At 37.4% G+C, this 72089-nt stretch overlaps 1 protein-coding gene across 1 annotated transcript; it reads left to right on the plus strand.

The window, feature by feature from the left end:
- Positions 1–42432: 42432 nt before the first annotated feature.
- LOC308689302 (interferon-inducible GTPase 5-like) lies at positions 42433–43593 on the plus strand (the record flags this gene model as incomplete). Its single annotated transcript, XM_081362955.1, has 1 exon — positions 42433–43593. The coding sequence occupies one exon, from the start codon at positions 42433–42435 to the stop codon at positions 43591–43593; it is 1161 nt and encodes a 386-aa protein (XP_081219081.1).
- Between the last annotated feature and the right edge of the window lie 28496 nt (positions 43594–72089).

Below are 72089 nucleotides of genomic sequence, written 5' to 3' on the forward strand. Positions count from 1 at the left end.
CGCTACCCGGGGGAAACAAGTTCTAAAAAAAAAGGTTCCCGCCTTCGTCACCCCGTGACAAACACCTTTACAAAGCACATCAAATAATGATCCGCTTTGCACTCTTGTGTAAACAGATTTTTTAACGTATTAACATATCAAATATTTGTGTCTAATACCATTTTATGTAGCCTATATTGTGGTTCTCTCACAATCACAACATTACATGCAGTTAATTTATCAGACACTGATAATTATTAAGTGTGCTTGCTGAAAGCAGCACACTTATAGTTCTTCTTAAGTTTTCTTCTTCTTCTTCTTATTATTATTATTATTCCCGGGAGAAAAATTTTGGCCAGCTCCTGCGCCTAGGCCCTTTGAGACAGAGACACCGTTCCAACTTTAAAACGTACGGTCAGTACCGGTGTAAGTTGCTCGCGAAGATGACATCACGAGTCCATGTCGTTTGTCCGCAATATTGGATTGAACAGAAAGCTAAACTAAAGTTTCACAGGTCACAAATTTGGTCCGAACTTCACGAAACTGGACGTGCATGATCCTTGGACCAAGCCTCACAAAAGTTACTAGAAGGATTTTTGATTTTCAGAAGCGTTTGCCCGTCACAGCCAAACGAAATCAGCGGCGTAGTCGCCAAACAGGAAGTCGTCCATATCTCAGGAACTCTGTCACGTATCGAAACCAAACTTTATACATGAACTCGGGACTCCAATGTGAGGAAGCACAAGATCTGAATTTTGTTTAATTTTTTTTTTATTTCAGGCTAATAGACAAACCATTTACCTATGTCTATGCAAGAGTTTCACCAGAGCCCGTCTACTGAGAGCCTGCCCACTCCCTATTAAGCCCTATTGTACCGAATTTTGGTTGTAGTACCACCAGAGTTCCACTGGGGGCGCTCGTCATGAGTGCAAAATGAATGGGAGTCAATGGGGCTAGACGGCTAAATTTGTCTCTTTCACCCGATTGCAGTTGAGAAATCTCAGATCTGATTGTAGATTTTGCAAGTTCAACATGGGTTTTAGGTCGAAAGTTGAATGAACGAGTACTTATGTCGTTTTGATTTCTTACAGGTTGAGTTGTTGTTGCCCATAACACGCTAGCATTCTGCTAATGACGTCAGCATTCTGACGTCATTGACATTTTGAAAGACTTTTTTAAAGCAAATAAGTGACTCTAAAAAATCTAACACCCAGCAACGTGTAATTTCTTTGCATCTTCTTTCGAATACAACATTCAAATTACTAGACAAAAAATTATATCCTGAGGAAAGTGGATTTTGAGGGGTATACCGCCATTGACCTCCATTCATTCTGCACTCGTCCTGTGAGCGCCCTCATATGGAATCAGAGTGGAACTGCAACCAGTTCAGAAGCCGGAAGTGTAGTGAGAGTGAAACTTCTCGCCATATTAGACATTCTCTGGTTTCACCTCACACTTTTAATGTTAATGCATTTAGACAGTAGGTGGCACTGTTGTATTACATTTCACAGAGCTGCCAAGTCAGTGTATATACTGCATTCGTTTTTACTAGGTTTGTCTTAATAAATGCAGGCATGAATTTCGTTTTTTGCATTGGTCTAATTTAATCATCATCTGTATATTAATATATACAGATTTGTATGCATGAATTGTGCATTTCCAGTTCTCAAAGCAGTTAATAACAAAAAAAAAACTTTATACAAAATACATCATGCTCTTCTTCGCTAACCGAACAAACAATTCATTGTCTGTGGCTGTGTTTGTGCGCACGGGAAATATGCTGCGCATAACAATAGAAAACAAGGAGAAACGCGCAGTCACATGCTCAAACAATCAACAGGTGCGTTCCATTTGACCATAAGTGGACTGCGAAGTGGACTTCACAGGGTTTTCCGCCATCTTAAGTTAGATTCTAATCCGAAGGGAGCGAACATGTTTAGTTCGAAGGGCACTGCGCACGGCATAGGGAATAAGGGAACATCGATACATCACTTCACAGGAAGTGGAGAGGGATGATCACTCAACTGTCATTTCGCGCACAACGTCATCACCAGTCAGAACGGTCATAACTAACGATGGAGGAGGAGTTTACGTATGTGTGTAAGTATTCATACATTTCGCCATTGTTATACAAATGACAGTATTTTTAACGGTTATTCTTGTGAATATTACATATACTATTTTTGATGATTATAATTTACCTCAGTGAATGCAGCCAGCTTAGCTAGTTTGTAGGGGTGGTTAATCTGTCTGATTTCCCGATTCGATTCGATTACGATTATTGAAGTCCCGATTCGATTACAGTCGATTTTCGATTATTAACGATTCTCGATTAGCGATTATTGATTTTCCAGTTCACAACAGTAAACGAAAATACACTACAAAGTGATTGCAGTATTAAAAAAAGTCAGCTGCTGAATTACTTAACTCTTGTATTGAGTAACAACTCAAAGCACTTTCTGTGTCGTGTAGGTATAACTTCAGAATTATTTGTATGTAGCTTATGTTCTGTAGAACACAGAAATGAATACATCACATTGTGTTGTGACTCATCAAGTTGAACTAAACAATAACAAATAAATGAAAGGCTTATTTCCTTTAGGAAGTAGATCAGAACCAACATACTGTAGAAATTGGACAATTTTCTTCTAGAAAGACAAGGTGTTCAGCTAAAGATATTAAATAGAAGTCCCAAACTAGCTTTTGTTAATACAATGTTGGTATGAGCCACCACCACAGTATTTTACAAATATAAAAAATAACACAAAGTGAAAATAAAGTGGCATTTTGGCGTTAATATTGAAACAACAGTTACCATGGTGAATACACAATACTAACAAGAACCTGCTCCTGGTGAATAGAATGAAAATCATACCTGCATGCAAATCCTTCTCAGCTAACACACGACGTACCAGTAACGTGATTTATTGGTATTTTACTTTTATTTCATGACTTACTAATTTACAACGTAACAACGTTGCATGCTCGTAGTTTCCTTTGCACTTTGCACTATACAGTGAAGCGATACACGGCGCGCCCCTCCGCATTTGCGCGTGCAATTGAAGAGTGTGTGCTACGAGTACAGTATAAAGCCCCGTTCACACTACAAGCGACTTTGTCGCTGCATGTCGCCAGTGGCTGGCGGTGAGGTCGCTAGTGGGCGTTCTCACTACTGGTTGCCTAGTAATGTTTATGAGTGACATTCACAGTTGTAGACAACAAATCTGGTTTCTTGCTGTTACAAGCTAACATTTTGGAAGGAAAAGTTTAAATATAAATGGAATCAGTACATAGAATGCATAATATTAAAGATGAATGATAAACAGCGAGTGCTCTTTGCTATCGCGGCTATTTAACTGCAGCAAATGGGCAAATACTGGTCTTTCTGAGTTCACGAAACCATTCAGGCTCGGAGTCAGCACGGCGAATACCACTGTATGTACACGGAGACATATCATACTATATTGGACAGTTTCTGACTGCTAAAATAAACTTCTCAATCATCTTGCCTCGGCACTGAAGAGTGATGGATCACGCGCGCCCTACTGACTTCACTCCGATTGGTTGTCGCTCCTGAAAGTCGCTCTTCATTTGCATAAAGTTGAACAGATCTCAACTTTGTCGCGTCGCCAGACACGCCCCATCCAGTCGCCAACGGTCGCGACCGCGCGTGTCACCGGAAGTCGCCCGCTCCCCATTGAAAATGAATGGTATCGCGTCACTTGGTCGCGTGTAGTGTGAACGTAGCTTAACGGCTGACAGGACAGGAACGTCCCGTTTTTCTGAGGTGAAATACTTTTTATTTCAGCGTACACATACGTCACTGCCTGGTAGTTCCTATATTGTGCTGGGTTTTCTGAAGTAGTTGTGATTCGCCTCTCATAACATAACATGCTCTAAATGCACGCAGAGTGGATTTTTTATTTAATTTTTTTATCGCGGCTTTGAACGATTACGTAATCGTGGCATCCAAATTTTTTTTTTAATATAAAAAATCGATTTTTGAAAATTTAATAATCGATTCATACTCGTCCATAACATACTCGCGATTAATCAATAATCGATTTTTTTCACCACCCCTACTAGTTTGTGAAGTGATTTTATTTTAGGTAGTTGTAAAATAGTGCAATATAATTGTAAATATATAATATAATAATAAAAAATAAAATATGAATGTAGTCCTATATATATTTATGTTATATGATAATCTGCGCGACTCCGTCGTTGACTTTCTTTGATGACATTTGCAGGGTGTTTCAAATGAGCGGGTACTGTCAGTGAAGTCCACTTCAACTGATATACCGTGCTCAGGGAGTAGGGGAGCAGTGAACATTGCGTATGGACCCTGTCGAATGGAACGCACATTAGATGTGTAAAAACCATAAAACAAGTGGAAAGCGTGAGCGCGCCGCTGTCTCCTTTCCACAAGCGCTTGTTTTCCTGTGGCGTCTGTCGTTTCTATGCAACCGTGAACTGCGCTCTCCATGATGACAAGAGCTGTGTCTGAAATCGCTCCCTATCCACTATATAGTGCACTATTTAGGGTGTCGGCCATTTTGTAGTGGTGTCCGAATTCTGAGTGAACGACATCATTCCCTACATCCTTCACTACTTTTACCCACAATCCTCTCTGAATTCGAGTGTACATATGATGTACACTTGCTGAGAAACTATTTCCCACAATCCAACTCAATAAGGCGATAGAGCGCGAATGAAAAATAAACAAAAATGTCACCATGGCAACGGTGCACGCGAGTTAGAAAACAATCATTTATAAGACCAGGCGCCTGGTTATTTATTTATATATACCGTTATATCTATATTTGAATAAACAAATGTGTTGTGTAGTGTTTTGTTCTCTTTAATTTTCACATATAAATGTAAAAAGTAAATAAATATGACAAGCAAGTGTTTTTATTATAATTTTTTTAATCAAATAACGCAATAAACGTGAAAAATACATACATACAATTGTTACATACAATTCATACAGCCAAAAAAAGGAAATATTAAAGATGGGTAGGTAATGTTTATGACAAATTGTCTGAGCTCTCTGGCGCATGATAATTATGTCAGCGTCCGAATTCTTTGCTGATGTAGTGCACTCAACTGCCATTCACTATGTAGGGATTAGTGAACGAGTGAGCGGTTTCAGACACAGCTAAGGAAGTATCAGCAAAAGATTACTAGATTTCTAGCCCTTGCATTAGCTTTACTACTAGATATATTTATGGAGATGGAAAATAATAAGGCGCCCTGTACAGCTATGATCAGCTGTTCGGCCGAGCATTCAATGTTGTTACGCTGCAAGCTGATGGTTCGTTGCTGCCGCGCTCTATCACTCGCACACCATAAAGAGCAAATTGTTTTTAATGTTTCAATTTCGTGATTAAAATGACATAATTTGGAAGCGGATAATTTCTTCACAAACAGCTCATTATGACTCAATGTTAGAATGCTGCACCTACACTCGATAGTGTGAATAAGATCAGCGCAACGCAGACCACTGCATTGACAGGGTAAAACATATGATCTGTCTACAGCCAGGGCTCAGCGGAAGACAGAAAATGCCGGTCCAGCGCTGATTGAGGAATTAAATTCAAAAATAAAAGGCAGTTTTACATCTTTTTTCTCGCATTCTCGCATTTTTTCTCGCATCTCGCATCTATCCACTACCTGCTAACGTTAGTGCACTGCACCCGAGCAAGCACACTTTGCAGTTCCTCCGGAAATGCATTTTTCTAGTTGTTAATTCTGTTTTTAAAATGCAACTGTCACAGGGTAAGCCTGTGACTATGCACGGACTGAACACACACGCACATTTCGCACATACAGATGGTGGACAACCAGAATGAGACTTTTACCGCCGCCGTTCCCGCGGCGGCAAAATTGGGATGTGTATTTGCTGCCTTTTACCGCTGAGTGGCGCTGTAATCACAGACTTTGAAAAGTGTCTGTTTATTCTCTGTATGACGTAATCTGCCGCGACAGTAATCTGAGCTGAGAGGCCACAGATAAATTCAAGATAAATATTGTGGTTAAACAAATTCAAATTCATTAAATTTAAACAAAGTAGACACGTTTAAATTGTGTGCCCAGTTTTTCTATAATTTAGAAAGGCTATGTCAATAGGTTACTTGTCATTTACTTACTTAAAATTTAAACATTTTCAGGACTTGCAGTTACTAACCGATGTTAGTCGGTTTAAGCATTCTTTGTTATATTCAGAATTAAATAGGCTTACATGTTGTTATGATTATCAATTGAATTATTTAATAAATAATCAACCACAATGCCTATTACTGCCACAGCAAAAATAAACCAGTCGAATTTCAAAGTCGTTCGCGAAATGACTAGGCTATACCGGGTGGCGCAAGTGACAGGGCAAAACAGCAGCAACTGCGGCATTTTAAAAGGTAATTTTCCTATCCGTTTATTTAAATTTTTTTTTGAAAAAAACCAAGATCTTGTTAAAAAAAAAAAAAACTTTTCATTATTTGAACAAAAATGAGACTGATTAAATATGTAAAAATATAAACAAACAAAGCAGAGAATAAAACAAACTTTTAGGGAAAAAATATAGGCCTATTATGCTACAACAGAATTGGTTAACATTAACGAAAGCAAAATATGTACAAATACATTTAAAACAAAATAAAGCAAAACAAATTTGTGGCCGAATTCAAATCGGTTCAAATCCCGAACAAACAGTAGTAGACCTAGGCTACGTCATACGATAGCTCTGTGGTCAATGCATTAACAATAGCCTCTCGGAGCTTCAAACGATCTGAGATCGAATCTCAGTGTAGCCGACAGTGTTTATGTTTTTCCGTTCTTGATGCTTAAATATGCATCTGTTTATTAAAGTCAATCATCTTGTTTAATTATCAATTGTACATTACAACATAAATTTGCAACATTCCAGTTGTGCCGCTGCAAAGACGACACATCTGATGAAGCAAGACTGTAAGCCGATTGCACCAGAAAATGAAGATGATGAAGCTCGTCTTTAATCTGCTAAATTATTTTTTTTTGTGTGTGTGAATCATTCACAAGATTGAGATGACTGACAGTGATACCCGGCCATAGCAACGGAAGACATTTATCAAAACAGATCGAACAAATCAGAAAAATACTTTCAAAACAGTAGGCTATTACTTTCAATTAAAAAATAAACAATGAAAATGTAAAAGAAAAAGAAAATTAATTAAGTTTGAAAACCCATCTCACATTTCAAGTTATGAATAAAGTGTCGGGACAGTTTATTTATTTAAACAGGGTTGCATCGATAGAGTTTATTCCCTTTGTGATGCAAAATAAGAAACACAATCTTATTCTTGCAACATTTTAAATTTCTATTGTCAAAGAAATTGCAGCTAAATTAAAAAATTAAAACGGTACAAAACGAAAAAAGTTCAAAGCAACATAAATTAAGAACAGGCGTTTTTCTTTGCCTCTCTCGCGCTGGATATTTTTTTAGTAAGTTTGGTCTCCCTCACTGCGCACGCCGGGTCTTTCTCGAAATTAAGCATTTCAGCGTAAAAAACACCATACAGCTGATAATACTGTATATGTCGCTGTGTGTCATCCACACAAATCACGAAAGAAAAAACTGTAACAAATAGCTTTTGTTCCTTCAAAGATACAACATGCCTTGCTGAATTCACCTTACAATAAAACGAGGTGGGTCGCGAATTAAAGAGCTCTGTATCTGCTAAATTGAAATTGAGTGTGGAAAACCTTTAAATACAATCAATAAAACTACAATATATAATTGAATAAGATATAGGGCCTACTGTACATAGGCTATGGACTTTTGGAGATTTTGAGATTAATCCTTAAAAGAATTTTGCCTTTGCCTGCTCATCAGGCTGGCTCCGACACTCTCCATATGAAAGACGGAACATTAACACCTCTGTCCTGCACCCCCACGATAAAGCAACTATTGCCTTCTCCAAACCCCCCACAGGCTAGCTGAGTTTGCAAAACAAAACAAAGAGTTTGCCACTCGTCGTGGTGTGCCAAAACACTTAATTATAAACTTCAATATTTCATTCAAAACAATCTCAAAACGCTTTGTGACATTTTGAAAAGCCGTGGATGCATTACTGCCACTGAAACCATGAACGCAACAGAATACTGGTTCTGATTTTATTGTTTGTCGTTTAAACGTCATATATATATATATATATATATATATATATATATATATATATATATATATATATATATATATATATATATATATATTTTTTTTTTTTTTTAACAGAACTGCTTTTGAAATTACGATTGGAATTATTATAGGCTACAGAAGTAAAGTCATTGTATAATATTTGTTCCTTAGTGTAAAATGGAAATGCATGGTAATTTTATTTTGTAAATAGGCTATAAGCAAAAAAACTATGTTTTAGAACTAGACAAATCTCTCTGCATCAACAATAGACTATAAAATGCATTAATAGGCTAATATAAAAATATCAGTAGTCCAAGTTAGTTCGGGATTTGAACCCGTGTCATCTAAATGATCGTAACGTAAGTTCAACCACTCGGCCACAATTCACTCGTTGCGACATAGCCTAACGTTCCAGTGTGTGTTCGCTCAAACGAGCGAGAAGCGCTCTTCATTCAAATGAACGCGCCGCCGCGTTTGTCGAACACTAATTCAACATGCCAGAATAAAACCTGGCTTTAGAACAATGCATAGCGCCACTCGTGGTGTGCCAAAAAATTTGACAATAATTTAGTTTCATTTATTTCAGTGTTAATGTTTGAGTTAAAAAAATCCTTTACAAATTAAATTAACACAAAGTCGGCTATAAGAGTCCTTTATAGGCTATACGTAAAAAAGCAAAGGGCTTACAGTCTTAACATTTAGGCTACTTTGCTTAAATTCGATACATTTATTTTCAGTAGGGCCTAATAAATTTGTAGGGATGTAATTTCAGTATGCTTTACCAACGCTATGTATTCAATTAAAGTTCCAAGAGGTCTAGTCTCTATATTTCCTTCCCAGCTGACACTAATATGCAAGTGCACAGCAAAAATCACAACTTGTGCTTGCTGCGAACGCAAGTTATTTAAGGTGTCTCAACTGTACACAGTCTACCCTACAATGTGAATTCGTTACAAGGTTTCATTTAATTAAATTAATGTGCAGCAATTTGTACATATAGAGTCTATAGGCCTACTATACTGTTGTAGCCATTAAATAATCTCATTTAGTATCATATTTTTTTGTTAACAATTATTTTTATTGTCATTTCAGAATGGTACAAAGTACAACATATTATTTTAGACTGTAGCCGTACCCCCCCCCGCCCACCAACCCACCAACCCACCAACCCACCCACCAGGTAGACTTATTTAGTGATGAGGAAAATACAAGATATTGCAGTGTAAAATGGTACAGAGTGTAATAGTTAATCACAAGAAAAATAAAAACTATACATAAATACAAAATAAACTGTAAATCAAAGAGAAGTAACAAAAGATTTAACAATATCAAAAGTAGCACTCCAGGTCTTCAAAGTTTTTGTTTTTGCTCCATGAATGTGAGCTGTTGATAATTCCAAAGAGACAATGTCGAGCAAAGATAAGCCCCATATACGTCTAGACATTAAATGCGGAGGAATCCATCGACTGACTAACATTTTCTTTGCAGCAGTGAGAGCAGCTAAGAGTAAGTTTCTCTGTTGTGGTGACAGAGCCAATCCAGAAAAATTGTTTAAGAAGAAAAGCTCTGGAGTCAAAACCACATCTTTCTCTAATAAGAATGATATGTCATGAGCAAGCTGAGACCAGAAACGAGAAAGTGCAGAGCATTCCCAAAAAAAATGTAAATATGTGCCAAGGGCCCTCTGCGGACATAGATTGCACTTTGGGGAAGGTGACACATGCATATAAAAGCGTTTTAAAGGGGATAGATAGAGTCTGTGTAGTAATTTCCAGTGGATCATCTGATGATTTGGGTTTTTTGAGGATGATGTAATTGTCTCCCAAATTTTATCAGAGAATAAAGTTTGTATGTCACCAGTAATATCCTTAGACCAGACAGTTGTTATTGATAATGGTTTGTATGAGTTTTTGAGGAGAAAAGAGTAAATACCTGAAGCAGAAATAACAGAGTTATCAGTGGGAAGAATAACTTTTTACATTTAATCCATTGTGGACAGTAAAATGGGGATTTGTCTGACAGAAAATTGTTATTATGGAACAGAGGTGAATGACAATGCCACCTCAAATTTGGCTCTATCTTTCTGGTCACTGATCTCCAAGTAGAAATAAAATGTGTTATAATAGGGCCAAAATGAAGTTTACATTGTTTGAGTGAGACACCAGCAAAAACCACATGCTTTATATTGTGAGGAGAAACAAGACATTCTTCAATAGCCCACCATGAGGTTGACACATTTGGTTTAAACCAGGTTGACAGAGCACGAAGAGTGAAGGAGTCAGCATATAACTTAAAATTTGGAAAGGACCAGCCCCCATCTGATCTGCTACGCTGTAAAGTAGATAATTTAATTCGTGGGCGTTTACCATTCCAAATATAATGAGATATTACTGAATTAAGTTTTTTCCAATAACCAGCAGGTGGGGGTAAAGGAATCATAGCGGAATAAAAATTAACACGGGGAAGGATGTTCATTTTAACAACAGATATTCTTGCATGGAAAGAAGTAGGAAGATGCATCCAATTTGCAAGATCTAAGGTGACTCTAGCCAGACTGTTTTTAAAATTTTTTGAGGCAGTATCCTGCAGGGATGGATAGATATCTACACCTAAGTATTTGAAGGAATGCACCACCGGAATAAAACCAGAGAGTGTCGCAGACCCAACACAGAAATTGAGTGGGAGCAGATATGACTTTGTCCAATTAATTTTGTACCCTGATAGGGTACCAAACTGATTGAACAAGTTTAAAACGTGGGGAACTGAAAGAACTGGATTGTCTAAGAAAAGCAATATGTCATCTGCAAATAAAGATATGTGATGTAAAGTGTTCCTAACCGATATAGGAAGTATAAGTTCGGATTGACGTACAGCTTGAGCAAGAGGTTCTAAAGACAAAGCAAAAAGTAAAGGTGAAAGAGGACAACCCTGGCGGGTGCCTCTTCCAATTGGAAATGATTGTGAACTTATCTGGCCAGTGAGAATGGTAGCTGAGGGATTAGCATAGAGGATTTTTATCATATTTATAAAGTTAGAGCTAAAACCTAGGTGATCTAGTACTGCCCACAGATAGTTCCACTCTAAATGGTCAAATGCTTTCATTGCATCTAAAGAGAGTATAGCAGAGGGAGAAGTCAATTGTTCAGATGAAGAAATTATGTGAAGAAGTCTTCGTAGATTATCTGAAGGAGAGCGAGATTTAATAAACCCTGTTTGATCATGATTGACAAGCTTAGTCATGAAGCCTTCTAGTCGGCAGGCTAAAACTTTTGCATAAATTTTAACATCTGTACCAATTAAAGAGAGTGGGCGATAACTGGAACATAGAGTAGAGTCTTTGTCTTTTTTTAATAGAAGAGATATAATGGCTATGTTCGTATTTTGTGGAAAAGACCCTTGATCAATTGAATATTGAATCATATCTAGCATAAGCGGCCCTAAATCGGACCAGAAGGTCAAGTAGAATTCAACTGGTATGCCATCTAGGCCTGGAGACTTCCCCTTGCTCATAACTTTGACTGATGATTCTAATTCAATTAGAGATATGGGTTTGGCCAAAGACTCAGAGTCTGATTCTGACAAATGTGGAAGATTAAGAGTAGATAAAAAGGAAGTATAAGATGTGGGTTCACATATAGAATTGGAGCTATATAGTTCATAAAAGAAGGAACGAAAAGTGTCATTTATACTCTTCTGGTCAGTCAGAACCTCACCGGTTTGAGATTTCACCGCTGAAATATTAGCAAATTTCTCGTTATTACGTAGTCTTAGAGCCAGTAAATGGCTAGGTCTGCTACCTTGAAAATAATAATTTTGTCTAGATCTTTGAATGAGAAATTCAGCCCTGTATCTATATAATGAATTAAGTTCTTTTCTAACAGTTTCAATTTTAGCTACCGTATAATCAGAAAAAGTGTGTTGATTTGCCTGTTCTAATGATCGGAGATTGGATTCCATATCAGAAATTTTTTTACGGTGAATTTTCTGGCGAAAGGAAGCATATGAAATTGAAAAATTCCTTATGAAGCCCTTTGTCGCCTCCCACAATATCCGTGGGTCATCTACCGAGCCTTTATTGATGTCAATAAATTCACGTAGTTTAGTTCTGAATTGGTCACAAAAACACTCATCCTTTAATAAATTAGTATTAAAGCGCCATCTAGGGGCTCGTGAAGGTCGCTGGGTCATTGATAGCTTTAAAAAATTACTGCTATGATCTGAAAGAGAGAGGGGAAAGATGTCGACTTCAAGTAGCATTGAGGCCAAGGAAGGGGAAACAAAGATGTAGTCAATCCGTGAATATGTTTTGTGTCTAGCTGAGAAGAATGTGTATGATTTTTGGGAAGGGTTGAATAAACGCCATGCATCTACTAGTGAAAAAGAGGCTATGCATTGGTTAAGCTGCTCAGTAGAAACAGTCTGAGAGTAAGAAGAGCTGTCACCAGATCTATCAAGATCATTAGACATTACAGCATTCATATCTGTTCCTATTACTATCTCAAAGTCTGTAAGATCAGTGAGATAGGAAGATAATTCAGAAAAAAAAGTAGGATCTGGACTACATGGTGCGTAAACTGAAAGAAATGCTATCTTCCTATTCCCAACCATAGTCTTTATACAAGTTATTCTGCCAGCATTGTCACTGTAACTGTCTAAAATGGAGATATTAAATTTCCTTCTAACAATTATCAATACACCTTTAGTTTTATTGTCAGTTGCCGCGAAAGAGACTACCTCATAGAATTTATTATTGCATCTACGAACATCATCCTTCCGCAAATGAGCTTCCTGGATTAAAGCAAGGTCAATCTTTTTTCGTCTTAATAATTCTAAATAACTTGTACGTTTATGGGGGCCATTTAAACCATTGATATTACAACTTAGTATATTAAATTCAGTCATGACTATCAAACAAATAAGTGGACTGAACAAATGAGACAAAGTAATACCACTGCAAATTAGATATCTCAAGTCTACCATTAAACCGTCCCTCCCTTAGAAAAAAACCCTTTAACACAAACACAACCCACCCCATAGAACATTTACAGACTGGGGTAGAAAGGAACCCCAGGCTGCCGCCCTCCCTAAACTTAGTCAGTGACCGTAACATGACAGCCTGTACAACACTCTAGAACACCGCTATTAGCCCTATTTTAAGAGAACAGATAAACTTCGAATTCACAGGAGTAATAAAGTGAGGTTTAAAAAAAAAAAAAAAAAAAACAAAAAAAAAAAAAAAAAAAAAAACCACACACACAAAGGTGTGTGTATACTCTCTATAAAGGGGAAACAAACATAAATAATTATATTATGTACATTGAAAACAGAACATTGGTAAAACAATCTCCTAGCTTCCATGAAGAAAACTTTCAGTAAACGACTGACACATGAACTTCTAAATCAGCAAAAATCCGAAGTCGAGTCATTCAGTATTATCAAACCCTTATACCACGTCCATCCTAGGAGAATGAGAACCGGGAAGAGAGTTTAGGAATTGACGCGCTTCGTCCGGGGATTGCATTAGTTTAGTCTCGCCGTGTTTCAAGACGATCTTCAGCGTAGCTGGATACTGAAGAAAGGTCTGTAGACCTGCCTCTTTCAATTCCTTCCGTATCGCACTGAAGGAGCTCCTCTTCTTTGCCGTCGTGGGAGAGAAGTCGGGGAAGAAAGACAACATCGCGCCGTCGATTGATTTTACAGGAGCGTGGCGTCTTACTTCATTTAAAATCAAATTCCTGTCGTTGTAGCGTAACAGCTTGAAGAGAAACACTCGCGGTTTGGAATAATTAGTTGAAGCTCTGGAGTAAACTCGATGCGCTCGTTCGATCTCGATATCTTTGCCGGCAAGTGATGGGATCCAGGTCGGCAATGACCGTTTCAGAAAGCCAATTGGGTCATCTTTCTCGGCCCCTTCAGGTAGTCCTAATAGCCGGAGATTACTGCGTCTGCTGCGGTCTTGTAGATCGGTCACTTGTTGCTCGAGAGCATCCAGACGCCTAGTGTGTTCGTTAATCAGTTTTTTCTGGTCTCGCTGTTCCCCAGTTAAAAAGTCAATTTTAGAGCACACATTTTGAATTGAAGTCATGTGAGAGGCGAATTCGGTGCGCATTGCTGCTAATTCAGTTTTCAGAATGTCCTCAAATCGCTTTATGGTAATCGCCATGTTGTCCTCCATGTCCGCTCGGCCTGCCGCGGCTGTTGGTTTAGTTTTCTTCTTAATTGGCGAGGATGATGGTGAAGGATAAGCGAGTTTTCGACTGTGTGACATCTACAAAAGGATGACCAACAAAAAACTACCCCCACTATATGAAAAGCAGTCAAACAACTGTAAAAAACGGGCTACATAAGCGGAGCTAGACTAAAGTGCGTCTTGGCTCATGAAAGCGTCACGTGATCCCCTCTCATTTAGTATCATATTTGTTAAAATATTATAATGTTATTTTTTTCCATCTATGTTGAATATGAAAAGTGAACAGCACGAGTAAGATAGGATGCATTATATCGAGAGATGGATATGGAGTGGGTCAGACATGATTTTGACCACTTTATTAAGTTTTGTTTAGTAGAAAACCTTTCTTTAAAGGGAATTTCGTTTTCTATAAATTGTATCATAATTTTAATCAATTTTTCATCAACCAATTGCCTGGATTTAAATAAGTAAGAGAAGCAAATATAACAGACACTAATCATGGAGGCGCCCGCGCGGTCACTTGCGTTGCACGTCAGCTGGAGCGCATCTCATCCTCCTAACTTAACGAAACTCAGCGTATGCCTCACACAGACATGATAAATACATCAAATACACAAAGCTTGAAATGTCTTCAAACGAAATAATTCAAAACGAAAAGAAAAAGGCTACTCTCTGATTATGTCTTTATGTGCATTTCTCTCTAGGTGCGTTCACTACAAATAGCCATATTAAGGACTGCTTTTGAAATCACTATAAATTACTATGCAATTGTATCGCTCACGAGAGCTCTTCATTTATCTAATTCCTCAATAGAATAGAAAAAAATATTCAGCGTCATTGCTCCTAATATCGTCTCTATTTTTAACTTTTGATTCTATTTTTTCAGTTCTAAAATTGATTCTATCTTTGGTTCTATTCTGTTGTAGCCTAATAGGCCTATTTATATATATGAAAAATATGCCTATTAGGCTTAGGGTTTTATATTTAACCCACTTACATTTTAAAATACGGCAATTGCTGCTGTTTTGCACAATGTCCCTTTGCGCCACCTGGCGGTCATTTCGGGAACGACTTTGAAATGCGGCTGGTTTATTTTCGCCGCGAAATCACCGCGCCGGCTGGTGCAGCGGTAATAGGCATTCTGGTTGTCCACCATCTGTACACCGGCGTCATGTTAACACGGTCTGTTTGCCGGAGTGGTGAACAATCCGGTCACTTTGAAGAGATGAGTCCGAGCGTAGGACCCAAGCAATCCGATTGGTTCAAAGCACGTTTTATGGGTAAGAACAATAAGAACAATGTTTTCAAATATTAGATTTAAATGAACTTGTGACAACATAGGAATATCTTTCACAATTTGATATTTTCACACACTACAAGCCTGCATACAAACCTGAGGAGCACATTCTTATCCTATTCCTATTCTAACATGGGAACAGTGTCACCAACAACTAAACATTGTCAATACAAACAGGTGTCTTCACATTCAAGGAACGAGGCATGGGGCTTAAGTGCAATCAATCGCTCTGAGCATAATGCTAATACTGCCTATACTGTTTACTTAGATATTTTGAGTATACTCGATTTTGAAATTGCAAAGTACACAAACAAAAACATTTTAGAATGTAAACTTAAAATGCCTTAATGGCTTACATATATGCCAGTTTTGTTCTTCTGCACACTGGATACCTCAGAATAAACAGGCACTATAAGCAGTAAATACTTTCAGTAGACAGTAGTCAGAACCTGTTTTGCCCCAGGGCCAAGGACTATGTGACACACCTGTGTGAAACTCAGAGCAAACAAAACAGTTTAATGTGGAGCTGTGTACACACCAGCATTTTTACTTTTTGACCGGAGTTCTGTAATCTTGGCATTGATCGTACTTCCAATGCTGGAAAGCTGGGTCCCTGGCCACTTCTCAAGAGTTGCACCTAAACATGAACAAAAAAACAATGCAAAAATTATTACAGTAGGCTGGAATCAGGAAACACACAAAAGCAGAGATTATTGGTCAAACACCCATTAAAAAGAAGAAAACATACTGTAAATGGCATCCAATTTATTTTTGTCTAATGGTTGACGAGCCTCTCTTCTGCCTCGTTTGTTCCCCCGAAGATTGCTCACCAGCAGTATTTCCACTGGAAAGACTGCGGTGAGCAGATGCCTCACAAAGACTGTTGCCGAATTGGCATTGATGGCATAGGCCCACGCCAGTTTCTCAACCATGACTCCGGTCCCAGGATGGATCTCAACCTGGACACAAGGTAAGCATTAAAGTTTAAAATACCAGTATGTCTGACTTCTTCAGCCCAACAGACTTTAGACATATAAGCACATTAGATCTGCCATACTCATTACTTTACACTGTAATTACAGATGGTGGACAACCAGAATGAGACTTTTACCGCCGCCGTTCCCGCGGCGGCAAAATTGGGATGTGTATTTGCTGCCTTTTACCGCTGAGTGGCGCTGTAATCACAGACTTTGAAAAGTGTCAGTTTATTCTCTGTATGACGTAATCTGCCGCGGCAGTAATCTGAGCTGAGGTCGCAGATAAATTCAAGATAAATATTGTGGTTAAACGAATTCAAATTCATTAAATTTAAACAAAGTAGACACACGTTAACATTGTGTGCCCAGTTTTTCTATAATTTAGAAAGGCTATGTCAATAGGTTACTTGTCATTTACTTCGTGTTATTTTAATGTGTTTGTAGATTTATTAACTGAAACATAACAGTGAAATAAATTAAAATAATTTACCGTGAAATTAAAACATTTTCAGGACTTGCAGCTCCTAACCGATGTAGTCGGTTTAAGCATTCTTTGTTTTATTCAGAACTAAATAGCCTTACATGTTACAAACTTTTAAAACAGAGAAAATAGTAGCAGTTGGCTATTCAGACGATAGCTCTGTGGTCAAAGCATTAACAAGAGCCTCTCGGAGCTTCAAACGATCTGAGATCGAATCTCAGTATAGCCGACAGTGTTTATGTTTTTTCCGTTCTTGATGCTTAAACATGTATCTGTTTATTAAAGTCAATCATCTTGTTTAATTATCAATTGTACATTACAACATAAATTTGCTACATTCCCGCAGCAAAGACGACACATCTAATGAAGGAAGACTGTCAGCCGATTGCACCATAAAATGAAGATGATGAAGCTCGTCTTTAAACTGCTAAATTATTTTTTTGTGTGTGTGTGTGAATCATTCACGAGATTGAGATGACTTAAAGTGATACCCGGCCATAGCAACGGAAGACATTTTTCAAAACAGATCGAACAAATCAGAAAAATACTTTCAATACAGTATTGCTTTCAATTAAAATATAAACAATGAAAATGTAAAAGAAAAAGAAAATTAATTAAGTTTGAAAACCCATCGCACATTTTAAGATATGAATAAAGTGTCAGGACAATTTATTTATTTAAACAGGGTTGCATCGATAGAGTTTATTCCCTTTGTGATGCAAAATAAGAAACACAGAATCTTAGGCCTATTCTTGCAACATTTTAAATTTCTATTGTCAAAGAAATTGCAGCTAAATTAAAAAATTAAAACGTTACAAAACGAAAAAAGTTCAAAGCAACATAAATTAAGAACAGGCGTTTTTCTTTGCCTCTCTCGCGCTGGATATTTTTTTAGTAAGTTTGGTCTCCCTCACTGCGCACGCCGGGTCTTTCTCGAAATTAAGCATTTCAGCGTAAAAAACACCATACAGCTGATAATACTGTATATGTCGCTGTGTGTCATCCACACAAATCACGAAAGAAAAAACTGTAACAAATAGCTTTTGTTCCTTCAAAGATACAACATGCCTTGCTGAATTCACCTTACAATAAAACGAGGTGGGTCGCGAATTAAAGAGCTCTGTATCTGCTAAATTGAAATTGAGTGTGGAAAACCTTTAAATACAATCAATAAAACTACAATATATAATTTAATAAGATATAGGGCCTACTGTACATATAGGCTATGGACTTTTGGAGATTTTGAGATTAATCCTTAAAAGAATTTGGCCTTTGCCTGCTTATCAGGCTGGCTCCGACACTCTCCATATGAAAGACGGAACATTAACACCTCTGTCCTCCACCCCCACGATAAAGCAACTATTGCCTTCTCCAAACCCCCCACAGGCTAGCTGAGTTTGCAAAACAAAACAAAGAGTTTGCCACTCGTCGTGGTGTGCCAAAACACTTAATTATAAACTTCAATATTTCAAAACAATCTCAAAACGCTTTGAGACATTTTGAAAAGCCGTGGATGCATTACTGCCACTGGAACCATGAACGCAACAGAATACTGGTTCTGATTTTATTGTTTGTCGTATAAACGTCATATAAATTATTATAGGCTACAGAAGTAAAGTCATTGTATAATATTTGTTCCTTAGTGTAAAATGGAAATGCATGGCGATTTTATTTTGTAAATAGGCTATAAGCAAAAAACTATGTTTTAGAAGACAAATCTCTCTGCATCAACAATAGACTATAAAATGCATTAATAGGCTAATATAAAAACACCAGAAGTCCAAGATAGATCGGGATTCGAACCCGTGTCATCTAAATGATCGTACCGTACGTTCAACCACTCGGCCGCTATTCACTCTTTGCGACATGGCCTAACGTTCCAGTGTGTGTTCGCTCACACGAGCGAGAAGCGCTCTTCATTCAAATGAACGCGTTTGTCGAACACTAATTCCACATGCCAGAATAAAACCTGGCTTTAGAACAATGCATAGCGCCACTCGTCGTGGTGTGCCAAAAAATTACAATAATTTAGTTTAATTTATTTCAGTGTTAATGTTTGAGTTAAAAAAAATCCTCTACAAATTAAATTAACCCAAAGTCGGCTATAAAAGTCCTTTAGGCTACGTAAAAAGCAAAGGGCTTACAGTCTTAACATTTAGGCTACTTTGCTTAAATTCGATACATTTATTTTCAGTAGGGCCCAATACATTTGTAGGGATGTAATTTCAGTATGCTTTACCAACGCTATGTATTCAGTTAAAGTTCCAAGAGGTCTGGTCTCTATATTTCCTTCCCAGCTGACACTAATATGCAAGTGCACAGCAAAAATCACAACTTGTGCTTGCTGCGAACGCAAGTTATTTAAGGTGTCTCAACTTTACATAGTCTACCCAACAGTGTGAATTCGTTACAAAGTTTCATTTAATTACATTAACGTGCAGCAATTTGTACAAATAGAGTCTATAGGCCTACTATACTGTTGTAGACATTAAATAATCTCATTTAGTATCATATTTGTTAAAATATTATAATGTTGTTTTTTCAATCTATGTTGAATATGAAAAGTGAACAGCACGAGTAAGATAGGATGCATTAGGCTATATCGAGAGATGGATATGGAGTGGGTCAGACATGATTTTGACCACTTCATTAAGTTTTGTTTAGTAGAAAACCTTTTTTTTAAAGTGAATTTCGTTTTCTATAAATTGTATCTTAATTTTAATTATTTTTTCATCACCCAATTGTCTGGATTCAATAAGTAAGAGAAGCAAACAGACACTAATCATAGAGGCGCCCGTGAGGTCACTTGCATTGCACGTCAGCTGGAGCGCATCTCATCCTCCTAACTTAACGAAACTCAGCGTATGCCTCACACAGACATGATAAATACATCAAATACACAAAGCTTGAAATGTCTTCAAACGAAATAATTCAAAACGAAAAAGAAAAAGGCTACTCTTATGTCTCTTATGCATTTCTCTCTAGGTGCGTTCACTACAAATATGGCGATCGTCAACTTCATCTTTGCAGTCGACACTGTCAGAAAACACTAGTTTATTGATAAAAATCATATGAAGACAAGGATATTAAGTTATTTTAGCTGTTATGAGAAAAATAAATCTAACGAAACCTAAAATCTAAATCTAATAATAATAAAAAAAAATATTAATGCCAATTCAACATGCCAGAATAAAACCTGATTTTTGAACAATGCGTAACGCCACTCGGCCTGGTGTGCCAAAACACTACATTTTAAACTTCAATGTTTAATTTAAAACAATCTCAAAACGCGTTGTGAATTTTTTTTAAAGCAGTAGTCTAGCCTATATACAAATAAGGGCATTGAAACCAGGATCTTAACTAAAACGTGTTCCGCGTAATCTCTCAAATTATGCCACACCATGTATTTTTTTTTAAGGACTGCTTTTGAAATCACTATAAATTACTATGCAATTGTATTGCTCACGAGAGCTCTTCGTTTATCTAATTCCTCAATAGAATAGTAAAAATATTCAGCGTCATTGCTCCTAATATCGTCTCTATTTTTAACTTTTGATTCTATTTTTTCAGCTGTAAAATTGATTCTATCTTTGGTTCTATTCTGTTGTAGCCTAATAGGCCTATTTATATATATGAAAAATATGCCTATTAGGCTTAGGGTTTTATATTTAACCCACTTACATTTTAAAATACGGCAAATGCTGCTGTTTTGCACAATGTCCCTTTGCGCCACCTGGCGGTCATTTCGGGAACGACTTTGAAATGCGGCTGGTTTATTTTCGCCGCGGTAATTTCGCCGCGGCGGCTGGCGCGGCGTTAATAGGCATTCTGGTTGTCCACCATCTGTACTTGTTTAATGAAATGTATGGGGTTGATTGTTTTTATGTGGTGTGTGGGACGCTTTGGCAATATTGTTGTTACATTCATGCCAATAAAGCAAATTTGAATTGAATTGAATTGAATTAAAAGCAATTCTGGCAAGCAGTAGATCTATTTTATATGCTGTATTTATTTTATTTTTTTTAAAACAATTACCTTAGAAGACTGGGAGGCAGTCAGGGATGGAGACACAGATGTGGAACTGGACAGCGAAGATCTTGGGAGGGACAGCGAAGTGGTACATGGAGAACTGGACCTGGACTGCGGAGACCCTGGAAGGGCCGGTAATGCTTTGGTAGGCTCCACCCTGGATCTCTTAGGAGGTGCAGCCGAATCTATTATATTCCTCAAGCTCAGTAGGAGTCCTGGCACATCTAGACACAGTACATCAAAAACAAATAATTTATTATTATCACTCCTTTAGGACAATACAGCCAATTCAGCCTACAGTCATTTAGAGAAAGGTTTATTACTTGTCTGATGGTTCAATATTTGATATGAATCAATGATACCTTGAAGAACAATCTCCTTCAACTTCGCGTTCTCTTCTTTCAGGTCCTTGATCTCCTGCTTTAATTCAACCACAGTCTGAGTTGGACTGTTGTGATTATCTGAAGAAGGCTGTGATTGAAACTCTTCTGCAGGGTCTGTCCTCCTGGGAGCCTTTGACTTCTGGGTGTCAAGAGATAGGAAAAAAAACAAAACCAAAATAAAAAGACAGCTATTGCTGGTGTTGAGCAGCCATTATGTACAAGAGAATCAATATCAAGAATCAAGAATCCTTACAGATTTAGTCAAGGGTTTACACACGTGCAGATGAAAAACCAAGTGACAGAAATCATAAAACCACAGTAGAGATAGGACAAATTGCTGAAAGAGAAGGGACAACAATATTGGGCATAAAGGGCCCATCTGCCATTGTAGATTTACCAAACTTTGATGTAATCAATGGGATGGTCCTTGACTATATGCATTGTGTGTTGCTTGGCGTGTGCAGACAAATGGCAAATTTATGGATCGATTCAAAAAACTATTCTGAGCCATGGTACATTGACACACAAACAGCTATCTTGGACAGACACCTCTTGTCTATAAAACCTCCAGGTATTGTTGCTCGAGTTCCAAGATCTCTGACTGAACGCAAATTCTGGAAAGCCCATGAGTGGCAACACTGGCTTCTGTACTATAGCTTGCCAGTTCTAAAAGGCATACTTCCACTAGGGTTGGGCGATGTCCCCTAAATTGGCAGTTGACGATGTTAACAGTAAAACATCGCGATGGACGATGATATCGTCGGGGGGGGGGGTCCTCTTAATGCTACGGAATAGTGCTGACCATCACAAAGAGAGAGAGGGAGAGAGAGAGAGAGAGAATGCACATAGTAGCTACTTACATCTACTATGTTTACGGGAATACTCGACTTGGCATTTTGAAAATTTTCTGTGTTTATTTGGCAGTTTAGGCGCGCAACCGAAGACAAAGCATTTGTCCGTGTTGTGCTCGGAGCGCGCACACAGCATCCGACTTATCGCACTTTTAATATTTCTTTTCAATATAAAGCACATCCTGCTCTTTTCTTTCTCATTCATTCATGTTTTGTTATTAATAACTTTAAACAGAATCGCAACTGAAATCTGCACGGATTATCAACAATACGACACATTTATAATATATAAAGTGTCTGCGGCAAAAGTGAAAGTACCAGCGGTCAGCGGGTGAAATGTTTCTAAATGTCTCTTTGCACAGCAAAGCACCCGTTTCAATAAAAGGATTTATTAAAGTTTATAATATATAGCCTACTTTTACATTTTCGCTGCTGTTCTAAAATGATTTTCGCCATTACCTTAAACAAGCTGCAGCTGCTTGAATCCCAGTGCAGGAGCTGTAGGTTACAATTGAATTTACCACAGAAACGTAAGCGGTTAGTTGATTGCTGTGGTGACTCGTGACACTCGCGAACAGCACTGAACACGCACTTTTGCCGGTACAAATTTGGGGGGGCGTGGCATCACGATGGTGGCTCTCCATCGTGATGTCGGTCAGCCATCACGATGGACGATGATATCGTCCATCGGCACAACCCTAACTTCCACAGAAGTATCACTGTCATTGGGCATTACTGATAGAGGGCATAAGCATTCTGTTGGGATCTGAAATAAATACAGAACAGATAAATCATGCCCATGAGGCATTAGTGTACTTTGTTGGAGGTGTGCAGTCGCTGTGTGGGGAAGAGCACATGACATTCAATGTTCATTCACTTCTGCATTTGAGCAAAAGTGTTGTGCATTGTGGTCCTTTGTGGGCGCACTCAGCCTTTATGTTTGAAGATTTCAATGGATACCTCCTGAAACAAGTAAAAAGTAGCAAAGCTGTACCACAACAAATATGCAAACGAGTTCTGTTTTCCCGAGCTTTTCCCCGTTTAGAAAAGCAATTTTTAACAAATGCACCTGCAGAAGTTACAGATTTCTGTAATGAAATGAGAACCGAAAAGCATCATGTCAAGAAGTTTGCGAAGTTCACTGAGGTAACTGCCCTTGGTCCACCAAATGTAAGATTAATGTCTGTTAGTGATCAAGCTGCCCTCCACACAGTGAGAGAGGTTTCCCCAAACTCTGTGGTAAATTACTACAAGAGAATTGCTGTAAATGGAGAGGTTGTTCATGGTCATACCTACAGCAAAACAAAACAAAGAAACAACTCTATTGTGCTTTTGAAGGATGGGAGTCTCCCACTTTATTGACATGGGTGATCAGTGTTTATATGCCATAGGAAACTATGGTAATTGCACAGTGCAGAAGTTAGCCAGAGGTTCTCTTATCAAAACTCCACTGAGCTACATGTCAACTTTCCACAGCCATAAACACTGCTCAGGTAGTTAGACCATGTATGTATATTCAGTGTCCACAGTCCAGCTCAATTGTGTGTCGGCTACTTAAGACATATTAATGTAAATGAACTAAATGTGAAGATGGTCACTTATTCATTCAGGGTTGCTGAGCAGGAAAGTAACTAATTGCTTCTACTGTTACTGTAATCTAATGTGAGAATCTGTCAAAATTATAATGAAAAAGCACACAGCAGTGTGAAAAGTTTACTACAAAATGTAAATGTATTCTTCTTTAATACATTTTGCAATGCATGTCATCAACATTTATGTATTTCATTGTAACATCCAAAAGGACACAAATGCAAGGTATGGTTTCAAAACAATTATTAAAGTAGCATCTTAATAAACTTAGCTAATTTAAAAATATGTATTGCCACTTAAATTTAAAATGTAAATATGCAACTTGTATAATGTCATATACTAATTAAGTGCAAAATTAAATCTTTCTACGGCAAGAAATGAGTGACTGGGTCTTTTTTATTTTTACATGGCAATTTTGAATATTTGCTGCATACACAAGAACTTGAAAATCTAACTGTAAAAAAAAGAAAGAAATTTGACTATTTTATTGGATAGAATTACTCATAAAATCTTAAATAACAACAAATATAACCCATGTAATCATTTTTGGAAAAATTCACTAATTGAGATTGAAGAAAGTGTGATCTAAAAACCTGATACAATGTTAGTGTCATAAAATCTTAGAAATGCCTTAAATTATTTTTGGTAATCTCATCATGTGCTTTTCCATGTACTTTAATGTCCCATATATGTGACATCTTACATATGTCTATTGTCTTGTAAGGTTTTTATACAATATACCAATATTTTGGTTTCACTAATGATTGCCCAACTCATATAACTTTGATGTTACGTGTATCTACTAAGAATATTGTATGTGGATTTACTGTCATATATAGTAATTATAAGTTCCCAAATTATCTTAAATCTCATATTACACAATTTTACTAAGGATTTTGTGTCTTGTTTGACTGTTATATATATTACTTACAAATTTCAGATAAAAGATATAAACATTTAATAAAATTTATCTATATCTTTTCCATATGGGTGCAGTCAAATTTTAAAAATAAAGTCATTTATTGTCTTATTTTTTAATAAAGAAATATTATTAAATAAAGCAAAAATGTATTCATTCAAGTGTAGTGTGTATTCGTGTTTTATTGATGTAATAAATACATCATCAGCCAGCAGGTTAGGTGCATAATGCAATGCATCAATTTTTTAACTCTATTTACAATAGTGTAAAAAGACAGGGATTTTGAACACGTAATCATTCGGTCGACTATGGTGCGCATCGATAATGAAGAGTGACAATAGCCTACCCGGCAGGCTGTAGATGGTAGTTTTCTTATTCACAGCGAAATAACAATACAACCTGTCTTTAAGAACGTCTTGATCGACTGGGGTACAACAACTCTCCTGGCCTCCCTCTCATTCTGTTCATGGCGTTTCTGGTATACAAATATTTACATATTGTTCCCTTATACTTACATGTAGTAGACTAAAATTACCAAAAGTTACGCTGTAAATTCAATTTAATTACGCAGTAATTTGCGGGCTGTAATCTAAACCGTTACAGAGTATGTTGTTTCATTATACTGTCTGTAAATTTAAACATGTAACTTAATAAATAACTTTGTCTTTTCCTTTTATCACTAATTATGTTGTGTATTACGTGGTTATAACTTTTGTTATCTGAGCGTTAAGGTTAAATCCTACATTTTCCAATCAGTTCTAAGAAAGACTTTTACCATTAAAGAATAACAACAAAATTAAACACCCCTTGCTCAGCAGGGATCACTGGTGATCCCGGATTATGTTGTTCAAAATGCATTACTCATCAAAACATTACACTCTTAATTGATCTGGACAAAATCAGCATCACAAGAAAGGTTTAAGACTCCAGCTTCGATATTTGACCACTGTTTATGATTAAACTGGTTTGGAGTGACATTAATTTCTTAATTTATGCCAGAAGTGCAAAATAATGAATCTGTAACGTTCGTTATTTTGAATAGAAATCATCACTCACAACATTCATTCTGGTCTTCTCCGGTTTATTTGTGCTCAAATACATATAATATTCAGCATACGCCAGGGCAATTATTACAATGGTGCGCATATTTGGAGAAATAATGATTACTTATTACATGCTAGTAAAATATTTAGTCATACAGAATACAATTTCTATTCATTTTCCACTGAATTATGCGATCTGAAGTGCTCAAACAGCTAACGTAGCTAGATGTGTCTCTCCACTTCCTGATTTGCGTCAGATTTGACCTCAAACCTCTATCATTCACTGTACAGCTGTCAATCATCTCACGTGGTTCAACGTGACCTCTTTTGCATGACGCGTCCTGTGTACACTTCCTCATTCTGGACATCCGTGATAAACAAAGCGAAAGTGACATTTCTTCACCGAAACAAGTTCTAATAAATGCACGATTTAAGTATATGTCAAGTATATGTGTTTTGTGTGTTATTTTCGTGCGATTTGGGGTATTTTTATATGAATAAAAAATAAAGGAAAGGGTAAGCATAGCCCATAGCTTCATATAAAATGCTAAAAATAACATATTTCAAAATCTTTTTTTGACTTGAAAGCATTTTTAACCGTGACCGGAATATGATACAAATACTCGATGGTGTTTTAAAGTGAGCTTTAAATAAAAGTGTAATATTAATAAATTAAATTGTGTCATGTAGCTTGAGGCTACCTGTTGTGCTAATGCACCTGCTGCAGGAGCTTTCTATTCCATAATATATATATATTTTAAAAGAATTTGCATTTAAAGTTCCAATAATAGTTTACTAAATTCACATAATATTTTTATACATTTAATAAATATATTCTTAATATATATATATATATATTTAATGTTTGAGCTTATATATCTCAATATTAATAACAGTCTGGTTAATTTTGAGTCTTGAACTGTAAACTCTCAAGGGTTGGCTTTCTAAATATATGTTGGTTATGTGTCTATTCAGAATTACTTATGAGCAGCAACCTTTTTATTGTGGATATGTCATGCATGCATCACTTGCCAAAATTGGGGGTGTTGAGGAAGGGGTTTTAATGGAGTCAATTATATTGAGTCAGATAAATAACTGAATTATGCATGTTATCCTTAACTGCATTTTGTTCCGATTATTGGTTGAAAATAGCAGTGTAAGCTTCCAGCCTTACATTAGTCACAGGCAAGTCATTGTCATATATGAAATGACATATGAAATGTCTCATTCTCACTGTGATACTGCACCTGATATAAAGGTGAAGACACAAACATCTGCTGGTAATTGTTGTTATAAGACAAGGAAGTAGGCCTGTTCATTGAGCGGAAAGCCCCACAAGAGTTAAAGGCTTGGAGCGGAATTGACAAGCCCTAAGCGTCAGTGGTGTCCTGCCCCTTTTTTAAAGTACCTGCAACTGAGCTGTACCTACATGATAAAACTCTTCAGCAGGAACTTAAGAAGGCATTAAGAACTCTTTATCCCCTTGTTAGGGCCCGAGCACCGATGGTGTGAGGACCCTCTTGGAATTGCTCTGTTTATTAGGGCCCGAGCACCGATGGTGTGAGGACCCTCTTGGAATTGCTCTGTTTATTATTATTAGGGCCCGAGCACCGATGGTGAGAGGACCCTATTGTTTTTGCTCCGTTTATTATTATTCTTCTTCTCCAAAGTGAATCGCTTTTTAGAGGGCCTAAACATGCTCGAAAACTCATGAAACTTTGCACACGCTTCAGAAGTGGTGAAAATTTACGTGTGATATGGTTTTCAGAATTGTGGGGGGCAAATTCGGTAAATTATTGCCCCCACATTTTGCCCCGGCTCCTGGTTTCACGTACAGGTATGAAATTTGGTACATACATGTAATGACCCAATACCTACAGAAAAGTCTCTTGGAGCATAGCCCTAAACACAACAGGAAGTGAGCTATTTTGAACTTCCTCCTGGATTTTGGGCATTTTTCGTAATTTCCTGATGTTGTACTTTAACGAACTCCTCCTACAGATTTGATCTGATACTCTTCAAATTTGGTGAGTGTAATCTTAAGGCCTTTGTGACGTTAAATTGCGAAGATCTAGAGTTTTCGTCGAAGGGTGTGCGCTCGGCGGCCTGACAAACATCTATCTATAAATTACAGGAACGTCTGTCTGTCTGTCTGTCTGTCTGTGTGTGTGTGTGTCTGTTCCTCGCATATCTCTCGAACCGTTAGTCCGATTGATTTCAAACTCGACAGGTGTCTTGCCACGGGCACGAGTAAGTGCAGTGCCAAGTTTGACATTGTTTGGATGAGAAATGCAAAAGATATCGTTAAATATATCATTTTTAGAAGGTTGTGGTTTAAAAATAAACATTCTGACATTAGAGAGTTGTATCGGTCAAAGAAGCCCCAAGAAGGCTGTGGTTTAAAAATAAACATTCTGACATAAACACTCAGTCAGCTACACTGTTTACTTCTGAATATTATAGTTTGGTTCCCGAACGTGATAAATCCATCTATCTATAAATTACAGAAACGTCCGTCTGTCTGTCTGTGTGTTATTCGCATATCTCTCGAATGTGAGATAACCACTAAATGTGTGAAAACCACTATTTTCTGTTTCAAACTTTCACATAGCATCTTTAGGTTATAACAACATTGAAAATCAAAATCTGGATTTGAATTTTTTAAGATTTATTATAAAAACGGATTATTTTTTCCCAAAAATGCAATAAATTCATGACTTTTTTTTTTTTTTTAAATGCTATTAATCCATTGAATCAATATAAAGTTATTTTTGATCATATTGCCATCGCAAGAAATATCTCCTGAACTTTTTTGACGGCGATCAGCTCACAAAAACTGATTTTGCACGGGCACTTTGCACTGCTCCCTGAATCGAGGTGCTTATTCATTTGTGGATGTAAACTGAATCTGTAAGTCAGCTATGCTGTTAGTGTTTACTTCTGAATATTATATTTCATTCTGGTGCGCTTAACGTTGTCGCTACTGTGTAATAGTAGCCTATGCTATTCACCAACTAAACATATCCTATTCAATGCGTTCACAGTCTCTTTCACAGGCATCATTTGTAGTTGCCTATTCACAAACTGTTTGCTCAAGCATAGCGTTTTCTCGGAGTTCACTGTGTGCTTTTTACCATGCACAAATAAAAATGTCACTGAACTTTTGCTGTGTAATTGTAACAATGAGCACACACCAAACCAACAATTACTAAAAACACACACAAAAACTGATTTTGCACGGGCATTTTTTGCACTAGTTCACCCAATTTCGGCCTTTTGGTGATATATGCATGATCAGATAAGTTCAATATTAATGTTGCTTGCAGTTCTGATGTTGCTAGGCAACCACAGACAGCCTGCAGTAACTCAGGCATACAATTTTCAATCTGCCACAAACTTCACATGTTTGATAAGAGTCCTGTCCTGAACACATGCCAATGCTCATTATGATTATAGCAATAGCACCACCTGCTGGTAGCAGGAAGTGTGGCAAATACAAAACGTGCTCGAAAAATCATGAAACTTTGCACACGCTTCAGAAGTGGTGACAATTTACGTGTGATGTGGTTTTAAAAATTGGGTGGGGCAAAATGGCTTACTTATTGCCCCTACATTTTGCCCCGGCTCGACGTTTCACGTACAGGTATGAAATTTGGTACACACATGTAAAGACCCAATACCTACAAAAAAGTCTCTTGGAGCTTAGCCCTAAACACAACAGGAAGTCAGTTATTTTGAACTTCCTGTCAGATTTTGGGCAGTTTTTGCCATTTCCTGATGTTGTACTTTAACAAACTCCTACAGTTTTGATCTGATCCTCTTCAAATTTGGTGAGTGTAATCTTAAGGCCTTTCCTAAAGGTGCCGGGTGGCGGTGGCAGGGGTGCGAGGGCCCTTTTCATCGCTGCTTGCAGCTTTAATTATTATTATTATTATTATTCTTCTTCTCCGCATTGAATTGCATTTTTGAGGGCCTAAACATGCGCGAAAACTCACGAAACTTTGCACACGCGTCAGAACTGGCGAAAATTTACATCTGATATAGGTTTCAGAATTGGACGGGGCAAAACGGCTCGATAGCGCCACCTATAAAAGTTCAACGGAGTGCGCCTCCCGCAACGTTCCACGTACGTGCACGAAATTCGGTACATACATGTAATGACCTAATACCTACAAAAAAGTCTCTTGGAGCATAGCCCTAAACCCAACAGGAAGTCAGCCATTTTGAACTTCCTCCCAGATTTTTGTGCAGTTTTTGACATTTTCAGGCCTCATACTTTAACGAACTCCTCCTACAGTTTTAATCTGATCATCTTCAAATTTGGTGAGTGTAATCTTAAGGCCTTTGCGACGTTAAATTGCGAAGATCTTGAGTTTTCGTCGAAGGGCGGGTCCTCGGCGGCCTGACAAATTTTGATGTTTCGCCATGAAACAGGAAGTTGCTGTAACTCAGGCATGGAATGTCCAATCTGCCCCAAACTTCATACGTTTGATAAGAGTTCTGTCCTGAACACATGACCATGCTCATATTCAGTTATAGTCATAGCGCCACCTGCTGGCAACAGGAAGTGACATGTTTAACACTGTTATGGACTCCTAATAACATATAAAAAAGTGCCAGCAAGTGCTAAACATGCTAACAACATACTAGAAGCATGCTAAAACATGCTAAAGCATGCTATTATTGCAATTAAATAGGAATTTGCTGTAACTCAGGCATGGAATGTCCAATCTGCCCCAAACTTCACACTTTTGATAAGCGTTCTGTCCTGAACATATCTACATGAGAATATTCAGTTATAGTAATAGCGCCACCTACTGGTAACAGGAAGTGTCATGTTTAACACGTTGATGCCATTCTAGCAACATGTTAAAAATGCCATTGACTTCTAAACATGCTAGAAACATGTTAAAACATACTAGCAATACTTAGCTAAGTGCTAAAGCATGCTAATTCAATGAAAGAGGATGTTGTTGTTACTCAAGAAGGCAATGTCCAATCTGCGCCAAACTTCACACTTTTAATAAACGTTCTGTCCTGAACACATGACCATGCTCATATTCAGTTATAGTCATAGCGCCACCTGCTGGCAACAGGAAGTGACATGTTTAACACTGTTATGGACTCCTAATAACATATAAAAAAGTGCCAGCAAGTGCTAAACATGCTAACAACATACTAGAAGCATGCTAAAACATGCTAGCAAACTCTTAGCTAAGTGCTAAAGCATGCTATTATTGCAATTAAATAGGAATTTGCTGTAACTCAGGCATGGAATGTCCAATCTGCCCCAAACTTCACACTTTTGATAAGCGTTCTGTCCTGAACATATCTACATGAGAATATTCAGTTATAGTAATAGCGCCACCTACTGGTAACAGGAAGTGTCATGTTTAACACGTTGATGCCATTCTAGCAACATGTTAAAAATGCCATTGACTTCTAAACATGCTAGAAACATGTTAAAACATACTAGCAATACTTAGCTAAGTGCTAAAGCATGCTAATTCAATGAAACAGGACTTTGTTGTTACTCAAGAAGGCAATGTACAATCTACCCCAAACGTCACACGTTTGATAAGAGTTATCTCTTGAACACATGTCCATGCTCATATTTAGTTATAGACATAGCGCCACCTGCTGGCAACAGGAAGTGACGTTTAACACTGTTCTTGACTCCTAATAACATATAAAAAAATGCCAGTAGGTGCTAAACATCCTACCAACATACTATAGACATGCTAAAACATACTAGCAAACACTTAGCTAAGTGCTAAAGAATGATATTACTGCAATTAAATATGAATTTGCTGTAACTCAGGCATGGAATGTCCAATCTGCCCCAAACTTCACACTTTTGATAAGCGTTCTGTCCTGAACACATGACCATGCTTATATTCAGTTACAGTCATAGCGCCACCTGCTGGCAACAGGAAGTGACATGTTTAACACTGTTATGGACTCCTAATAACATATAAAAAAGTGCCAGCAAGTGTTAAACATGCTAACAACATACTAGAAACATGCTAAAACATGCTAGCAAACTCTTAGCCAAGTGCTAAAGCATGCTATTATTGCAATTAAATAGGAATTTGCTGGAACTCAGGCATGGAATGTCCAATCTGCCCCAAACTTCACACTTTTGATAAGAGTCATGGCCTGAACACATCTACATGAGAATGTTCAATTATAGTAATAGCGCCACCAACTGGCAACAGGAAGTGACATGTTTAACACGTTGATGCCGTTCTAGCAACATGTTAAAAATGCCATTGAGTTCTAAACATGCTAGAAACATGTTAAAACATGCTAACAATGCTTAGCTAAGTGCTAAAGCATGCTAATTCAATTAAACATGACTTTGTTGTTACTCAAGAAGGCAATGTCCAATTTGCACCAAACTTCACACGTTTGATAAGAGTTCTGTCCTGAACACACATCCAAGCTCATATTCAGTTATAGTCATAACGCCACCTACTGGCAACAGAAACTGACATGGTTAACACAGTAATGCAGTACTAACCACATAATTATTGTGTACTAAGCATGCTAGAAACACACTAAACATGCTAGCAACACTTAGCTGAGTCATGAAGCATGCTATTATCACCATTATACAAAACATTTTGTAACTGACTTTGACATACTCTTACTATATATACCTCCTTAAATGTACATTTCCCAACCATGCTCTGTCTTCCTAAAGCCACCGAGTGTTGATGGCACGGGTGCGAGGGCCCTTTCATCGCTGCTTGCAGCTTTAATTATTATTCTTCTTCTTCTCCGCATTGAATTGCATTTTTGAGGGCCTAAACATGCGCGAAAACTCACGAAACTTTGCACACGCGTCAGAACTGGCGAAAATTTACATCTGATATAGGTTTCAGAATTGGACGGGGCAAAACGGCTCGATAGCGCCACCTATAAAAGTTCAACGGAGTGCGCCTCCCGCAACGTTCCACGTACGTGCACGAAATTCGGTACATACATGTAATGACCTAATACCTACAAAAAAGTCTCTTGGAGCATAGCCCTAAACCCAACAGGAAGTCAGCCATTTTGAACTTCCTCCCAGATTTTTGTGCAGTTTTTGACATTTTCAGGCCTCATACTTTAACGAACTCCTCCTACAGTTTTAATCTGATCATCTTCAAATTTGGTGAGTGTAATCTTAAGGCCTTTGCGACGTTAAATTGCGAAGATCTTGAGTTTTCGTCGAAGGGCGGGTCCTCGGCGGCCTGACAAATTTTGATGTTTCGCCATGAAACAGGAAGTTGCTGTAACTCAGGCATGGAATGTCCAATCTGCCCCAAACTTCATACGTTTGATAAGAGTTCTGTCCTGAACACATGACCATGCTCATATTCAGTTATAGTCATAGCGCCACCTGCTGGCAACAGGAAGTGACATGTTTAACACTGTTATGGACTCCTAATAACATATAAAAAAGTGCCAGCAAGTGCTAAACATGCTAACAACATACTAGAAGCATGCTAAAACATGCTAGCAAACTCTTAGCTAAGTGCTAAAGCATGCTATTATTGCAATTAAAGAGCAACTTGCAGGTAAAAAAAAAATCTAAATGAATATATAACCGTGTATGAAAATACCATATGAAAAGATAATGCAGGATTTAAAATGTTTTAAAACGACATAATGACACCAATTTAGTAGATAAAGTGAGCGTTTCTTTGACTGCTCGTACAAGCCGCTTTTTTTTCAACATCGCGTCATATTACGTCACACGAGGGAGACGTGTGCTGTGCTCTGCCGCAGCTCAGTGCAGAGTGGGTTGGTATTCAGTAAGAGCGGTCGTGAGACAGTGTGTTTTCAGTAGTTTTTGTATTTCAATTTATCATCGTCATGGTAAATGTATGTGTTTGTGGAGCTTGCAAAAACTCCAGCCTGTCAGGACATCGAGTCCACCGGTTTCCTAACAGGAAAAAGGACGGTGCTATCTTTTGTGCCTGGGTGCGGGTTGTGCAGGTGAAGAGACGGGATTTCTCTTCCGCGTCGGCTTCGGAAAACGCGGTCGTGTGTAGCGTTCACTTCAGATCGGATGATTATCGTCCCGGCGATATGAAGGAGTTCAACATGGGATACCGAAGTAAGAACCGGGTGAGACTCAGAGCTAGTGCGGTTCCTTCAGTGTACGCATCTTCGGGTTCTCCCGCTGGATGTAGGCGCGAGCACAACATCAACTGGCAAACGCAATGTAAGCGGAACGAAACTGAGCTAACAGTTACTCGTTATTGTGTTTGTGTGGACCGTTTATCAGTTTGGACCAGTGCAGCGCGAGCCTGATCAAGCAACACTAGCCTAACTGCGAGGTAAATAAAGAGTTCGCCACTGAAGTAATAACATCGCTGCGAGATCTAGTGAGAAATATTCACATTTCTCCGTTATTAACGAATCAAACAGCGCTGACGTGAAAACCAGGAATAAACATTGTGCAATGAATGAACGAACTACCCAGTGTCCACAGATCAGCAACATTCACCATGGCTTTACTGTAGTAACACTAACTGCAACCATGGAAGTTTGGCATTTTCCACTAAGGCCCAGTATGCATCCACCTCCCTGTAACACTGACTTTCCTCAGCTGTAAACATTGCCTCGCATTTCCCACACAAGCACCTATGGAACAAAAAATGTATCATGAATAAATATCTCTCTGTCTCTCCATGAGAAACTGCTAAGTTATATCACGTAACGTTAGTCTGGGCGGATATTAATGAGCATGACAAACGCCTGATCAAAGCTTAGTTTCTGTTATTGTAAGTTCCAATATGTTCTGTCTAACATTAATCCTGGCCTGTCCCTGCTCTCTTGGCAGCCTAGCAGGCTCATAATTGTATGGCTGTGGTCCGTAAACAATTTCCTCAGCGTCCGAAATGTCATTGCAATCCATATTTCCCTGTTGTGTGAATCGACCGCTCTCCCTCGTGCTACGTCACGACTCTCGCCCGTCACGCCCATTTTCAGATGCGGAAGTAAAATTTTCTCACAAAAACGACTCCAGAAGCCACTGTAGCATATTTATAATTTTTTTTTAAAGAAAATCTAGTTCCTACATTATTTTTCTATACATTGACTTGTTGGGTATTCTAACCTGCAAGTTGCTCTTTAAATAGGAATTTGCTGTAACTCAGGCATGGAATGTCCAATCTGCCCCAAACTTCACACTTTTGATAAGCGTTCTGTCCTGAACATATCTACATGAGAATATTCAGTTATAGTAATAGCGCCACCTACTGGTAACAGGAAGTGTCATGTTTAACACGTTGATGCCATTCTAGCAACATGTTAAAAATGCCATTGACTTCTAAACATGCTAGAAACATGTTAAAACATACTAGCAATACTTAGCTAAGTGCTAAAGCATGCTAATTCAATGAAACAGGATGTTGTTGTTACTCAAGAAGGCAATGTCCAATCTGCGCCAAACTTCACACTTTTAATAAACGTTCTGTCCTGAACACATGACCATGCTCATATTCAGTTATAGTCATAGCGCCACCTGCTGGCAACAGGAAGTGACATGTTTAACACTGTTATGGACTCCTAATAACATATAAAAAAGTGCCAGCAAGTGCTAAACATGCTAACAACATACTAGAAGCATGCTAAAACATGCTAGCAAACTCTTAGCTAAGTGCTAAAGCATGCTATTATTGCAATTAAATAGGAATTTGCTGTAACTCAGGCATGGAATGTCCAATCTGCCCCAAACTTCACACTTTTGATAAGCGTTCTGTCCTGAACATATCTACATGAGAATATTCAGTTATAGTAATAGCGCCACCTACTGGTAACAGGAAGTGTCATGTTTAACACGTTGATGCCATTCTAGCAACATGTTAAAAATGCCATTGACTTCTAAACATGCTAGAAACATGTTAAAACATACTAGCAATACTTAGCTAAGTGCTAAAGCATGCTAATTCAATGAAACAGGACTTTGTTGTTACTCAAGAAGGCAATGTACAATCTACCCCAAACGTCACACGTTTGATAAGAGTTATCTCTTGAACACATGTCCATGCTCATATTTAGTTATAGTCATAGCGCCACCTGCTGGCAACAGGAAGTGACGTTTAACACTGTTCTTGACTCCTAATAACATATAAAAAAAATGCCAGTAGGTGCTAAACATCCTACCAACATACTATAGACATGCTAAAACATACTAGCAAACACTTAGCTAAGTGCTAAAGAATGATATTACTGCAATTAAATATGAATTTGCTGTAACTCAGGCATGGAATGTCCAATCTGCCCCAAACTTCACACTTTTGATAAGCGTTCTGTCCTGAACACATGACCATGCTTATATTCAGTTACAGTCATAGCGCCACCTGCTGGCAACAGGAAGTGACATGTTTAACACTGTTATGGACTCCTAATAACATATAAAAAAGTGCCAGCAAGTGTTAAACATGCTAACAACATACTAGAAACATGCTAAAACATGCTAGCAAACTCTTAGCCAAGTGCTAAAGCATGCTATTATTGCAATTAAATAGGAATTTGCTGTAACTCAGGCATGGAATGTCCAATCTGCCCCAAACTTCACACTTTTGATAAGCGTTCTGTCCTGAACACATCTACATGAGAATATTCAGTTATAGTAATAGCGCCACCTACTGGCAACAGGAAGTGTCATGTTTAACACGTTGATGCCATTCTAGCAACATGTTAAAAATGCCATTGAGGTCTAAACATGCTAGAAACATGTTAAAACATGCTAGCTAATGTTAAAACATGCTAGCAATACTTAGCTAAGTGGTAAAGCATGCTAATTCAATGAAACAGGATGTTGTTGTTACGCAAGAAGGCAATGTCCAATATGCGCCAAACTTCACACTTTTAATAAACGTTCTGTCCTGAACACATGACCATGCTCATATTCAGTTACAGTCATAGTGCCACCTGCTGGCAACAGGAAGTGACATGTTAAACACTGTTGTGGACATATAAAAACATATAAAAAAGTGCCAGCAAGTGCTAAACATGCTAACAACATAGTAGAAACATGCTAAAACATGCTAGCAAACACTTAGCTAAGTGCTAAAGCATGCTATTGCTGCAATTAAATAGGAATTTGCTGTAACACAGGCATGGAATGTCCAATCTGCCCCAAACTTCACACGTTTGATAAGAGTCATGGCCTGAACACATCTACATGAGAATATTCAGTTATAGTAATAGCGCCACCTGCTGTCAACAGGAAGTGACATGTTTAACACTGTTGTGGTCTCCTAATAACATATATAAAAGAGCCAGCAAGTGCTAAACAGGTTAGCAACATACTAGAAACATGCTAGCAAACACTTAGCTAAGTGATAAAGCATGCTATTACTGCAATTAAATAGGAATTTGCTGTAACTCAGGCATGGAACGTCCAATCTGCCCCAAACTTCACATGTTTGATAAGAATCATGGCCTGAACGCATGCCTATGCTCAAATTCAGTTATAGTAATAGCGCCACCTACTGGCAACAGGAAGTGTCATGTTTAACACGTTGATGCCGTTCTAGCAACATGTTAAAAATGCCATTGAGTTCTAAACATGCTAGAAACATATTAAAACATGCTAGCAATACTTAGCTAAGTGCTAAAGCATGCTAATTCAATGAAACAGGACTTTGTTGTTACTCAAGAAGGCAATGTACAATCTACCCCAAACGTCACACGTTTGATAAGAGTTATCTCTTGAACACATGTCCATGCTCATATTTAGTTATAGTCATAGCGCCACCTGCTGGCAACAGGAAGTGACGTTTAACACTGTTCTTGACTCCTAATAACATATAAAAAAATGCCAGTAGGTGCTAAACATCCTACCAACATACTAGAGACATGCTAAAACATAATAGCAAACACTTAGCTAAGTGCTAAAGAATGATATTACTGCAATTAAATATGAATTTGCTGTAACTCAGGCATGGAATGTCCAATCTGCCCCAAACTTCACACTTTTGATAAGCGTTCTGTCCTGAACACATGACCATGCTTATATTCAGTTATAGTCATAGCGCCACCTGCTGGCAACAGGAAGTGACATGTTTAACACTGTTGTGGACTCCTAATAACATATAAAAAAGTGCCAGCAAGTGTTAAACATGCTAACAACATACTAGAAACATGCTAAAACATGCTAGCAAACCCTAGCCAAGTGCTAAAGCATGCTATTATTGCAATTAAATAGGAATTTGCTGTAACTCAGGCATGGAATGTCCAATCTGCCCCAAATTTCACACTTTTGATAAGAGTCATGGCCTGAACACATCTACATGAGAATGTTCAGTTATAGTAATAGCGCCACCAACTGGCAACAGGAAGTGACATGTTTAACACGTTGATGCCGTTCTAGCAACATGTTAAAACATGCTAACAATGCTTAGCTAAGTTCTAAAGAATGCTAATTCAATGAAACATGACTTTGTTGTTACTCAAGAAGGCAATGTCCAATTTGCACCAAACTTCACATGTTTGATAAGAGTTCTGTCCTGAACACACATCCATGCTCATATTCAGTTATAGTCATAACGCCACCTACTGGCAACAGAAACTGACATGGTTAACACCGTGCAGTACTAACCACATAATTATTGTGTACTAAGCATGCTAGAAACAGACTGAACATGCTAGCAACACTTAGCTGAGTCATGAAGCATGCTATTATCACCATTATACAAAACATTTTGTAACTGACTTTGACATACTCTTACTATATATACCTCCTTAAATGTACATTTCCCAACCATGCTCTGCCTTCCTAAAGCCACCTTGTGTTGATGGCACGGGTGCGAGGGCCCTTTCATCGCTGCTTGCAGCTTTAATTATTATTATTCTTCTTCTTCTCCGCATTGAATTGCATTTTTGAGGGCCTAAACATGCTCGAAAACTCACGAAACTTTGCACACGCGTCAGAACTGGCGAAAATTTACATCTGATATAGGTTTCAGAATTGGACGGGGCAAAATGGCTCGATAGCGCCACCTATAAAAGTTCAACGGAGTGCGCCTCCCGCAACATTCCACGTACGTGCACGAAATTCGGTACATACATGTAATGACCTAATACCTACAAAAAAGTCTCTTGGAGCATAGCCCTAAACACAACAGGAAGTCAGCCATTTTGAACTTCCTCTCAGATTTTTGTGCAGTTTTTGCCATTTTCAGGCCTCGTACTTTAACGAACTCCTCCTACAGTTTTAATCTGATCATCTTCAAATTTGGTGAGTGTAATCTTAAGGCCTTTGCGACGTTAAATTGCGAAGATCTTTAGTTTTCGTCGAAGGGCGGGTCCTCGGCGGCCTTACAAATTTCGATGTTTCGCCATGAAACAGGAAGTTGCTGTAACTCAGGCATGGAATGTCCAATCTGCCCCAAACTTCACACGTTTGATAAGAGTTCTGCCCTGAACACATGGCCATGCTCATATTCAGTTATAGTCATAGCGCCAGCTGCTGGCAACAGGAAGTGACATGTTTAACACTGTTATGGACTCCTAATAACATATAAAAAAGTGCCAGCAAGTGTTAAACATGCTAACAACATACTAGAAGCATGCTAAAACATGCTAGCAAACTCTTAGCTAAGTGCTAAAGCATGCATATTATTGCAATTAAATAGGAATTTGCTGTAACTCAGGCATGGAATATCCAATCTGCCCCAAACTTCACACTTTTGATAAGCGTTCTGTCCTGAACACATCTACATGAGAATATTCAGTTATAGTAATAGCGCCACCTACTGGCAACAGGAAGTGTCATGTTTAACACGTTGATGCCATTCTAGCAACATGTTAAAAATGCCATTGAGGTCTAAACATGCTAGAAACATGTTAAAACATGCTAGCTAATGTTAAAACATGCTAGCAATACTTAGCTAAGTGGTAAAGCATGCTAATTCAATGAAACAGGATGTTGTTGTTACTCAAGAAGGCAATGTCCAATCTGCGCCAAACTTCACACTTTTAATAAACGTTCTGTCCTGAACACATGACCATGCTCATATTCAGTTACAGTCATAGTGCCACCTGCTGGCAACAGGAAGTCACATGTTAAACACTGTTGTGGACATATAAAAACATATAAAAAAAGTGCCAGCAAGTGCTAAACATGCTAACAACATACTAGAAACATGCTAAAACATGCTAGCAAACTCTTAGCTAAGTGCTAAAGCAGGCTATTGCTGCAATTAAATAGGAATTTGCTGTAACACAGGCATAGAATGTCCAATCTGCCCCAAACTTCACACGTTTGATAAGAGTCATGGCCTGAACACATCTACATGAGAATATTCAGTTATAGTAATAGCGCCACCTGCTGTCAACAGGAAATGACATGTTTAACACTGTTGTGGTCTCCTAATAACATATAAAAAAGAACCAGCAAGTGCTAAACAGGTTAGCAACATACTAGAAACATGCTAGCAAACACTTAGCTAAGTGCTAAAGCATGCTATTACTGCAATTAAATAGGAATTTGCTGTAACTCAGGCATGGAATGTCCAATCTGCCCCAAACTTCACACGTTTGATAAGAATCATGGCCTGAACACATGTCTATGCTCAAATTCAGTTATAGTTATAGCGCCACCTACTGGCAACAGGAAGTGACATGTTTAACACGTTGATGCCGTTCTAGCAACATGTTAAAAATGCCATTGAGTTCTAAACATGCTAGAAACATGTTAAAACATGCTAGCAATACTTAGCTAAGTGCTAAAGCATGCTAATTCAATGAAACAGGACTTTGTTGTTGCTCAAGAAGGCAATGTACAATCTACCCCAAACTTCACACGTTTGATAAGAGTTATCTCTTGAACACATGTCCATGCTCATATTTAGTTATAGTCATAGCGCCACCTGCTGGCAACAGGAAGTGACGTTTAACATTGTTCTTGACTCCTAATAACATATAAAAAAATGCCAGTAGGTGCTAAACATCCTACCAACATACTAGAGACATGCTAAAACATACTAGCAAACACTTAGCTAAGTGCTAAAGAATGATATTACTGTAATTAAATATGAATTTGCTGTAACTCAGGCATGGAATGTCCAATCTGCCCCAAACTTCACACTTTTGATAAAAGTTCTGTCCTGAACACATGACCATGCTTATATTCAGTTAGTCATAGCGCCACCTGCTGGCAACAGGAAGTGACATGTTTAACACTGTTATGGACTCCTAATAACATATAAAAAAGTGCCAGCAAGTGTTAAACATGCTAACAACATACTAGAAACATGCTAAAACATGCTAGCAAACTCTTAGCTAAGTGCTAAAGCATGCTATTATTGCAATTAAATAGGAATTTGCTGTAACTCAGGCATGGAATGTCCAATCTGCCCCAAACTTCACACTTTTGATAAGAGTCATGGCCTGAACACATCTACATGAGAATATTCAGTTATAGTAATAGCGCCACCTACTGGCAACAGGAAGTGACATGTTTAACACGTTGATGCCGTTCTAGCAACATGTTAAAAATGCCATTGAGTTCTAAACATGCTAGAAACATGTTAAAACATACTAACAATGCTTAGCTAAGTGCTAAAGAATGCTAATTCAATGAAACATGACTTTGTTGTTACTCAAGAAGGCAATGTCCAATTTGCACCAAACTTCACACGTTTGATAAGAGTTCTGTCCTGAACACACATCCATGCTCATATTCAGTTATAGTGATAACGCCACCTACTGGCAACAGAAACTGACATGGTTAACACAGTAATGCAGTACTAACCACATAATTATTGTGTACTAAGCATGCTAGAAACAGACTAAACATGCTAGCAACACTTAGCTGAGTCATGAAGCATGCTATTATCACCATTATACAAAACATTTTGTAACTGACTTTGACATACTCTTACTATATATACCTCCTTAAATGTACATTTCCCAACCATGCTCTGTCTTCCTAAAGCCACCGAGTGTTGATGGCACGGGTGCGAGGGCCCTTTCATCGCTGCTTGCAGCTTTAATTAACTATTGTTTTTCTAAAACCTCAATTGTAACCAGAGAGGAACACAAAACATTGTCATCATACAGGTGTCTCACTAGTCCTGCTGGAACAAAGAATTTAAGGTAATTATAATTCTTTCTTTAAATGTTTTTAAATAAATTACATTATTGAATGACATTTATTTTAATAAGTATTATGTCTCTTATCAAGAATATCAACCAAGTATCTTTAAATATACACTGTTTTTGTTAATTAAATGTAATTAATAATTATCAATATGTCTGTTTGATCATTTTAATTGTAATATACATCCTAATAAAGTTAATTGGCCCTTTAGTTAAAACATTACCTGCCTTTTATGTAACAATGCTTCTAGGTAGGCCTTTCTGCTGTATTCAGTTGTTAAAAACGAGCATCTGGGTTGAATGTGGATCAGAAACTGTAACAACAGAATTTTTAGGGGGAAAAAATTACATTCTTCAACCTTCAAGAATAATGTAATGCTTAAGGTACTTTTATCATTTTTGCAGTTTGAAACATGGCAAATCAAGACCCAGCTGTTTTGGAGGCAGTAAAGGCATCAGGCGAGTCCACCCTGAATAAGGCTACAGCAAGAGCGAAAGAGAAAATTGACCAGTTCTTAAATGTCACACTTAACATCGCTGTGACTGGAAAAACAGGATCTGGGAAATCCTCCTTTGTAAATGTAATTCTAGGCCTAAGTGAAAATGATAATGGAGCAGCACCTACTGGTGTCACAGAAACTACAACAGAGCCCAACATGTATGTGCATCCTACAATGCCAAATGTGAACATCTGGGACCTGCCTGGAATTGGAACTCCAAAATTCAAAGCAAAAAAATACCTTAAAGATGTCAAATTTAAAACTTATGATTTTTTCATTATCCTTAACTCAGAGAGGTTCACAGAGGATGACATCATGCTGGCTAAAGAAATAAGAAAACAGAAGAAATTGTTTTACTTTGTTCGTTCCAAGATTGACAACGACATCTCTTCAGAGCAAAGGAAAGCTACATCTAATGAAGAGGACGTTCTTAACACAATAAGAAAGTACTGTGAGGACAACTTGAATGAATTTGGATGCCCCGAAGTTTTCTTGATATCATCTGTTTATTTCGAGAAATATGATTTTGGAATCCTTCAAAACACACTCTTAGATGATCTTCCGGGCCATAAACGAGCTGCTCTTCTTCAAGCTTGGCCAGTATACTCTTCTGCATGTCTTGAGAAGAAGATCCAGATATTTAAAGGGCTGATCTGGGCTGCATCTCTTTCTTCTGCTGGTATAGCAGCGGTCCCTGTGCCTGGCACAACAGTAGCAGGTGATGCAGCCATTGCATTGATTTTCCTTTCAAGGTGCTATTATGCATTTGGTTTGGATGACAGATCACTGAAAAGGCTTTCAGAAAAAGTGAAAATTCCCTTGCTGGAATATCGGTCCAAATCAAAGTTGGCTAATGCCATAAAAATAAAAGCAGTGACCACAATTCATGCCTGTGCTGCGGTTGTAAAACTTTCTACCATTTCAGAGTTTTTGAGTCTCCTTCCCGGTGTGGGCAGTGCTTGTGCTGCAGGATTGTCCTTTGCTTCTACTCAGTACCTCTTGAGAGAAGGATTAAATGAATTGGCAAATACTGCTCGAGAGATCAGAAAAGTAGCTGGACTGGACACAATCTAATAACTCCTAGCTGGCCTGAACACGTGTTATCTTAACAATGTATGTGTTAATTTAGTTTATTTCTTATAGAGCATGTATGCATTTTCTGCCTTTGTCATGGACTAAATCATTTATGCTGAATTGAGATTACAACTGTCTGAATAGAACACATGCTAATATGCATGTAAACAGTATAAATGAACAAATTACCACTTTAATTAGTTGATAACACTTACATTTTATATTGTTGTTGATTTTATCCTTTTAGTTGTTGAATTTAATGAATGAAATCAGGATTTTTTTTCAAATCAAACATATAATGTATATGTCTCATACATAAACTATATGTCTCATACATAAACTATAATCATGTATATGTCTCAAACATAATAATCATGTATATGTCTCATACATAAACAATAATCAATCATGTATATGTCTCATACATAAACTATAATCATGTATATGTCTCATACATAAACAATAATCATGTATATGTCTATGTATATGTCTCATACATAAACTATAATCATGTATATGTCTCATACATAATAATCATGTATATGTCTCATACATAAGCAATAATCAATCATGTATATGTCTCATACATAAACTATAATCATGTATATGTCTCATACATAAACAATAATCATGTATATGTCTCATACATAAACTATAATCATGTATATGTCTCATACATAAACAATAATCATGTATATGTCTCATACATAAACTATAATCATGTATATGTTTCATACATAATAAAACAAAAAACCTAATTAGGACCCAAGCAATCCGATTGGTCCAAATCACTTTTTATGAGTAATCGCTTAAGTGCCTGGTTACAAATCAGATATCACTTTATTATATAAGTCGTATAACTATTTTATAACGACCATTAATGTCTTTTAACTTGTGTGTTTCATATACTAGTATATAATCGAAGCTATAGATTGCAAAATTAAACATTTCTCATTCTTAGTGTTTTTTTCAGTTAGCTTAGATAGTAGCATATCACACGTGTTAAATATAGGCTAATTAAAAAAAAAATATATATATATATATATATATATATATATATATATATATATATATATATATATATATATATATATATATATATATATATATATATAAATTATAAATGAACTCCCTCAGGATTCGTATAGGTTTGGGAAAGTTTTTTTTCCCCGAGTATGGCCCAGTATGACGTCATAAGGGCGGCATTCCTTGTTTGGGCACTTCTCCAGGCCCGGAATATATGTAGCACACATAAACCAGGGCAAGAGCAACACCTATCATTGTGCTTTGTTCGGGTTATGGTCCGGTGTGGTGAAGTGATGAGTCCAGCTTAGGACCCCAGTAGTATGCCTGATCTGAAGCTGTTCTCACGATTCTTAATGTAATCAATCAAACTTTAATTCATGTAATAATCATTTATTTTTATCCTGATTATTTATATAGTTAAAGTGAAAGAAATTGCATTTTTAGGTATGTTTTGCGACATTGTTCATTGTTATTAAGCAACAAGGCATAATATATACAGTGGGTACGGAAAGTATTCCCTTAAATTACCCCCTTAAATTTTTCACTCTTTGTTATATTGCAGCCATTTGCTAAAATCATTTAAGTTCATTTTTTTTCCTCATTATTGTACACACAGCACCCCATATTGACAGAAAAACACAGAATTGTTGACATTTTTGCACATTTATTAAAAAAAGAAAAACTGAAATATCACATGGTCCTAAGTATTCAGACCCTTTGCTGTTACACTCATATATTTAACTCAGGTGCTGTCCATTTCTTCTGATCATCCTTGAGATGGTGCTACACCTTCATTTGAGTCCAGCTGTGTTTGATTATACTGATTGGACTTGATTAGGAAAGCCACACACCTGTCTATATAAGACCTTACAGCTCACAGTGCATGTCAGAGCAAATGAGAATCATGAGGTCAAAGGAACTGCCTGAAGAGCTCAGAGAAAGAATTGTGGCAAGGCACAGATCTGGCCAAGGTTACAAAAAAAATTCTGCTGCACTTAAGGTTTCTAAGAGCAGTGGCCTCCATAATCCTTAAATGGAAGACGTTTGGGACGACCAGAACCCTTCCTAGAGCTGGCCGTCCGGCCAAACTGAGCTATCGGGGGAGAATAGCCTTGGTGAGAGAGGTAAAGAAGAACCCAAAGATCACTGTGGCTGAGCTCCAGAGATGCAGTCGGGAGATGGGAGAAAGTTGTAGTAAGTCAACCATCACTGCAGCCATCCACCAGTCTGGGCTTTATGGCAGAGTGGCCCGACGGAAGCCTCTCCTCAGTGCAAGACACATGGAGTTTGCTAAAAAAAACACCTGAAGGACTCCAAGATGGTGATAAATAAGATTCTCTGGTCTGATGAGACCAAGATAGAACTTTTTGGCCTTAATTCTAAGCGGTATGTGTGGAGAAAACCAGGCACTGCTCATCACCTGTCCAATACAGTCTCAACAGTGAAGCATGGTGGTGGCAGCATCATGCTGTGGGGGTGTTTTTCAGCTGCAGGGACAGGACGACTGGTTTCAATCGAGGGAAAGATGAATGCGGCCAAGTACAGGGATATCCTGGACGAAAACCTTCTCCAGAGTGCTCTGGACCTCAGACTGGGCCGAAGGTTCACCTTCCAACAAGACAATGACCCTAAGCACACAGCTAAAATAATGAAGGAGTGGCTTCACAACAACTCCGTGACTGTTCTTGAATGGCCCAACCAGAGCCCTGACTTAAACCCAATTGAGCATCTCTGGAGAGACCTGAAAATGGCTGTCCACCAATGTTTACCCTCCAACCTGACAGAACTGGAGAGGATCTGCAAGGAGGAATGGCAGAGGATACCCAAATCCAGGTGTGAAAAACTTGTTGCATCTTTCCCAAAAAGACTCATGGCTGTATTAGATCAAAAGGGTGCTTCTACTAAATACTGAGCAAAGGGTCTGAATACTTAGGACCATGTGATATTTCAGTTTTTCTTTTTTAATAAATGTGCAAAAATGTCAACAATTCTGTGTTTTTCTGTCAATATGGGGTGCTGTGTGTACAATAATGAGGGAAAAAATGAACTTAAATGATTTTAGCAAATGGCTGCAATATAACAAAGAGTGAAAAATTTAAGGGGGTCTGAATACTTTCCGTACCCACTGTATATATTATGCCTTGTTGCTTAATAACAATGAACAATGTCGCAAAACATACCTAAAAATGCTATTTCTTTCACTTTAACTATATAAATAATCAGGATAAAAATAAATGATTATTACATGAATTAAAGTTTGATTGATTACATTAAGAATCGTGAGAACAGCTTCAGATCAGGCATACTACTGGGGTCCTAAGCTGGACTCATCACTTCACCACACCGGACCATAACCCGAACAAAGCACAATGATAGGTGTTGCTCTTGCCCTGGTTTATGTGTGCTACATATATTCCGGGCCTGGAGAAGTGCCCAAACAAGGAATGCCGCCCTTATGACGTCATACTGGGCCATACTCGGGGAAAAAAACTTTCCCAAACCTATACGAATCCTGAGGGAGTTAATTTGGCACAGATGTACTCCTTTATAATCCCAACTCATTTTTTGAAACTTTGTTAAAAAGTTGGATTCTCATGCTAAATATGCATTATGCATAGCATTATACATCCCCTTTAAGTCGGTTTCCAGTATCTTGCTGCACATTGTAACTATACTACTCTGCTTACTCCTATTCTTTACATTAAGATTGCCATACCAACAAATAATGGAAAAATTTAAGACAGATTAAATTAAATGTTCATAAAAGAAACATCCATATTAAACGTACAAAGTTTCCTCAGAAAATAAAATACACTGAAGATCTTTCCCTCTAATAATGTCAGTGTTTGCCTCAAATTTTGGATTATCATTGAATAAGTCCCTTAATATTTATACTGCTTCAACCTGATGTCCCTTTATGACAGCAGGCAACACAGGTACAGAGTTCTTCTTATGGAAATCACTGGATCTCTTTTGTTTTAGAAGCATTAATGTTTAAAAATGAAGCATCACACCATTGAATAAAACGATCTACTCCTGGACCATGACTCCCATCTGACTCGGTGAGGAGAGACACAATCACCGAGTAATCAAGCGTCTCCAAAGACGCTCCAACAGTCATCAGTATCTAAAGAAAACAAAAGAGGGGACAAAACACAACCCTGTGGGGTACCAGTAGAAGACATCAATGCATTGGAAAACACACCATTTACACATACTCTTTGGCAGGGGCGATTCAAGGATTTTTATTTTAGGGGGGCTCAGCCCCCATTGAGAGTGTGATTTAAAAACAGGTAACACTTTAGTTAAGGGTCCAATTCTCAGTATTAACTAGTTGCTTATTAACATGCATGTTACTGGGATATTGGCTGTTTATTTGTACTTATAAAGGCAGGGTTTTATAATCACAGAGGTCCCAAATGTGAGGTAGTTAGGGGGTTGGGGGGCATGCTCCCCCCCCATTTTTTTTATTTCTCTGATCTACATATGTGCATTTCAACCCTGTGGGGTCTGAGGTGTTTTCTGGGCCCTGGAGGTGTTCTGACATGCTCTGACATTTGTGCTTATTTCTGTTACTTGTGACATTTTCATGGCTAAAGTCTGATTACACTGTATTCAGCACAAACTCTGCTACAAATATATTTCAGCGGGATGTATGTAAAAGTTTGTAGTTTAAAAAAAGTTTTAAACTAAGTTTTAGTAGAAAATGCGTTGTTTGTGAAATAAATTTTTTTTAAGCCACTGAAATAATAAATAATAAATATGATGTCTTATATTTGTATTATAGTTGGCTAAGAAATTTTCATTGTTTGGCATTGTTTTCTTGATTGTGCGACTTTAGATGTTTCACATTGTTGTATTTGACAACACGTCCTCCAAATAAAATTGATATAGCAAAAGCTGTAAAATCACAAGAATGTCCTAGAGATGAATGAAAGCCCCATAAGGCCAGAATTATTTCCACATCATTTTGGTCACCTCTTACTTAAAATTGAACAAATGGTATATGTCATGTATTACTTAAAATGTTTTTTTCTTTTTTTCAGATGACTATAATGAAGCTAAAGCTTAAACTACATTAAGCTGTTGATCACACTGACATTGGAAGTGATCGACGGAACTCACCGATTACATTTAAAAGAAAAAGAATATAGGTTTTTCTTTTTTCTTTTTTTTTCTTTTTTATTAATCTGTGGTGCACAACATTTACAAATTATTGTATATCTTGAAATGAATAAATATGTTGTTAAACCCAAGAACATTATTTTCCCTGGAGAAGATGACGATGATGAGATGGAAGGAAACATGAAAGAAACAAAGTCAAGAAAAGGGTATGAAGCTTCCGCCTTTTAAAATTATAAAAGACTAAGATGTTGTGTACTTCTAATTCCTAAATGTATTCCTTCCCTAATACTCCAAAGATTGCTAGGGATGCACAGCACTCCTGCATTTAACTCAGGAAAGCAAAACAGCTCCAAGCTCCACCCAAGTGGCCACAACACTTCTGAACTCATACATCCCAACCTGCAAACAGTCATTTCAGGGAGGTCATTAAAATCTCACACTTTAATAGTATTTATCAGCACCTGACATAATAAAACAGGCTCTGTGAGGAATGATTACCTTGTACATCCATATGCAAGTTTGAGTGACTTTATTTAAATTAAATACATTAGCTATTGTCACATGCCAGTGATTATCCCGACCTCTGATATATTTTCTGACCTCTGATATAGATGGTCACATGACTCTCTGGTATCCATGTGCATATCTTACAACAGTTACCAGGTTTACCAGCTTTATGCTATGACATAAAAAAGAAGAAACATTGGAAGTAAATTTACCCAAACAAAATTATTAAGTGACGTTTACATATATAAAGTTTAACTCTTGTGGCTATACTATTGAAAGAGGGTGTATTATAATCTTACTGCTTGGCCCATATACAGTAATAGTAAGTGTCTGACAATTTCTTTTAACTAAAGAACGATTTGACAGTTATTTCTGTTGTGATATCATGCCACAAATGTTGCTGATGGAGTTTAACTTGTGTTGAATTCACAAAATGCTCCACATGCAACAACATCCTGTATCAACAGATGTAAAACTGAATAAATGCATACAACTTGTCAACTCAAATAAATTTAATTACATGTATAAAATCATTAAATGTAATTATTAACCTGATTAACAACTTTTCACAAGCAAGAATGTCCTACCTAGATTTTGGGAAAGTGGATTTGTGTCTTTATGATTTATGCTAATGATAACATTGACTTGTTTTACAGTACCATAAAATGAGCTGTTTTTACCTTTGTTAATTATTACTTACTCATAGGTTCTGTCAGAGTGCAACCAATTTTACATTTACACATTTTGCAGATGCTTTAATCCAAATTCATTTATATGCAAATTTTTTTTTTACAGCTTTACAGAACACAGAGAAGAAAATATAAATAAAAGATTATAATCTGTTAACAAAAGCTTTTTAAAACAAAAGCAGCCAAAGGGAAAAGTTACAAGGAAATTCCTTAAGATTGTTACAAAATTAATTCCATCTTGAGTTGTTTTTTTGTCAGTGTTAGCTATGTAAATAAATGTGCGTCATCCGGTGAAAGTGCACTGGTGCAGTACGTTTGAAAAGAAAAGAAAAAAAAGAAAAAAAAAAAAGAAGTTTTCTGTTCTGATAAATTGTCACATCTTGTTTTGGTTCATGTTTCATGTCTCTAGTTGTGTCCCAATTCAGGGGCTGCATCCTTTGAAGGCCGACACACAAGTCGTGTTTAAAGGGGAAAGTATAGCCGTTTGCCGCGGCACAACGAAGGCTGTCCCGTTTCGAAGGTCCTTCAAAATGCGGCCTTCAAATGTGTCATTCTTTTCCCATGAATGCAGGATACATCAGATCCTTCGCAGCCTTGCCTACCCCAGAATTCACTGCGAGTCGGAGACGAATTTGCCAGATAAAAATTTTAAATGTAAGTATTGGGTTTCAATTTAATCGAGTAATCTAAAGTATCTAATGATAAAAATGGGAAAAAAAGTCCAGTACAAATGTTACTGCCGCTCGTCACGATGGCTGTCATAGTTGCTAGGCGACAAAAACAGACCTTCCCATTGAAGAACTTAGGACACAGCTAACAACTATTTGTTAATGTGACAATTTTCATTTTCCAAATAACCAGTGGGTGAATGTAACAACATACATTTACTCTGGATTAAAGTATAAATTTGATCAACTTTCCAAATGCACCTCTCCCTTCAGATTTAGACATCATTCTGGGTGTGGATCCTTGTACTAAAGGGTCAATTTGTAAACTAGTGAATATAATTGTTCATTTGCAATTTTCCTCTGATGATTTACGCCTTGTCTGGTCCCAAGACATCGGTACTGAGATTAACGAGGAGACATGGAAGGCAGTCCTGAACAGGGTTTACTCCTCTTCCCTCTGCGCACGTCACAGGCTCATACAGTGCAAGGTGGTTCATAGAGCCCACTGGTCGAAGACCAGGTTAGCACGCATTAACCCGTCTATTGACTCGGAGTGTGACAGGTGTCATTCTGGTTCAGGCACTTTAATTCACATGTTCTGGTCCTGCCCTGCTCTGTCTTCCTTTTGGAGACAAATTTTTGTCTCATTGTCAGCCATTACCTCGGCGGATATCCCACTCTGCCCAGTTACAGCTTTATTTGGGGTTCTCCCGCTTGGCCATTCTTTGCCTTCTCACTTTTCAGATTTTGTAGCCTTTCTGACTCTTTTAGCTAGGCGTTTAATTCTATTGAATTGGAAAAGCCCTCACCCTCCATCTTACACTCGTTGGATAAGAGATGTTCTTTATTTTATGAAACTGGAGAAAATTAGGTACTCTCTTCACCGACCTAGCACCATTTTCATCAAGCTTTGGCAACCCCTGTGTGAACATATCAAAACTCTCCAGCTTGACCCTGCTCTTTGTGTGTGATCCCCTTATCTCCCCCCACATCTGTCACCAATCTAGATGTTGATACTAATTTTGTATTGCCTGGCCAATACATTGCTATGTTTACTGTTACTGTATGTGATTGTACTTTATTTATTTGTTGAGGGGAAAATATTCCTCAGTGCATCTTCTCTCTGTAATGGTTTGTGTATTTTCATCTTCCCCTGTTTCTGTAAATTCTGTTTTTTTGTTTTTTTGTAATGGTTTAAAGTGTATAAATAAATCATAAAAAAAAAAAAAAAATTTTATAAAAGTATAAATTTGAAGTACTTTAGGTTGTTTACTTAATCTCAGAGGCAAATATTGTACTTTTTATTAAAACTGACTTTTTACACATGGATTTTAGATTTTGATATTAGATACTGTTTAAAAAAATATGAACAGTGTATAATAGAAACACAAAAAATATGTCTTATAGATCAGGGATAGGCAACGTCGGTCCTGGAGGGCCGCTGTCCTGCAGAGTTTAGCTCATAGAACGGTTTTCCATGTTAAAATATTTTATGGTTTGATTTTTGAGGATGTGAGTTAATTTAACTTATTCTTCCCTCTTTCTGAGAACATCTCAGTGACTGGCAGCCCACGCCTGAGTCAGCCCTACAAACCTGTTGGTAGACAGTGGAAATATGCACTGATCCCAGATGATGTCCCACCGGCAGAGGCCTTACCAGGGTCTCATGGACCTGGACCCACCAGGACCTCCTGCTCAGCTCAATAAAAGTCTACAGAAAAATGTTTGGGTTTTTTTCTAAACAGTTTTATGTATAAAAAAAAATTCTCATCTTATCTAGTAAATAGTTGTAAAAATACTGTAAGTAAAAATGTGAAGAACAATTTATTTTGTATCATTTACAAATTAATTTACATAAATAAATGAACAGAAAAACTTCATTTTTAAAAGTTCAAACTTGAATTACAAAAATAAACAATGCACAGACATTATTTTTTTTCATTTACAAATTTTAATTAAAATAGCCAAAAGTTTATTTCTCTACCAATCTGTCAAGAAGAGAAAAAAATCTGTTAATTCTCTCCCTGCTCTGTCTCTCTCTGAAACTTCATGTCCTCTCTAAATATATTGATCAGCTTATCTGTCACGGTCACCAGTTATATCATCCAGCTCTTCACTACATTTCCCAGCATCCTCCTTGGCCCACACCTGCACCTCCTTCACAATCACCCACACCTGTCAGTGATCACCCTCATTATCTTCACCATTTAAGCGTCACACAGTCTTCGAAGAAGAAATTTCTCAGTTAATTTATAAATCTAATTCTTCCACATAGATTCTATATCAACTCATTTGTTAAAGGCCTGTTTTCCTTCTCTTTCTTCTCTTATAACTCGTGTTATTTACACTTCTCTTAGCTCTGGCATTGTTCCATCATCCTTTAAAATAGCTGCCATTAGGGATGGGGAAATGAAGCCTCATGAATCACTGAAGCTTTCCCCTAACTGTTCCAGGAAGAGATTCAAAGCTTCGAGAGTGTCGAGAACAGCGCTATCTGGTGCTTATTTAAATTAAAGTAGCCTGTGTTAGAAGCTCTGGCAGGTGAAGCAACCACAACACACTCCATAGTTTCAATGTTATGTGTACAAATAAAAACCTTACATGTTTGTGTTTGTTTTGTTTATTAAATAAATTATTTTACCCATTAAAGTGTGACAATTAAAATATAAAATGAGCTTATATGATTCAATAAGATCTAATGTAGGCCTTCTCTCTCTCTCTCTCTCTCTCTCTCTCTCTCTCTACACACACACACACACACACACACACACAATGAATAAGGACATTGTCTGATAGGATCATCTGTTATTAAATGTGCTTATGACACTTGTTACTGATAGTGCTTATGTAACTGTAGGAATGACAGAAAGTTGATAGTTTTTAATTATTTGTATTATTTTTGGCTGTTGCCATTGCTTAAATACAAACCCTTCACCAAACACCAACACCCTATCCCCTAATCCCCTCTCCCCTAATCCCACCCTAAACCCAAATACCAACACCAAATTACCTAAAATCAACAAAAAGTGCAAAGATTTTACAAAAACAAAACGACACAACAACAAAAATAATAACCTAAGTAGCGAAAAATACATTTTGCTTATTTAAATTTAATATATTGATTAACTTTCAAAGTACAGCACTCTCCTCACAAACCCATCAACCAGACTGAGGCAACAATGACTCGTTAAATACGATCTGGAGTTCGAGCCTTCTGACACCCAAAGCGAAACGCACACGTGACTGGAGAGAAAGTGAGGCTTCGTTTGTCATCGATCACGTGACTCTAGTAAACCAATACACACCCTGATACGGGGCTTCACTAGAAATTGTTTCGCTTGTGTGATACGCGCATCGAAGCTTCAGTGTCATATGTAACATCACTAGCTGCCATAACCCCAGTTCTAAACGCTCTGGGGTCTAAGGTGTTTTTGGGGTCCTTGAGATGTTCTGACATGCCCTGACATTTGTGCTTTTTTCAGTTGCTTATAAACATATTAATGGCAAAGGTGTCATTACACTCTATTTAGCACAAACAGGGCTACCATAATATGTGAGCAACATATATGTACATGTTTGTATTTTTGAGAGAATAATGTTTATGCATGGTTATTGAAAAAAACAGAAAATTAAAGTTTCTGAAATAAGGCCACAAAACACATACTTAATATTAGGGCTGGGAGAAAAAAAATCGATTCACCTAGGTATTGCTATTTTCTTTTCTTTCTTTTTTTTTACAATTTTAAAACTGACAATGAGTCTGGAAATAAAGTTGATGATGATGATATTAATTCAAATTGCTTTATTTTTGCCTTGGCTTATAGATGAGGTTGACAGAAGTTAGCCACTTTCGTTTCAACAGACGATGAATTAGTGAACAAACTCCATCGCACACCTGCAAGTGATAGGTACGTTGGATAATAAGACCAAACAGGTAGGTCGTTTCAACAGATAAGGAACTCCCGCACACTATCGTTACTTGCAATTTAAAATGAATATTTATTAACACACAACGTTTCGGTCACACGACCTTCATCAGGAGTATACAAATGTTCAAAATCATCTCTTTTAAGATAAACACATGACCAATCAACAGAGCTCCATCTGTTTCAACAGACGATGAAATGTGTTATGAGTGTTGAGTGACGTAATATAAGTGGAGGCGTGAAAGCGGCGTGAGACTGAATGCATTGAAAAGGCCTTGCGCACGACGCGTAGCGCTACTTATATGCTGAGAGAGAGATAAGACAGTAGATCTGCACGATTCATCTTTAAAAGACTGATCTCGATTCAAACACCCACGCGATCTTCCATTTCGTCTGTCTATTAAACCTTTGACAAAATCATATCGCAACATTCAAATCTGTGTTGGCGCTGCCGCTGACCCAGAGAGAGTTGTCATGAAACAGCAGTCTTTTCCTCATAGTTTCATTATTTCTGTGATACAATAGTTCAAATTATCATACAAGTACTGGGATAAAAGTTTAAAGTTCAAATATAAACACTGATGTCTAGGATAGCGTTAGAGTAAATCAGCTTTTGATAAAAACTTGATGCTTAAAATAACACATTTATCGATTAGATTGTTTTGCCACAAGGTGGCGACAAGTGACTGGTAAAAAATGTATTTGTTATTGAATCATTGAATAGAATGTAGTACTGTATGCTGCTTCTAAAATAAGACAAATTTGATTAATTGTTTTTGTAAATATGACTCATCTTATACATCACGTACAGTCTGTATAAGTGTATGATTTAATTTATCCCCATGGTAGACTCTAGTGTAAAAAAATCACAATACATATCATATCGGCACCCAAGTATCGTGATAATATAGAATCGGGAGATAGGTGTATCGTCCCAGCCCTACTAAATATGTGTCCACAAGACTTTTGACGAATGGATGTTGTCGCCTAGAGTTTTTGCTTCAAAATTATCTGAAAATCATCCTGCCTTATCATTCACATAAAACAATACATTGATTTAAACTTTGTAACACACGTTTTGTTTAGAAAGGCAATGTGTGGGGGTGAGAAAATTATTGTAAATATATGTTTTGCTATTTTATTAAAAAGTTTTCACATGTAAATCAACAACAACAACAATTAAAATTTTAACTATTTCAAGTGTAATCTTTCTTTGTAAAAAGTATACATTTTATCATACGTATTTCAAAGTTAAGGATTCATTAGTTTGAATATTAGAACAAACACTATAATAACATCTTAGTTGATAATTCAATATACCTACTTTATTTTTGACAAAACATCACATACTATATATTTAACATATGAGCAGAAATTGGTGAACAAAAGCTTATTTGATGTGACAGTAGTCTTTTTTACAGTATAAACTTTACAATCTATCCAAAACTAATCAATGGAATCTTGTCTAAACATTTATTTTTCGTCTGTAACATATCATTTTTTATGATATATTAGCATATACATGTTAATTTTCAGTTTAATACATTGCTTAAAGACATTTTATTTCAACATATTTCAGTTGATTTTTACTCATTTCAGAATAGTAATATAGTTTGGTAAAAGCTAAACTAGTAGATGTGTCCATGTAAAAATAACATGTTTACTAATGTAAGTGCAAATGTGAATGAACTACAGCTGTAGTAAACATCTGTGCCGTTCATTCATTCACACACACACAGACACAGGATTCATATTCAGTGTTTTTGCGAGCTGTAGTAAACAACAGCGTGCAAATGTGCCGTTCATTCATTCAAACACACGCGATTCATATTTACTTTTTTATAAACTTTTACGGTTTACAGACACTATTGCATATTGCGATTAGAACAAAGCACTTAAGAACAAAGAACTTACTATTCAAAATCCTCAGCTGGATCCGTTGCTCCTCGAAGTGAAACTAAACCGCACTTCTGAGGTCAATTTCCCAGGATTATTATTACAATAGTATTATTCCTCACAGCAAAGCAAGACACGTAAAGTGCACAAGTCTGATGTGTTTTTTCGATCTGATGTGGGCGTTGACCCGTTTGCATGTGTAGCAGGGTGACTGAATTCATTTACAAGGATCTCATTCACCTGTGCTTAGTTTAAGCCCCCGCCCCTTTCTTATTTGATATAAGGGAGGTGTGGTTGCCACATGACATGCGTCTTGGTATCGCCCTTGTGACGTCATCCGTGGTTGCCGCAGGCTTAGACTGTAAGCTGGCTTCCCAGGGGGGAAGGAAGTCGACCGGAAGTTGAAGTCGGCCGGGTGCCGACATCTTGTAGCAGAACTTCACTTGCGTTAGCATCCCATTGACTCCCATTCATTTTGGCGTCACTTTGACAGCGAATAACTTTACATCTGAGGCGTTTAAAGACTCCATTTGTCCATTATTTATTTCTAAAGATACACGACAATGTATAAAATGCTCCATTACCTTGTAGCTTATGTTATGGACCCGTAGAAGCAGTTTTTGTAAAAGTAGGCTAACGATTGCGTCATAACCACGCGACTCTCTGTCGCACACTAGAGAGATTACCGTATAGACGGGAGGAGAAGCTCGCGGGCAATCGGGGGGACGTGGAGGCAAAATGACAATATAATTAATCAGAATACCTAGCAAAAGTTTCTCCTGCTCCAAGCTTATGGACAGCTCCTACTCACACTCTCCGTCTCTGCAAGATTCGGAAGGGAATGATTCAGATTTCTCTTGGCACAGCTACTAGAAGGCAGACGGGTTGCTCACGTGGTCCGTGTAACGCCTTGCTCGGTTTGAGTCTGCGCGTCAGGAAAGGAAGTGCTAAGAAATCGCTGAAAATGGGCTTCACTTGTCTCAATTGAGTTCCAATGGGGTCGCTGTGTCCATTTATTTTACTGTCTATGTGGCTTCCTCGTCTGCTGTGTGCTGGCTGCCCACGCCTCACAGCATGTCATTGATAGCATGTGTTCCTGACTGAGCTGCTGTACTGCAATATGGTGCGCGACTGTGAAGCGGTTTGTGTGCCGGGATCATCCCGTGGTCCCCTTGCGTAACTGAGGGTCTCTTGGGCCAATTGTGGGAATTGAGCATCAACACTGAACTTTGATTGCGTATAAGTGCGACTATGTCGCTGTTTTGCCTCAACGTTCATCACAGGGCCGGAGTGGGGCCACTTTTCGGCCCTGGAGTTCATGCCCAAGACCGGCCCACTTTTTCCACGGTGGAATTCCAAATTAGCACTTTTTCCAATTTGGATAAATGAAGCAACAGTTCAGTTGTTACTATTGTGTGTTGGTATTAATACCATAGTTCAACAAATAATGTAAAGGTTAAATAATAATTCACTTAGACTTTATAAGAAGCAATTGCGATTTTATATCACACAATTCAGACTATATCTCGCAATTCTGTATTTCTGACTTTAAAAAGAAGCAATTGCAACTTTATTTCACGCAGTTCTGACTTTATATCTTGCAATTTCTGACTATAAGAAGCAATCGACTTTAATTCACACAATGATGACTTTATAACACGCAATTGCGACTTTATATCTCACAATTTTGACCATCTCGCAATGCTGACTTTATAACACGCAATTGCAACTTTATTTCAGGCAATTCTGACAGTTATATTTTGCAATTCTGACTTTATAAAACGCAATTGAGACTTAATATCACGCAATTCTGACCATCTCGCAATTCTGACTTTATAACACGCAATTGAGACTTTATTTCACGCAATTCTGATGTATTCCGAAATGTAAACTCGCAAGTGTGAGATAAAAAGTCGCAATTATCTTTTAAAACGTTTTATTCTGTGACGCAAACAAGCTTCCATACCTCCTGGCCTCTTCCTCCCAGCCATCCTCCCTGACGCGTACCGTTACGGTAGGGCCGACCAGGCGCGGTAGGCGCCGGCGATGCCGCGGGCCCGCGGCCGCAGTAGCCTACCTAAAACGTTTTGGAAAAGACTGGCTGTGGACCCAACCAACTCTATAGTAGGGGAGGGGAGAACTCCCTCACATGGTACAACCCATGCAGAGGCTGCGCGCTGCAGTGTCAGAAGGCGGAACGTGTAATGTTACTAACGTGACATTGAAATGTGAAACAAAAAAAACAAAAAACAAACAAAAAAAAAATTCCTCGACCGGCCCAAAAGTGAAGTGGCCCACCGGGAATTCTCCCGATTCTCCCGATTACCCAATCCGGGCCTGGTTCATCACGATAGCAACCATTGGCCGCTGTGATTCTGTCGCTATTGAGTATTGTGCATTCATCTGACTGTTCATCTGACAATCGACTTCCATTGGTTCGAAGCATCTTGTATGTATGAATGAGCTGGGGGTTTCTGGAGGGTGAAGGTGAAGCTGCCATTCGTGTGGTGTGTTCACACCTAGTGCTGTGTCTTCTGGCATTTACCCCTTCACGTGTGCGTTTTGGTATTTGTAGTGGATTAGTTGGGGGGGGTTTGCTTTACAATTTGGCAGCTGGCCCAGGCCTCCAGATACCTCTGCTCTTGGCTAATTTGTTTGCTTTAAATTGAGTTTGTTAATTACTGTGTGTATGAGTAGATGCTAATTGATGGTGTTCATTTAGTATAATGCCAATGTGAGTTTTTAACTTTGAATTTCCAACTATTTATTCAACATTGACAAAGAAAATAAACTTTTCTACTTCTATATATATATATATATATATATATATATATATACACGACTCATGTCCTCTCACCCACCCACTCAAAACGAACCTGTGTGCCCTATTAGTTCCCCGGTTGTCCGGGGTGGCGTAGTCGATCATATATTGCCATTTCTGTTAAAAGTGTGGTAAACCTTTCTCAATCCTCTTACACTCGCACCGCAACGCTACACATGGATTGCCTCAGATCATTTGCGTTTGAATAGCGCGTTCTCCGTGGGCGTGTTCACATTAACAGTTAATGAGCTATAATGAGTTGAAATGAGAACGACTGACATCTCTCTCTTTTCATGCAGATTACATAAACTGAGAATATTTGTTTTTTATATAAATTACTTCATTTAAAAGACAGGGTTCGTACACTTTTTCCAAGGTCAAATTCAAGCACTTTTTTTAAGCACTTTCCAGGTCCATTTTAAAGCTTTTTCCAGCACCTTACACTACCGTAAATTACATACCAATACATAGTTAAAATTATTATTTAGTGTTTTTATCACATCAAAAGAGATAAACAGCCAAATGTTTCATAATAGCAGAGGGCTGCACGATATTGAAGAAAAATGAGATATGCGATAACTCATTAAATAATGCGATATTCAATATGTGATACGATAATGCTTAAAGGGATAGTTCACCCAAAAATGAAAATTCTGTCATCATTTACTCACCCTCAAGTTGTTCCAAACCTGTATGAGTTTCTTTGTTCTGCTGAACACAAAGGAAGATATTTGGAAGAATGTTTGTAATCAAACAGATCTCGGTCCCCATTGACTTCCACAGTAGGAAAAAAATATACTATGGTAGTCAATGGGGACCGAGATCTGTTTGGTTACAAACATTCTTCCAAATATCTTCCTTTGTGTTCAGCAGAACAAAGAAACTCATACAGGTTTGGAACAACTTGAGGGTGAGTAAACGATGACAGAATTTTCATTTTTGGGTGAACTATCCCTTTAAAGTGTGTCAAATTAACTTAAATTATCTTTAAAATGATATAACCTACACATACGTGTTTCACATTCTTTTTGTGATAAGAAAATATCCCTACAACTTCTGACAGTGAACATCAGTGTTTTACTGTAGCATAAGAAGTGTTATTTTAACATCACTGGGGTTTAGGGGTTCAGGTTATCCTACATTAGGTTTATTTAACAACAGAAACTGATTAATCAAATGTAAAAATAAACACTGCTTAGTTTTCACTGCATGAATTAAATATACTGATTATTATTAAAGCTACAAAAATTAGCCTATTCAGCCAAAAGCAGTGAGTGATTTTCTTTGTCTTTTGTTCACGACCCTAGTTATTGCAAGCCGTTGCTATATGCAATTATGCATATTGTAATATATACATTTGCAATATTTCGATATATTGTGCAGCCCTAATATTTAAGCCAATCACAAGTTTTATTCTTCAAAATGTATCACTAAGTAGGCTATATAGCCTAAAGCATATGAATAATATAGTTTTCATTATCTTAATGTCCAAATATTGCTTACCAGATAATGTGATTTATAGGCTGTAAAACTGAATTAATTTCAAATATGAAGACTTAGGATTTGAACAGAAATATTTGACAGACCTTCCCGTTTTGGGACACATTCTTGATATAGACAAGGTTTGAACAATATCTGAGTGCACAGGCACCTGCCTGATAAATGTATTTCATTGCCAATATGTCTTGGGCCAAGACATAACGTTAGCTAATACATTTACTGGAATAGAGCAGTGTAAATATTGCATAGGGCCATCCTAAACCTTACAGTAACAGTATACTACTTATGACACTGACTGATTTCAGTTCAGCAATCAACGACTGTTGTTATGCACTGGGCTAACGTTTGCAGGTTAATTTGCATGTTACAGTTCTGTAATTTTGGCAATGTTCACTGCATATTCCACAAATGAACGTGACATAACGGACATGCAATACTTACATTACATTATCACACCAAGTACTCTCAGTCACTAATGGCCATTTCAGATAGGACGCGGATCGCGTTGCGCTATGAAATGAAACCGATATATTTCAATGACTTGCGCCGCACGACTCGGACCAAAGCGGAGCTCAGCGAGCTCGCGCGCACGCCGCGGTCAAAGTTTAAAATAGTTCAACTGTTGCCGCTGCGTGGCCAATAAAAACGGTGCATCCAAACAACCGCGGAAATCAAAATGAAAACTCCGCCTACTTTTGCTCTGGCCAGCGTAACGCAAATCAATCTGTATCTGATTCTAAAGGGCTACATTTTTTTTCTACATTTAATAAAGAACTATTTCGTCAGAAAGATATTTCTTGTGAAAGAAATACAGTTACAAATTCAAGCATTTTCAAGCATTTTATCCAAAATTCAAGCACTTTTCAAACCTTGAAAACACAACATCAAAATTCAAGCACTTTCAAGGATTTCAAGCACCCGTACGAACCCTGAAAAGAAGAGAATTCAAGCTTCATGCCTGTGTCTGTATGCCTGTTTGACTGAGTATTCGCTGAGTTACAGTTCATTTTCGGACGTGTTTTAGAATGGACTTCACTGACAGAGAGAAGGCAGAACTCGCATCATGTTTATTTTTCTTTATTTGGCAAAAAGCACAACACTTTGTTTTTATTGTGAGTATACACTTAACAGGATCGAATGATGTAAAACACTTATAAGATCAAAATCAACAGAGTATTTTAAGTCTCTTTTACACTGGTAAGAAAAAAAGCGAGCAGATCAAAACTCTAAATAAGCTGTGAATCAAATAAACTTATAAATAATGTTATGTCATTTTACTCTTAAACTAAATGTTTGGATTTTGTGAAGGTGTGAATCATTTTTGATTAATATTTAATATAATAAAGTTCTGTGTAATGAATTATTAACGAAGGAACCCCAAAGCTTTGTTGGCTTTGAATTCTGGTTTGTGATCTGGTCACCCGATTATCAGCAAATTTAACAATATTCCATTAGTTATTCCATATAGAAAGCTTGAATTGTCTACTTTTTAAACAAAATAATTCAAAACGAAAAGAAACCGACTAGCCTACCCAGGTAGCCAAACAGATGTGGGCCAACAATGGCCCAGATCCGGCAAGCCGGAAGAAATAATTTGGCCCAGTTCCGGTTGCCTGACTCTTGTGAAACGCGGCAATGAATGACGCGCCAGAATCAGGCCGAGTATACTGGCCCGAGTCCGGGTGCCGAAACTGAGCCGATGCTGCCTGAATCGGGCCATAATCACGCCAGCATAAATTGTATAATTAGCCGGTACTGGCCCGAGTCTGGTTTCCGAAGTCAAATATATGAAATGGAGAACTACATTTAATTAATAAGAAATACAAAAAGACATTTTGCCGAAAGCAATATTAGCATGCCAAAAAAATAAGTATATAAATGTATTATGTTTTGAAAGTTCTTGTAACTTATTGGTTACCAAAAAAATACTAAAATGTATTATTAAAGACTTAAAAGAAATATATTTTAAAATGTAATACTAAGTATGCATAAGTGTTACACTTTTGTACTGTAGGTGTTGTGCTTTACTGCTCTAAACTATTTGACAGTCGCAAAATCCTCTTTGCTGGTACTTCAACTATATTTTAGATGAGCTCAAACAAACTTTCACTTTCAGCAGATGAACTGAGAATGATTCTTCTAGTAACACTGAACACATGACAGCAGTGGTCGTGATATGACGTCACGGTCTGACGCGTTTTATTTTATATAAACATGAATTCAACATTTAACAAATATTAACAGACCTCAAAATTCATAAAATATGCAATCTACTTGACTTTACTGCAAAAATATAATTATTTTAACCCTGCCAAGAGGTCACGCCCCAAATGAAAATGACACCATGTAAATTTCAGAAAAATGAGAACATTTTGTCAAGATAAACATAAAATAACATAAAATTTACAAGAACAAATGCATAAAAACTGAGAGAAATTGTATTAACTCTCAGGCTCACCTCAAGGATATCCTAAAAGAGGTACAGAATGACAGAAAGAAAGAAATTAAGAGGGGACACTGAATGACACATGGTTAGTCAGTTAAAGATAGATCTCAATAGTAAATGGAAAACAACCTTTGAAACATACCTTAAGAAGAATATTTTTGTTTTAGGGCCCGCTCTCTTCTTCCCCCATCCCTATCAGATGCCAGCTGCAGCCATCTTTTTATAAACTTCTCAGTTTCTCCATCCAGAGCACTGGCAGTATTCCGATTCTGTCAGATAGATTCTTTAAAAAGAAAAACTATTAGAAATTAGGTATGTGTGTTGATATGTGGCATAAGTTTGCCCGTTTTAACTTAAAACTGGTTTTCCTAACTTATTAAGACCATGGGAATAAGATGGAAAAAAAATCTAGCACTTTATGGATTCAAAATGTAATATGGAAAATGTTAGTAAAAATGATAATAATTCTGACATGAAAACTCAGAATGAAGTTTACTACAAATTGTATAACAGCCTCACTATCAATCTTCTCATCACTATAGGCAAGAAAGTGTCAATGTTTTTCTTATAATGCTGAAAATTAAGTAACACTATAAAACACAAATAAAACTGATTGAGGAAAACATCTTTGATGGCAAGTTGTTCAAAGGCATATTTCCCATTTAACCCACACCAATGAATTTGCTTAGCCAGCCGGTTTGTCATTAGTTTTGACATTATTCTCCACACACTCTCTTTCACAGTCAGCCCACCTGCCAGTCCAAAATAGGTGACCTGAAAGACAATATTGACAAATGGTACAGTCTGGGCCGTCGCACATAGGTTGGGTGCCCTAAAGCGAAAACGTAAGAAAGTAGTGATGGTGAATAAATAAAATATTGTTGATTAGAACGAACAGGGAAAGAGTAAGAGTATTAGTGATACTAATGGTGGACGGTGTCCTACCATGCTATTTTTTGCCGTCCCAGCCAAGTAAAGAAAGGTTTGTCTAGATAAAATATAATTGCAGCTCTACAATGATAATGTTATTGTGTTTGTGTGTTTAGAGGCTTGTTGGCATTTAGCTGCTTTAATATGTTTGCTTTCTTAATTTTTACTGCCTTCTGCAATGTAATGTCTTCTCTATAGGAAGAACAATTGTAATGGAGGGTGATTTTTACTCTTGAAGAAAAAGTCCTTGAAAGATCATTGTGACGCTATGCTGTTTGCATTAATGCAATAGACATTGAGGAGGGCACGTCCACAATATTTGATATTCTTGATGCTGCTTGATCTGCTGCACTGAACCGCTCTGCAGACATATTAATGGATTTAAAATATGTGCAAAGCAAAATGACTGTGAGGTCACACACTTCACAAAGCCCTGTCAGTGGGAATCCAGAAACTTCTGGCACCTCCAATGCATGTGGGTAATTAGTTTGCATTTGGAGCAATATCATTTTCTGTTGCTGCTTAATTGTTTCCATTGTAGTCAAAATCCCACGGAGAATTTCTGTAAAATATAAACACACTCTAGTTATATTTATTCAATAGTTTATTCACAACTGACAGTTTCCCTCATTGCCGGACCCATTCATTTCTTCAAAACACATTAAGATATTTTTACAGTAACCTGAGAGATTTCTATCCCCCTGTTGTTAGAACTATGTTAGTACCCCTATTGTTAGTCCAAGAACAAGAAGAAATCATATCAAACTAAATAGGTTTCAAGTTGCTATAGCTGTACCAGAAATAAAAGCCAATGTTGCTAAACATATTTCCAAGTAATTTAATGAATTCTGCTATGTAGTAGTAATTGCTGAACACACTTACGATCACACATTGGCTGATCGTTTATCCTGGGCTGGTTAGCGGGTGCCATGCTAGAGGTCGGTTTGTGGACACCAGGAGAAACTGCTGGTCTGGTAGCAGCTGGAGGAGCAATAGCTGGTGCAGGGGCTAAAGCTAATGGAGCCCTGGCGATTTTCCCTCTGGGTTGCTTATTAGGGATGTCACAGTCGTCGTCTTCACTCTCCAAGTCAGTCAGTCTGTATGCGACTCTATTAAACAAAAGAAGTTAAGTCAATATAGCAATCATGATTAGGGCAGCACAATATAATGTTTTAGCATATCTGCAAAATAGTCACATCACAGGATGTGTTGATGTCATGCAGTTATAGGGATCTTAGTTGATCGGTTTTGGTTTGGAAAAAATACAAAAAGTTTTATCACAATGAATGCTATACCTTCTCTTCCTTTTTTTATACGCTGGACGGTTGTCCTCGTCATCCTCTGTTTGGAGATCGGATGTCTGCAGTGCTCTGGGGAGCAACAGCCAAGCCTCACTAAATGTATCTGAGAAAAAAAAAAAAAAAAAAAAGATAGAAAATAAATTCATTTTAGAATAGTTTTAATGTTTCCACTCATTAAATTCTAATAATATATTTATTCTTGAAGTTAATGCCAGTTGATTAATACTTAAATCATAATTTAATCCTACTTTTTGTTGCCCTTATCCTTATGGTGTGACTTGGCCAGGATTCGTCAGGAGGGTTGCCTCTCATCACCACCCTGTTGCATTTCTCCCTTACTTTAAATGAAGGCCAGAGGCTTCGACCATCCTTTACCCATGAGGTTGGAACTCTGTGTCTCCTGTGTCGAGGAAGTTGACACTGTGATACATTGATTGACAATGATTTACAATAGTACATAATACAGAGGTTGCATGATTATTCTGTGACAGCTAGTAATTTCTGAGATACAAAAAATAAATAAATCACTCATATGTGTTAAGAGCCAGCTTTTCTTTTCTTCTTTTCTTACACAAGCAATATATATATATATTGATATATATATATATATATATATATTCATAGATTGATAAATTGATTGATTGAGCAAACTGACTGTGTTTCTGTCATTTTATATTATATTTAAATAAATGTAAGGGATAATGTTGTAGACTAGGGCAAGGTGGTTGTTATAGTAGTGAATACAACCGACGCAAAGGTCTTGAATCAGCCTGAAGGGGTTGTATTCGCTATAACAACCGCCTCTCTCTACATTATCCCGCTTATTACATGGCTACCTACCAAATAAATCAATAATTTGACACAAAATATTGATTTAAAACAGTTTATTGATTTAAAAATGATTGTATTGCTTCCGCTAAATAAAATAGTGCGTTCTGTCTCTACGGTTAGAATCCTACGTGTCCATGGCAACGCTCTGCTTTGCATGGCAACGGTTTGTTATCCTTAGCAGCGGCAGTTATCAAGAAATAACAGACCGCATTCTAGTGATGTAGTACGAGTCCGGTCTCGAGACCGATTTCTGCTTTCACGGACTCGACTCGGACTCGTTTCTTCAAAGACTCGGTCTTGACTCGGACTCTGCATAGGCGGTCTCGTCCCCATCACTAGTCCACTAGAAATTTTTTATTTGCTCTGCATGCCCTAACTATGATTAAAAAAGTCAGGGTGGGCTTAACATGTTGATGACAGAGCAGCACTGTTGAAGCAGTTTAGAAAAATAGGCAGAAGATGATGCATGATTTTTTTAATGATAGTAAAAGCATAGTCCATATGTTAAGACTGCTCCTCTAAACAATTCCCAATCTAGCTTAGTCTGTAGGCGGAATTGTTGATTATTAACTGGGGTGATATTAAATCATGAATATGAAAACTGACATGTTTTTATGGTCTTGGTCTCGACTCCTAAAGACTCGGTCTCGACTCGGACTTGCTTCCTCAAAGACTCGGTCTTGACTCGGTCTCGACCCTTCACATTCCACCCATTGGCCCTTACCAATCATGGCCTCCTAATAATCCCCTTACATTGAATTGGCTCTATCACTCTCTCTCCTCTCTCCACCTATAGCTGGTGTGTGGTGAGCGCACTGGCGCCGTTGTTCTGTGGCTGCCGTCGCATCATCCAAGTGGATGCTGCACACTGGTGGTGGTTGAGGAGAGATCCCCTGATATGATTGTAAAGCGCTTTGGGTGTACAGTAGTACATATGAAAGCGCTATATAAATGCCTCATTCATTCATTCATTCAAAGACTCGGTCTTGACTCGGACTCGACCCTTCAAAGACTCGGTCTCGACTCGGACTTGCTTCCTCAAAGACTCGGTCTTGACTCGGACTCAACTGAATTTGAAAACCAACGGACTCTGTCTCGACTCGGACTCGACCCTTCAAAGACTCGGTCTTGACTCGGACTCGGCATAGGCGGTCTCGTCCCCATCACTACTGCATTCTACATTAGAATTCAACCAAGCCATGTAATAAATATATATATTTCTAAGTTATATGCATGTATGAATATCTGGAATAGACTTCATTAGATCATTAATCATCATTTAACATTAACGTTAGATAATATAATATTATTTTTACTGTGAGGGATGACAGTGCCTAACTTGGGTATTATGTTTGGACACAGATGTAAAATACATAATATAACCTTCCCAAAACAATAGCTGGAATCTAATTCGAGTTTTTGCAACATCTGACACCAGTATGCTACATGTGTCTATGTGTCCATGTTTTTATGATCTGTTATACTCATACCTCACATGTGTCATTCATATCGGTTTTAGAAGTCAATAAAAGTCTATAACATGTATTATGACATTTGATCTAAAACCTCTTCTATAGCTGCATTCTGATGCTTCCAATAATAGTCTAACACTAATACAAAAAAAAAGTCCCTGTGACCTGGAAGTTGCGAGTGAAAGGCAATATTGAACAGAGGGAAGGGTTTTACTCTAGCGCTCCTCCTCTACATCTCGCCCATAGCAGACTAGCAGTTTGAGGGGAGTGGTTAAGCGTTTTCAACCCAAGCCGTCAAACTGACTTCATCAGAGAAGGAACGCCATTCCAGACCGGAAATAACTTTTCGGATTTTGATTAAAGGACAAGTTCGTTTTTTTACACTTAAAGCACTGTTTTCAGATAGTTTCTGATGAAATAGAACGGTTAAGATTGAAATTTGGACAAATGCTGCTGACACAAGAATTTTAGCTTTCTGTGGACCACCTGAGTGGTCAGGGGTGTTCACTGATATGCTCACACAAAAATCGCTGCAAAATATATTTTCCAACATTGCCTTGTATTAAAAAAATTCTCCCAGGATGGTAGGGGAATACTGATTAATATTCATGACGGAAGTCCTCCCTGATTGGTCAGACCCCCATTGATGGTTAGGTTTAGGGGTGGGGTTGGTGTAGGTTATCAGACCAGTCAGGGATGACTTCCATCATGAATATTAATTAATATTCCCCTATTCATCCTGGAAAAAAAATGTTTCTGAGTAGCATTATACTGTTTCAGTTTTCTTTGAATGTTTTGAAAGTTAGGTCACTGTGGTGACGATATTTTTGAAGACTGTGACTCTTGTCAACATAGGGGTGAAAACATATTAATTATCCCCTCATAACACTTATTATTTATGTTTCTTTTTACAGATGCCTACTCTAAAGGATTGCTGCATATGCAGGAAAAAAATTGGAGTAGCTAGCAAAACATGTCAACACTGCCATGCTAAGCAGCCATACAAGCAGAAGCTGGAGAAGAAGAAACAGCTTTCCCAAGAATGGATAGACCGGCAAAAAAAAAACTGCAGTGTGAACAAAGTTTATGATGCAACAAATCTACTGGTAGGTTTATATTTCAGATGTTAGTCATAAAATAGTAAGTAAATAATCCCTGATATTTAGCTTTTACACATGTCGTTGTTATATTTATATAAGTTTCAGCAATTCTTTTTTCAGTGCACAACGACTGGGGTGTAACATCTGTGTGTGTCCAGTGTACTCAGGTCTGATAAAGAACACTAAATTAGAAGTTGCGTCTTGCATTGTTTAGCTCCAACTTCGGGTTCAGGTGTGTTTAAGTGGGGTTTGAGTTAAACTCTGGATAGTGGCCCTGCAGGAGCAGGATTGAACACCCCTGAAATAGAATAAAAAGTACTGTAATAGTATCACAATGACTAAACCATTCAAGCTAATTTCTGTCTCTCTATCTCTCTCTCTTATTAGTTTTACAATTCTGTCTCAATGTTATTCCAGATCCACAAGTGGGAACTTTTAGAGAGGTTCCCACTCTTTCTCCTTGGCAGGAGAACCTTGAATGGTTTTTCTGCTGAGTGCTTCTGTCCATGGAAGATGGATACAGAAGAAACTCAGGATGCTTTTCTTACCATAAAGAGGTTGTATGAAAGTCTTCTTAATGGTAATAAACACAAATGTGCAATGCATGCAAATTTTCACATATTTAATTGCTTATTAGTGCATCCTAAATTATATATTATTATGATTATTATTTATTTTTATTACATGGCTTGGCTGAATTCCAATGTAGAATGCGGTCTGTTATTTCTTGATCGAAGTATAACAGACCGTTGCCATGAAAAACAGAGCGTTGCTATGGACGCGGAACGGACTATTTTCTTTAGCGGAAGCAATACAATCATTTTTAAATCAATAAACTTATTTTTTAAATCAGTAATTTGTGTTAAATTATTTATTTATTATGTAGGTAACCATGTAATAAGCGGGATAATGTATAGTGAGCCGGTTGTTATAGTGAATAACAACCCCTTCAGGCTGATTCAAGCTCCGCTTCGCGTCGGGATCCCGATCAGCCTGTCAGGGTTGTTATTCACTATAACAACCGGCTCACTATACATTATCCCTTACTTATTTTTCTTCACCTTAAAAAATTGTATATATAAACAATACTCCCAATCTTTTTTCACAGGTGAAATTACATAAGAAAACTTGAGCAGGGTATTATTTTGATAATGTTAAATTGATATTACATTAATAAATACAATTCATAGGTGGACTTAAACGTAATACAAAATAAATAAAACTATACTTTAAAAACATAATACAACTTTATTTTATTATTTATTTATTTTTGCTGAATTATTATTGAATTATTATTATTACTCTCATGTCCACATCACAGTTTCTTTTATCCAACAGTGGCTATTGCACCAAGCAGTTCTGCAAGTTCTGCAACAAACACCTCAGAGACTCCATCAGCAGATACAGCAGAGTCCACACATCTGCTCAGCCCTGAGTCTGAAACACCTCTCATTCCTCCTGCATCTTCCTCTTTGGCTCCTCATCCTGTTTTCATCTCATCTGAGTCTAGTCCTTTACCTTCTTCTTCTTCTCTGGCCTCTCCTCTGCCACCAGCCTCAACTCTTTCTTTCAATTCTAAACTGTCCACTGAGCTAGGCAGTCCAGGTCCAGTATCTTCCTCAGGAAAAAAAGAAAGAAGAAAGCAGACCATAAAGGTATGTGTGGATTTGTTTATTTATTTTTATTTATTTTTTACATATGAATCAAAGCTATGTTTGATTTTTGCAACGTGATCACAGTTTTAGAGCTTAAAGAACAGGGCCTTTCTCATTGTTTTGTTTTTTAAAAGACTGGTTTAGAATTCTACAAATGTACATTGTAATATGTTCTTTTGCACATATTGCAACATATTTATAGTAAGCTATTCATTGTTGTGACCATAACATACCCAAGACCTCTTGTTGATTGTTTGTTGAACTTTTTCTTTTACTTTTACAAATTATAACCACATTTTTATGTGTTTCAGAATGCCCCATGCATGATGACTCAACCAGTTTCCCCTACAAAAGAATTTTGAAGAAAAGAATCAGGGAGGTTTGTTTCAAAATACAAAATACTGAAATACTAGTAACAATGGCAATTCTTGATATCAGCATTTACATTTTCACTAGTTAAAATGATAATTCTTGATATCAACAATTGAATTTCTACTAGTAGAAACTATCATTTTTGATATCTGTAATTGTATTTTCACTAGTGAAATGTCACCATAGGCTGCCATTCAAAATCCATTGTTGATATCAAGAAAAGATTTCTTACTAGTTGAAATTCCAGTTTCACATATCAGAAATACAATTCTTAATAGTAAAAACCTTAATTTTTGATATCAAGAATTAAATTGTCACTAGTTGAAATGTCTATTCTTGATAACAATTGAATTGCTACTAGTAACAATGTTAATTTCTGATATCATGAATGTGATTGTTACTAGTAAGAAAGCCATTTTAGATATCTGAAATAATATTCAGAAATACATTTTCAGATATCAAAAATTAACATTTTTAATTGTTGATATCTAGTATAGACATTTTTACTAGTAACTACGTAATTCTTGATATCAGGAATTCACATTTTTACTAGTAACAATGTTACTGATATCAAATTGATATCAAAAATTGTATTTCTACTTACTAGAAATCAATTCTTGATATCAACAATTTATTTTGAATGGCAGCCTATGGTGACATTTCACTAGTGAAAATATAATTACAGATATCAAGAATTACATTTTTGATATCAATAATTCATATCCTGGAAATGAATAAAAGTTAAAACGGCTTGCCATAGTAGCCACTGACTCACTGACAGTCTCTTCTGCGTCGCATTTTAGAACAGCCGACATGACAGTTATCAGCTGAAGCTGAATGTTTTCCCTGGTGTCTACGGTGTGCGCAATATGTGCGCGTGGCCAATAAAGATCATTTGTAGGAAAAATTACTCGCTGGAAAAACAATTCATTCGACTGATTCAGAATCGACTCTCACTTTTGAGAGACAATAACTATTTATATGGTGAACTTTCATATTTATAACTTTGCAGGATTTTTTTGTTCACTTAGTTCTATGTTACACACTGCATGAAAGGTACTTTTCAAAATTCCATAATAGGGGCGCTTTAACCATAGCAATGGTAGTGTGACAAAAATAAAAACTGCAGTTCCATATATATTACAAAATTGTATTGTATATAGTAATAAAGTGAATTGTGCTAATATTTATTAATTAAAGTTTTTAGTCAACTAGCTATTAATTTCACTTT

This window comes from Scardinius erythrophthalmus, assembly GCF_964197995.2.
Source record: "Scardinius erythrophthalmus genome assembly, chromosome: 4".
In the NCBI taxonomy this organism is placed as follows: domain Eukaryota; kingdom Metazoa; phylum Chordata; class Actinopteri; order Cypriniformes; family Leuciscidae; genus Scardinius; species Scardinius erythrophthalmus.